This window comes from Phallusia mammillata, chromosome 2, assembly GCF_965637545.1.
Source record: "Phallusia mammillata chromosome 2, kaPhaMamm4.hap1.1, whole genome shotgun sequence".
In the NCBI taxonomy this organism is placed as follows: Eukaryota; Metazoa; Chordata; class Ascidiacea; order Phlebobranchia; family Ascidiidae; genus Phallusia; species Phallusia mammillata.
This window is the reverse complement of record NC_137253.1, coordinates 15,148,767-15,219,751: the sequence shown is the minus strand read 5'-3', so window position 1 is coordinate 15,219,751 and position 70,985 is coordinate 15,148,767. Positions and strand designations below refer to the sequence as shown.

At 37.6% G+C, this 70,985-nt stretch overlaps 6 protein-coding genes and 1 non-coding gene across 12 annotated transcripts; 2 read left to right on the top strand and 5 right to left on the bottom strand.

The window, feature by feature from the left end:
• The first annotated feature begins 16,059 nt into the window (after positions 1-16,059).
• Positions 16,060-19,883, top strand: LOC145214777 (uncharacterized). Its single transcript, XM_080083377.1, has 2 exons — positions 16,060-17,497; positions 19,440-19,883. Exons 1-2 carry the CDS (start codon positions 16,401-16,403, stop codon positions 19,831-19,833), a joined length of 1,491 nt encoding a protein of 496 aa, XP_079939503.1. The 5' UTR covers positions 16,060-16,400; the 3' UTR covers positions 19,834-19,883.
• A 13,837-nt stretch (positions 19,884-33,720) lies between these two features.
• Positions 33,721-36,313, bottom strand: LOC145213052 (uncharacterized). The gene is made up of 7 exons (XM_080081295.1): positions 36,258-36,313; positions 35,913-36,107; positions 35,692-35,763; positions 35,249-35,440; positions 34,846-34,917; positions 33,784-33,975; positions 33,721-33,729 (listed from the first exon to the last, which is right to left on the bottom strand). Exons 1-7 carry the CDS (start codon positions 36,264-36,266, stop codon positions 33,721-33,723), a joined length of 741 nt encoding a protein of 246 aa, XP_079937421.1. The 5' UTR covers positions 36,267-36,313.
• Positions 36,314-36,329: 16 nt separating this feature from the next.
• Positions 36,330-38,346, bottom strand: LOC145214983 (uncharacterized). Its single transcript, XM_080083634.1, has 3 exons — positions 38,158-38,346; positions 36,826-36,897; positions 36,330-36,572 (listed from the first exon to the last, which is right to left on the bottom strand). Exons 1-3 carry the CDS (start codon positions 38,212-38,214, stop codon positions 36,330-36,332), a joined length of 372 nt encoding a protein of 123 aa, XP_079939760.1. The 5' UTR covers positions 38,215-38,346.
• A 743-nt stretch (positions 38,347-39,089) lies between these two features.
• On the bottom strand, positions 39,090-45,292 carry LOC145213051 (atlastin-2-like; the record flags this gene model as incomplete). Its single annotated transcript, XM_080081294.1, has 9 exons — positions 45,157-45,292; positions 43,329-43,394; positions 42,966-43,201; positions 41,923-42,054; positions 41,567-41,722; positions 41,342-41,407; positions 41,019-41,259; positions 39,367-39,551; positions 39,090-39,167 (listed from the first exon to the last, which is right to left on the bottom strand). Coding segments are annotated over exons 1-9 (1,296 nt in total), but the record flags the coding sequence as incomplete, so codon positions are not given.
• Positions 45,293-48,144: 2,852 nt separating this feature from the next.
• On the top strand, positions 48,145-53,483 carry LOC145214664 (coiled-coil domain-containing protein 112-like). Of its 2 annotated transcripts, none has more exons than XM_080083240.1 (13): positions 48,145-48,345; positions 48,955-49,076; positions 49,340-49,429; positions 49,491-49,566; positions 49,734-49,905; positions 50,274-50,357; positions 50,431-50,580; positions 50,698-50,832; positions 51,186-51,281; positions 51,723-51,872; positions 52,193-52,288; positions 52,980-53,104; positions 53,188-53,483. In XM_080083240.1, exons 1-13 carry the CDS (start codon positions 48,245-48,247, stop codon positions 53,216-53,218), a joined length of 1,428 nt encoding a protein of 475 aa, XP_079939366.1. In that variant the 5' UTR covers positions 48,145-48,244; the 3' UTR covers positions 53,219-53,483. The 2 variants fall into 2 exon arrangements, with proteins under 2 accessions (XP_079939366.1, XP_079939367.1); XM_080083241.1 differs by having other exon boundaries at positions 48,147-48,345; positions 50,701-50,832.
• A 1,718-nt stretch (positions 53,484-55,201) lies between these two features.
• Positions 55,202-70,766, bottom strand: LOC145213649 (anoctamin-5-like). 5 transcript variants are annotated; one of them, XM_080082011.1, is made up of 23 exons: positions 70,708-70,766; positions 70,398-70,514; positions 67,194-67,355; positions 66,593-66,814; positions 66,279-66,383; positions 65,789-65,896; positions 65,282-65,400; positions 64,755-64,892; positions 62,652-62,766; positions 62,522-62,582; positions 61,980-62,200; positions 61,587-61,769; positions 61,425-61,461; positions 61,101-61,270; positions 60,208-60,326; positions 59,109-59,230; positions 58,499-58,619; positions 58,334-58,418; positions 57,623-57,715; positions 57,068-57,162; positions 56,537-56,642; positions 56,109-56,226; positions 55,202-55,755 (listed from the first exon to the last, which is right to left on the bottom strand). In XM_080082011.1, the coding sequence occupies exons 1-23, from the start codon at positions 70,720-70,722 to the stop codon at positions 55,655-55,657; spliced, it is 2,733 nt and encodes a 910-aa protein (XP_079938137.1). In that variant the 5' UTR covers positions 70,723-70,766; the 3' UTR covers positions 55,202-55,654. The 5 variants fall into 5 exon arrangements, with proteins under 5 accessions (XP_079938137.1, XP_079938135.1, XP_079938136.1 ...); XM_080082009.1 differs by lacking the exons at positions 70,398-70,514; positions 70,708-70,766 and adding an exon at positions 68,503-68,782; XM_080082010.1 differs by lacking the exons at positions 64,755-64,892; positions 70,398-70,514; positions 70,708-70,766 and adding exons at positions 63,878-64,012; positions 68,503-68,782.
• On the bottom strand, positions 57,364-57,437 carry Trnar-ucu (transfer RNA arginine (anticodon UCU)). The gene has a single exon. It is a non-coding gene; the product is annotated as a tRNA-Arg (tRNA).
• Positions 70,767-70,985: the final 219 nt, after the last annotated feature.

Genomic DNA, 70,985 nt, shown 5'->3' with positions numbered 1-70,985 from the left:
TAGACATGCTCTTGCTCTTTTAGGTTTTATGCAAAATCGATAGAAGATAGGCAAAAACTTTCTCTGGGAAAGTTGTTGGGTATATAATTTTCTACAATTTTAAGATAAAAATTTTTTCGATGACGTCATCACCTATGAAATGACGTCATTTTAATTCTATTTTTTCATGAAATTGCAGTTTATTGATGTTTTTCGTTACAATTATTAGTTACAAGTTGTTTTACAAACACTTCGTTACAAAATTTTATCTGTGTTATTTTGATTACGTCATTAATTAGCTCATGACGTCATAATCATTAATTTCAGTTTGTTATTTTACAGTATTAAATAATAAAATTAATGTTTTTGAGGGTATGGAACTTGTTTTCAATAATATTTATTGGCTAATTTGACATTTCACTGACTTATTATAATGTTTACCAACCAGCTGTACACACATAATGCATTCACAAGTTTTTTTTAAATGGAATGTTTATTATGTATTATTACACCACAACATGTAAAATTTGTAAACACAGTGCATATAAGTTTGCAGAAAAAACACAATTTCAAGCCTTTCCAAGGTACTTTGCATTGATTCTTCTGTATTTGTTGTCCATTCGTGAGGCCACATCTCCTCATCATTTGACAAATGTAAATGCATTTGTGGGCCATATACAATCATAATATAGGTCAGCAAGCACCAACTTCCAAAGTCAAAGTGCTTCTGCAACAGTTGTTTTCTTGATAAATAACTGTTGTCACCACTAATAATAAAGCTAAACTGACTCATACAGTTGTATATTCAAGCAAATCAAGGCAAATTTACAGGCCCGAACTACCCACTTTCAAGCCCAATTCAGCTGCACACATATCAAATTGTAAACAAAGATGGCCGCAACACGCACGCAAAGCCCTGAAATCAACTCCAAGCAGCTGTCTGTGAATCAGTCAAGCGTAAAATATCAAAAAACGGCTCAAAAACAAAAATTTGAAAAAAACTTGTTTTTTTCTGAATTTTCACTTTCTCCTTACTGTAATTAATTTTTTTCAAATACTAACATATCATTTTTTTCAAATAAATTGAAGCCAATATGCATAAGCTTTCCAACGCACCCCAGTTGGAAAAAAAATTCGCACTAATACGATTTTTGTCGCTGTTAACAACGAGGCATGTCTCCATGCGCATTTATGCGCCCGTGGCAGTTAAAGGGTTAAACGCAAAATTAAAAAACATTCAATCTCATTTTCGATCCAAAAAAAAGAAATCCGACATACAGGAGACACAAAACTCTCAAATAGAACTACGAACGTTAATGCTACAAATGAATTTGGACAATTTAGAAGCAAACTATAAGTTCGTAGAACTCAAAAACAAAATTAAAACACAAGAACAAAACGCGATGAAAGGAGCTCAAAGAGCAAGAATAAAAGATATCACGGCCGATGAAAAACCAGATAAAATATTCTTCAGAATCGAAATCGAAAAACTGCTCTAAACAGTTTTTGTGGTACCAAAGAATGCCTAGAAACCATATGCGTCAGACTTTTTGTGCACCTATTGTGTGCCAACAATGCGAACAAAGCAGGGACCACAAGCATCACATTATACATTATGACATCATAAACACTTAAGACTGATCTCCTAGCTGTGCAGCTCAATCTGTGCACCGAGCTAGAAATTAATCAGGGATTTTTTGGGCGCTGCTATTAGATGGTAAATACATGATATAAACCAAGTATTTTAAAACAAAAATAAGCAGGTAAATGGCGGCCGTTGGTGAAATAAGAATCTGCGATACGGCCGACCTAGCAAAATGGTTGTGCACCCCTGCATTAAGGTTTTATTTTCTTTTTTTGACAAAACGCATTGTTCGCGTTGTTCGTAAGCAGAAACACAACGAAATTTTATTGGCAGCAAAAACCTATTCATTCTTTCTTTTATGTTTGTGTACAGACGCTAAAAATACAATTTTGGTAAAAACTAAAAATTGCCGGAATTCAAGCAATCATGAAATAAGTTACTTGTACCATTATGCCAGAATTTAACAAAATGACAAACAGTAACTGTTGCCACTACGTTTAAACAAAAACTAATTATGACCCACCAAACAAAATGGGTTAAAAAACCTAGGATGTAACTTTGGGGTTCGACCAAAGGCTGGGGAATATCGTAGGGGTTCGGCCGTTGTAAATAGGTTAAGAACCACTGAACTAGACTATAGAAACGAATATTTACCTTTTTCCGACACCTTTATAAAACGACAGGCAGCAAAAATTTATGAAACGCTCGTAAATCAACTAAAGAGATTTGCGTAAATCTATGGGGAACCAATCATAAACTAAATTTAATTTGGACCCGAAAACATTACATTTTGACGCGTACTTTACAGGCGCGTAATTTACCAAACGATGCGATATATCACATACTTATATGTTATATATCGTTTCATTAAAGATTAATAAATAAATAACTTCTAACGGTAATGCGTCAAGCCAAATAAGCCGTTCACTCTTTTCTCCTTTTACTTAACATAATTTTATTTCCGCAACCGAGTAATTGTTAATGTTATTTTGGTCCGTTGTGACTTTTATGTTTCGTTTTAAGACGATAATGATTATTGGCGAAGGTCCCTACCACCAGAGTTTTTTTTAAGGTGTTTTGGGAAAAATTTTTTTTAAGGTGTTTTGGGAAATTTCTCCAGCGGTTTCCCAAAATTTGGAAATGGCTATTTTTTGGTATTTAAATGAAACACTTGCGGTCTCTTAAAACTACTTAGCGGTCACCCAAACCAAACCTTAAAAAAAACCTGCCTACCACTATCGGTGTTGTGGCCGAGCCAATCTAATTTTCTATTTATAGGATCAAAAAAATGGACGTTTTTGCACATGCCTGTAAAACAATGTATACGCTTAACACCGGACGAATTGGATTAACCTTTTGTAAATTTTGTCGAGTAAATGAAGATAATGTTGACTATCTATTAACGAACTGTAAAATATCTGTACCTATCTTGGAAATATTGAAATCAACTTTACTCGAAAAACATAACTTCCAATTCGATCCAACTGTTCAATTAATACTTTACACCAGACCTATTGAAATGGCGGACCGCGGTCCACATCCGGACCTTTGAGGCGTTGAGTGTGGACCTCGACGGTCTTTTAATTACGGAAACATTTAGATACATATTTCATTTTGTGTTAATTACTTTGCTATGTGCAAAGAACATTGCTATGTTCAAAAAGTGTAAAGTGTTTCGAAAATCTCATGGGAGCTCAGATTCTCCAACTGTAACAAAAAAAATGGTCGATTGTTCCACTATACAATTGACGATTGTTTGCGCACAGTTGTATTTGTGATGTAATAAACTGAATTTGAATCATTACCTTGCGAAGCAATCCTGCAAAACCAGACAAAATGTATTCTGTATGACGTTGTGCCAATATACTCTCGCAAGGAGTAAATTTACGTTTAGTGCCTCATTCAAGCTTTCATCTTGGACCGCGATTCTCCCCATTAGCTATAACCCCAAATGGCTAAGTTCTCTTGCATTAGCATTTTTTACAGAAGTGTCCGGAAGTTTAGCAATTCTGACCCTTTCCATCTGGTCCTTTGGTAAAACTAATTGAGTAGCCCTGCTTTAAACCATTTTTGATAAAGAAACTCCACTTAAAGACTGTTTGTGGTTTTACATTTTATAATTTTGGGTGTAGAACTCCATCAGCTACCCTGCTAACCCCCTAAAATGGGTGAGTTTTTTAAACAGTGTCGGATTTAAATGAAATTTGGACAGCTTGTAGAATTTTCTATTTATAGGTGTCAATTGTGGTGTTTTATTTTATTTTGCCACTATTTACCTATTTTCTAGAAACAAAACACTAAATAGGACAAACTTCAAACAATGTTTGCATTGAATCAGATTTGCATCGTCTGTACTTTTAGTAGCATGATTTTTTAAGGCAAGTACCGATGACAATGTTTTACCTCACAACACCAAACTTAGTGACCCATGAGTTTCTGCCTACCGAAACAACTCAGGTCATAAAAGACGGTGGATAATACGGGACTTAATGTAAAAAAGCATAGGAAATATATTTCAATTCCTTTTGTTTCGATTGAAGCCAAAAAAACGACAACAGGGTAAGCTGGTTGGCAACAAAAACACTTTCCAAAAACATATTAGAATCTACTTTGTAGTCAGAATCTTGGCTTCAATCGAAACAAAAGGAATTGAACCGAGGTTTTACACAAGGAATACAACATACACAAGGAATATGGTTGTGGGATGAACCTTTTTTCGTAGAAACTCGCCATCACAAACGGGTTTGTGTTTCACCTCTATAATATATTCTCTCGACAGGTGTTAATTTTCCAATATAGCATTACTTCATACACCGAACTTTCATATTTCTAATTTTTTACACATTGTAAGGTGGCATTATTTCTTATGGATACTCAAGGTTCGTTTAAACCCGGAGCTGCAGTGAAGGATTGCTCGGTGATCTTTGCACTTAGTACCCATATTAGTTCGGTGCAAATATACAACGTTTCGCAAAACATACAAGAAGACACGTTGCAGCATCTTCAGGTTAGTTTAATTGTTGACATAACTAGAAAATAGAAGAACAGGTTTTAAATTTAAACGTTATTTTAGCATTTTACTGAATACGGAAAAGTTGCCAAAAAGATGCGCAACCAAGGTGGAAAGTCGTTTCAGGTTTGTTGTTAAAATGGACGATACAAAAATTTAAACTGGCTGTTCAATAAAATTTTGTTGAAGGATTTGATGTTTCTTGTCCGTGACTGGCCCGACCCAGAAGTTCCATACGGATTTCAAGGAGGCGAAGAGTTGATGCATAGAGTTTTTCACGTACTGCTTGATCACCACGATTTTAAGTCAGTTCGAAACAATTTGCGTGATTCGTTCGACCATGTGTCATGTTTTCTTATGCCACACCCTGGAGAGAAGGTTGCTGTACGAGGCCAAAACCAAGAAGATCATCTAGATTTGGCAGGTATAGCGTTTATGGTATGATTGGCTGGTATCCATGCATGGCTGAAAAGAACGCATTTTGATTTCAAATTGTTTTACCTTTCTCGCGTTGTTGTGCTGCATACCGTATATCATAGGTAATGATTTTACCTTTATTTATAAAGTATACTAGCCTGTTACCTTTCTAGCACCTAATGATTCTATTTGTTTCACACTGTTGAATCAATACAGATTGGAACATGTATCAATCGTATAACTTCCTTTAATCAGATGTTTTTACAGTTTTGTTGTTCAACTGATGTGATGCTTAACAGAATACTAGTTGTTTTTTAAGAACTTGTAGTTTTGCTGACGTTAGGCTCTGTTTTATCATGCTTTTTCACTGATTGTCACTTAAATACATCTTGCATTTGGAACAAGTTCGTAAAAACTTATTCACGTAGAACGGCTAATATATTACTTTACTTTTACCAAACATGAGCCAAAATATTAATGGAAAGTTAATGTGACAAATACCATGCTTCTATTTTGAACCTTGACATATTGGTGTTAAATTTTAAAGAACAATTTATTCCTTAAACTTTTATAAATCACGAAACAATGTTGAAACTCTTATTGTCTTACTATCGTTGTGTTTCAAGATGTTAAGCCGGCCTTTAAAGAAATGGTAGATGTTCTGGTGCGACGCATCTTTTCGCGCGACAAACTTGTGGTGAAACAAGTCAACCAGAGTCCAGTCACAGGAAAAGAACTAATCAACTTCACGCTGGCCTACTTTGAAGTGTTCAGAAGTGGCAAAATGCCCGAAGTTGGTCCTGTCATGCAAGTAAGTGCTCTAAGTCAGTGGTTGGCAACCGCGAATAGTTTGTTACCGGGCCGTATAAAATTTTCTTTCAAAAAAAGAAAACCCCTGCTCAGAGTTACGCGCCGACCCCTGCTCAGAGTTACGCGCCGACCCCTGCTCAGTGTTACGAAAGTTAATGTCCACTGCACCACTATTAAGGAAAAGTTAGCTTGACACCCTCACTATAGTAGCTAGCTTGTTGTTGTCATAAGTATTGAAAAAACTTGTTCATCAGGCAACAGCGAAGGCGGCGATGCTTGCAATCATTCAAGATTGCAAAGACTTTTACCGCCGACAGATGAAAAAGGTTAGTTAAACTATCTCACTGCTACTAATTGAACAATGTTAGACTAAGACCTAATTTATTTTGCAGTCGTGCGAAAATACCTACAAAAGTGACGAGGAAATGAAAAATACCCACGGCATGTGTAAAATGGAGGCATTGTACCAGTTTGACCAAACTCCAAAATTTGGAGATGATCCATTCATTAAACAACATCGCAAAACGTTGGAAGACCTTATAAACCAAGAGTTTGGTGTTTACAAACAAACCAACATAGCTGAAAAGGTTAAAATCGTTTTTATTCTTTTATTCTTGTGTGGCGTTCAATTTGTAGCAGTCAAATTTCTATTCTCCACATCACAACGGTGCGCAATTTATCGGGAAGATGGTTATCTTTTCGTCTTCCTATTATGATGACATCCTACTATCGTCATATATGACATATTTAATTGGGTCACAGCGGCACGTGTCTTTGTCTCAAGCGAAATTATCTGCAATTTTTTTCAAAGTAACGTTTGGGCCTGGCACAAAACTTTTAGTCTACAAATTTTAGCGCCAAAAATTTGGTGCTGTTTCGCTAAACGCAGTTACAAGTAACGTGTTGCAACAATCTATTGCCTGCCTCGTGCGGTTTGACTTCCACAAAATGTCAAACTTGCCTTGAAATGTAACAATAAAGTCAAAAACCTACTGATAAAAGTGACCGGAGTAAAGACAGTAATGAAATTCAGTTTTACTGTAATTGCCTCATTTTTAGTGTAAACAGTTAAATTTACCTATTGGAACGAAAACTACTGGATCGCTAGTAAGGATTCCAGCTTTTTCCAGCAAACAATTTTAAAGATAAGGTGGTTGTGACTCAGCATTGCCAATTTTATCTTACCACAATTAAGTTCTGTGTTTTGTAACCTTCCATAATTTTTATAATTATATGTAGAAAGCACAGAAAACAGTTGATCCATGAAAAGTTTAGTCAACGATTGTTCATCCAACAGAACTTGTAAAATGTATCTAAAAATTCTATGACATTTTGCAGTTCTAAAAAGTCTATGACATTTTGCATTTACAGTTCTAATATTTTTAGAGCGCACAGAATTATTCTCTTTCCATGAAAAAGCGTTTTTTGATGTCGACCAGGGTTTACTAAACTTATTTAAGCGACCCGGTTGACATTAAAAATGACACGCCACATAGCACACAAGCCTTAATTAGCGCAAAGCACTTATGCGGAACCAGCGACATGGGCTTAACGGTTTTTTAGGGGTTCCAACCTAGGACGCTCCCGGAGACAAACCTGATCAAGTTTTTCAATATGAACAAAGGTCAAACAGATTGTAACAGGTGTTGTTTTAAAGAAAAGCGGGGTTAGCATTTAATGTAAAGTAATCAGCAATTACTTGCAAATGAGATGCAATGGATAATGTTAAATAAGTGGCTTACAGGTCTGTCTGACGTCACAGGTGATTCGGTTGACTCGACAAATTTTATGCGAAATTAACTGCCTTAAATTAACACTCCATTTCGGTTCAAACTTAATTAAGACTAAACCCGTTAAAACCACTGGTTCATGCAATGTTAAAGAAGGTATGTCAGTCACCTGCAAAATTACGTTTTAGTTAAATGACTATTTAAATGTTGTGGTAATTTGCGGCTTCATGCTTCGACTTACTTACTTAATAGTAATTACGACTTTACTGGTTTGGAGAAAAAAATGTATCGGCTAAAGGAGATGTGACACGGGCTTTTCAAAGTTTGCTGGTATATATGGTACCTTATAAAAAAAACAGGCCAATCACGATGACATTGCATCTGTGGTTTTAAATTTTTCTAACTAAATGTGTTGTTCAGGAACAGATGAAAAATGAAGTTCGAGATGTTGTTTCAGCTGCCGAACAAAAATACGTCGAAGAACCGGACGGTGTAAGTTTCTGCTTCAAAATAACATTGAAAAACTGTTACTGAAACTTATTTAAAGATCTGTTCATCCTGGATCAGCACCTACCACCGCACTAAGGTTTCCTAGTTCGTCTTGAACTCAATACTGTTTGCCCAACAGCATTGGTTCTCTGTTGAAGCGAATAAAAATGAGTCACAAATGAATAGTACGTACACACAACATAACAGACAAAATTAGAAAAAGTATTCAGTATTCATAAACAAACGTTATCATGCTTTTTCACGCAATTTAGTTCAGCTTATTTGAAATAGTTTTAACATGCATGTTCATATAGCTGTAAATAATACACTACACCAAGAAGTTAGCATATTTTCAAACTTAGTTCAACCCCAAACTACAACTACTAAACATACTGCTCACATAACGCAAAGATGCTGCAAAACGTGGCCTGCAAAACTTTTTAATACCAAAGACATTATAGACGCTTTGTTACGTCAAAGATTTTTCGTCAACTTTTGCAGGCGTTTTGTTACGTAACAGTACATAAAGTCAGATCACTACAGCGTGAATCAGAAACAGGAAAAGAAATCACAAGAAAGCAAATTCTCGGTGTACCAGTAACATATCTTCGACAAGACGAACATAAGTTCGACAGTCCGTTGGGAACAGTTCAGCGGTCACGCACACTCAAATACAAATTATAGTACGACAGGTTTATCGTAGGAGTCATACCAAATCAACCAAGTATTTCAACAAATTGCAGTCACAAACCAGAAAAAACTAGCCTCCGGTGGATTTTTTTCCTGTTTTCGATTTTGTACACATTTTGTATGAGATTTTCTAAGACTAAAAAAGAGGTCATGATGTTTTTAAAATTATGTCAAAAATTATTACAACTACCACTGTATTTCCATCTAATTAAAAAGTAACCACAAAAAAGTTCTTCAACAACATGCGGCTACAAAAAGTCATGATGACATCAACGGTTTTGGGTTGGAAAAAAGACTTACGGATGATTTTAACTTGAGTGGTCACAGTGCTGAAAATCAGGTTCCCCTTCCAACCTACGATTAATATTTTAATCAGGCGTAACCAAATGCTACGTCGACCCTTTGTCAAGCAAAAAATGCCTAAAATTGGTGATGGAAAGTTAAACAAGGGGCTGTAAAAGACTGTTCGTTTGGGCAATCCCAATCTGGTCCGATGCAACCAAAAATTTGCTTCAAAAACGGCGGAACAGTCAACAGCGACCTATACAAAAGTCGATACAAAGTGACAAGTGATGATTTTGTGTCGGACAGTTCCTGTTGCCAGAACTTTATTTAGCATTCGTATATCAGTCCGATCTGCGATCGCTCGTTGAGGTCGGTGTTAAGCCTTCGTTAAAAAAAGATGCGGCGAATCTTGGCGATCGACTGTTAATGCACATCGCCGATCGTCTACACGAGCACAGAGCACCTCAAATATAGTCTCAGGAGTAAATGTGAGTCAAATTGACCACCGACAGAGATCAATTGACCACCGACCAGAAGCGCAAGGCTTTTGAAGTTCTGTCGGCGCATACACGCGCCTTTTCTACATCCGCAACTGCCTTGGCAAAACTAGTATTACGCAGCATTTTATTGACACAGAAGATGCTCGACCAGTGCGCCAAGCTCATAGGAGGATGCCGCAACGTCACAAGCACAACGTTAAGGAGAGCATCGATAAAATGCCCAAACAAGGTTTAGTCCGTCTGTCAACGTCTCCCTGGTCGAGTTCAATCGTTCTTCTGACGAAAATGCCAGGTGACTGAAGATTTGTATGAACTATTGTGACCTTAACACCGTCACCGAAAAGAACAGTTATCCCATCCCGCGTATACACGACAGTTTGGACGAAACGACCGCTTCGGTTTTTATTATTCACGCTCGACCTTAATTCGGGTTATTGGCAATTCCTTTGGGCTCATTCGCTATCGAGCTTCGTGTAATGCGATGGGTTTATGCAATGCAGCTGCCAGCTTTCGAAAGTTGATGCACATCGTCCTTAATGGGGTTGAATGAAGCAGAGTTCTTGCGTATCTGGACGACGCGTAATGATAGATGCTCGCACATTTGACAAACGTCTAGCCATCCTAGATTTGGTTTCAAAACGATTGGATTTGGCAGGGTTAACTTTGAAGCCATTAAAGTGTTGTCTTTTCAAGAGCGAGTCAAATTTTCCCGGACATCCAAGGCGGGTGTCCTAAGCGATCCCGAAAAAGTTTGCACTGTTGCTAATTGACCTATTCTCACCACTGCTAATTGACCTATTCCCACCACTGAGCCCGAAAGTGCCCCGAATTTTCCGTATCCCGTGCGACAGGCAGAAGATGTATCGGAAATGTGTAATGTAAATTTTCGCGTCGTTCTCGGCTGTAGCCTTAAATCAATCAGAGCAGGCGAGCAGCCCAACGGGCTGATGTCGACCTGAGGATAGTTTCTGGTTGAGTGGATCGGAGTATCATGCCCAAGTTTAAAACCAAAGTGTGAAACGCATGTCCCAACGATACGATATTATTGGTCGTGTTTCGGCAGTGTGTTTTGTCGCAACGGCAAATTGTACCTCCGAGATAAAGAGTAAAGTGTCTGAAAGATTTTATTGGGCAAAATGGCGAAACGACGTCGAGCAGTTTTGTCGCCATTGTGACAAATGTGCATTGAATAAGAAGCCAAACTGCGCGCACCTTTGGTCCCTCCTTAAGGGACTTGACCATTAGAACGGATTGAAATAGATGTTATGGGTCCTTTTCTCTTGGCGCGAACCGGTTACCAATATGTTCTTGTTGTGTGCGATTTTTTTTTTCACGGGGTTCGAACCCAGGACTCTCCCGGGGACGAATCCCGATCAGTTTTTTTTTATGTCTGTATGTGGGTCAGGCGCGCCAGACCGTTCGGCCAAGTTCCTGCCCTGTTGCGTGCGATTTTTTACGAAGTACTTTCGGGCTTGGCCAATGCGTCACCGAACGGCGGCAGAAACAGTCAATTTGCCATTTTATCACTGACGTCGGACGAATTCAATTTTCACCTGCCTTATAAAGGTCGTATTTAGATAGTTGAGAAGCAAGGATAAGTCAACTACAAAATTGTTGATCTAACCGGCAAAACCTATGTAGTGCACTTTAATTGAAAAATCAACGGACAATTTAAAAAAAACGACCACCATGCGAAAACAGGACTAGTTTGACCGCGGACGTACAAATAACGAGCGACCTGTTGAAAACGAAACCAAAGAGAATGCGTGAGTTGTATCCGAGTTAATGAAAGCGTCCTCCGGGAGTAAGACTGTTGCATTCGGGGAAGTGTAACGTGAACGGGTGTTCAGCTCGCGCTTTTGTTCTCACGCCTATTTAATATCTATCTTTGCACTTGTTTTCAACAGTAATCGCATTTATTATCTTAATTGTTTTATAATGACTGTTTGTTTTGTTTTCTTTTGTGATTTGCTTGGATGTATTTATTTTTACGTTTTTTTTAACTCTTGTTTTTCGCTTTTGTTTTCTTGTGTTACGTTTTCACCCTTCTTTACTTAATACTTTTTGTATTTTTAACACCGGTAAAATTCGAACGCATTCCCGCTTCAGTGATTTCCTGTGGCGCTGATTGTGATTGGATATTTTGCTGGAGGCGTGTGACGTAGTTTTTACTCGTGTTTTGAAGTGTGTACGATTTTTTGTGCCGTTGTGTCATATTGTGTTGCTGGATTGTATCGTGTCGTGACGTGATTTAACATCAAAGGGTTTATTATTTATAATATACATTGTTTGGTCAGTAGTGGAATCACCATTGTAACTTGGTTTTAGCGATAAGCCGTTAGCGCAGGGTCTTCCACCATTTTGCGAATTAGGGAGGTAGCCTCGGTTATTCGAACACAATCGGGATAGTTTGGAAGGTTTAACGTCAAACAACTTTCTCAAAATTTTTAGGTTCCTAAAATAATTCCGTAACACTTTTACTGGACCCCTTTCATAATTTTGAAATAATTAAACAACCAGCTTTTTGTTGAAGACAAACTATCATTTTTATTTTACGGTTTGAAGTAATTCCTCACTGTATTAGGTTTTTGCAACTAACATTTGGCACTATCATTGGCATGTATTTTCCATGTCATGCTGTCAAAAATTTTGAAACAAATCCTAAAACGTGGTTTTATCTTAACTGAGTTTAGCAACAATGCTATTGTGCAAACAGCGTGCCCAATTGTCGCGACTCTTTGAGAATCATGGCTTCATAAAGTAAAGTGAAAGTAAAAGAGACATAGAAACAGATATACAAATAATTCAATGTTTTAGCCTAGCACGCAAACACATTTACAAGAATTGGACTGTGGTGACATCACTTGTGACATTAACGATTTTGAAGCCGGCTCTGGAGGTTTCGGTGATGTACTATTTGGATACCATAACGGCCTAAAGGAAGAAGTTGCCATCAAAATTTTTGTGTCCGATGGACCACACAATAAGTGTCCGATGGACCACACAATAAATCACTGGTTGTTAAATCGTAAGTTTTAAGATTTGTTTACACAAATACCACCACATATCCATTTATTGAATTAACTTTTAGGATTAAAGAAGAAATAGAACATTTTCTAAAGGCAGATCATGAAAATGTGGTTCGAATTCGAGGCTACGTCAAATGGTCTTTTGCTATGGGGATTGTGATGGAATACTGTAAGAGTGGAAATCTTAAAACATTACTCTATGATACATCGAAAGAGCTGGGTTATGCTTTGCGGATTCGCATTTTATGCGAAATAGCCTCGGCAATGCACCATTGCCACAATTTACCCGACAAACGTTTGATCCATCAAGACCTAAAACCCGACAACGTTATGCTTACTGAAGAGTTTCATTGCAAAGTTGGCGATTTTGGGAGTGCTGAACTGGCAACTTACAGTATTTTGGGGAGTGCGAATCCCTCAGCTCGCAGCAAGAAAGAGAGGCCACAATTTACTCCCTACTATACCGCTCCGGAAAAACTTAAGGACCTAACTATGAAGCCCACAAGGCAACATGACGTATACGGATTTTCTATGATAATCTACTGGGTTCTTGCTCGAAAAGCCCCCTACCCCAACCTTCCTGTTGATCAGAGAAGAGAGTTGCTGGAGTTAATCAAGAAAGGAAAAAGACCAGACTGTCAATATATCCAAACGAGAATGCAAACTTTGGAGGGTAAAGAAAGACAAATCGTGGAGCAACTACAAATACTTATGAAGCAGTGTTGGGATCAGGATCCCGTAAAACGTCCCACAATGGCTGAGATAAAGGATGCTTTAATGAAGCATTTAAAACAGTACAAAACCTCTGAAATACGTTCCCAAGTTGTAAAGGCGTTGAAGCAAATGGATGTGGACGACCAACCTCGCGTCACACCAAGTCAGCGAATTCCACTTTACCACTTTTCAACCCGTGACAGTAGATTTCACAGTAAGAAACCTTATAATAAAACAACTAATTTGAATATTAATCTATTTTTTTTCTCTCGACTATATACTTTAGTTCCTTCGACTTCAAGTGGCACCAAATAAGGACCAAAATACCCAACAAGAGATGCACAACAGCAATCAACATTTTCCTACAATAAGAAAAAAATGCCATCAGGATCAGATTATCGCAGAACACACATGCTTCACCATGTACATGGGTTCCCATTACATCGCTTTCCCGGCCATGATGTATAAAACATATTTCCAGATGCCTGTATTTCCCATTGGATAATTTAGGCATTTTTGTCAACACTTTTGTAGTCTTTATTGTTTTGTTTACAGAGATTTTCAGTCCCTCATTATTGTTCAATAGTGACCTTTTTCGTTTAAATGAGCTGTATTGTTAAAAAATGCGATTTTAATGGCATAAAACATGTTATGATTCAAATGTTTATCTTCTGTAAAATAATAATTGTACCTGCGATATTTGATCTATATTGGTAGTTCTGATACAAGATATTACCACATAGTAAATGTGGCTAAGGGGCTTCATATTATATTTTCTAAATTGTGCATTGTAAATAGCCAAATTGCATTTATATTTAAAAAAACGTTGTGCTGGGCTTAAAGCAAAACAAAAAAATGTTAGCATTGACGAAAACAAAACAATTCCATTCAAATCGGCCAAATCAAATCGGTTTTGACACATTGGAATTCAGTTTAGTTTGTAAAAAATCGTGAATTTGTGTTTGGTTTGGGTGTACCATCTAATATATAGACTTCACAAATGCACCAAAACAAAATAGCTATGAGCTCAAAGAGTGAAGGGCACAACTGGTGATGGCTGAACTTATGTGAATTGGGTTGAAAGGAAACTTAAGATAACGCAAATGTGATGATGAAGTGAGTATGCAACACATATAAATGTAACAAACGGACTTTAAGCCCTAATTTGTTTTGTGAAGGGCGAACAAGTCTTGTACACCTAGCAAACATTTAGGAATTAGAAAGAAAAACTCACATCATGGGATAAACCCAGCGATACCAAAACTGGTCGGCCAGGTATTGCACTTGTCGCCAAAGGTGGCGAACGTAACAATTCTGCTTCACGAACACGCCAGGTGGCATGCTGGGCGACAACCGCAACCAAATTAAATTTTAGGAATCAGCGGCTCCTCCGATTGTGAGTCCATCACCACTGGGACAATGGATTGGCTGTTGATAATAATTCTTCCTACGGACCTGATCATTCTTTCCCAAGCGCCATCCGTATGGCTTGCCGCAAGAGAATTGAATGACCATTGGATGTCCTTTTGCCTCTGAAAGTCACCAATGCTCTGTTGATTCCATCTTCCGATAGTGTCTTTTAGCTCGCACGCAGGACCCCGACAAAATTCGTTCCGTTGTCGCTGCAAATCATAGTTGGTCTGCCCCGTTCCGTTGTCGCTGCAAATAAAAGCACTTGTTAACAGACTGTGGGCTACCTCCAGATGCACAGCACTAACCGTTATACAGGTAAATCGACCGTACATCTTCACTTGACGTCTTGCTTGATGCACCATTAGAGGTCCATGTTATCACGCAGGGCTTCGAAATTTTACACTTGGGAACCTGGCTATCGCACTGACGTCAGACAAAACACTACAGCGTGTCAGCAATATATCCGGCATCTGCACATCACAACCAAACTCGTCATTCGGGCCGTTTCAAAACACCCAAAAAATTCTTCCAGCAATGTCCGAATTAAGGTTATGATTCTTGACCATCTTGGGCTGTTTTTTAGAAGGAATCGATTGTAAAACTCTTTTGCTGTTACTCGTCCTTTTAGTTTGGTGTAACCTACCTCTTTGCTGCAGCGACCCAGGTCTTGTACCAACGTAATTGCTTTATCCTCTGTCGCCATGCTTTCAAGGCAATGGTCAACATAGAAATTCGATTTATCGCTGTAGTTGCGGTTGCACTCGTGGACGAAGTTTTCTGCAGTTTAGAGCAGGCTAGAAGCGACGCAGCTCGGAAAGGAGATGTACGGTTATTTCGTGGTCTTCTGCTTGTTGAGACATTTCGCCATTGGGCCACCTCAAGAAATAAAGGCCGCGAATATTGCTAGGTCTTATCCGGATTTGAGAAGCATAGATTCAGTATCCGTCCGAACCAACAGCCTCGGGTTCTTTTCTAAACCTTATTAGGACTCCAACTAAGTTGTTCATCAGATCTGGACCACTAATTAGTGCACCATTTATTAAAACGCCTGCAAACGCCTGCTTTGCGGCACAATCGAACATTAAGTGCACCTTGACAGACTAGCGCGGCTGCGAAACAGGCTGATGTGGAAGGTACCACTCTCGTTTACCTTGGCAGTGATCAAGCGAAGTTGGGCTGAGTTGAACGAAAGGGATTGTTTATATCGGACGTAGCGTAGCATAGCAAAGCGAAGTTGGGCGAACGGCCTACTTCTTTCGGAAAATTCGTATGCACAAAAAAAGTTTTGCAATGAATACATGCCATTGAATGTTTATTTGTCAATAAACAACTTAAATTAATTTATTTCACTACAATTTGAATTAAATGACATTGTGCCGTCACATTCCCTGTACATATGTACTTGCCACAAATTTACTTGTATAGTGTTTTGAAATCGCCCATAACATTAACAACTTTAGACGTTCTATGACGTAACAATGCGTCTGATGGTTTCTAGCATCACGCCATGTTCTGACCTTGAGTAACCTGATGTTTTTGTGAGCTGTGGTGTGGTTTTGTAAAGGAGGGCATTCTTTTTGGAAGAGAATACAGTAAACATCTCGAAAGTTCTTGGTGTGCCAAAGACAGCGTACAACACAAATAGCAACAGTAGGGATATCTGACCCGACTAGTTTGCGACAATTGGGGGCTCGTCCGGGATTTAGTTTTCAGTGTTGTTGTCTTACCTGGTAGTGAACCAAGAAAGAGATGGAAAAGATTGTAGAAGTCGGAAAACAGCTGGGTTTGGCTGGCGCCGATTTAGCAAAGTTTATTAACGAGCAACAGGCGTTTGAACGAGAAGAGCGCCGTTTGGCTAGAGAAGCTGAAGTTAAGCGAATACAGGCTGAGGCGGAAGCTGAGGAGCGACGCCGCGCAGCCGAGGCTGAAGCTGAAACAAGGCGTATCGAGGCAGAGGCCCAAGACAGAGCGCACCAGTTGGAGTTAAAGCGTTTGGAGTTGCAAATGGCAGAAATCGGCGGAGCACAACGCGAAGCGTCAGTGGGCAAAGCGAAAGCACCGAAGTTGCCTGCGTTCGTAGATGGCAAAGATGAACTGGACAGTTATCTGTTGCGTTTTGAGCGTTTTGCTGTTACTTGCAAATGGGAGAGATCCGAATGGGCAAGCGCGCTTAGTGCCTTGCTAACGGGTCGAGCATTGGATGTCTACTCAAGGCTCTCTGATGATGACGCAGTCGATTATGACCAACTCAAGCAGGCGCTACTCAACAGGTACGACTTGAACGAGGAAGGATATCGATGTAAATTTCGAAATTCAAAGCCGGAGAAAGGAGAAAGTCCTTCTCAGTTCGCAGTGCGACTGCAGAACTACCTGCAAAAATGGGTGAAGTTGTCTGGATTTTCCATCGAATGGAAAGATGTAAGTTCGCTTTTGGTGAAGGAGCAGTTCCTCAAGTCATGTCCGAAGGAGCTATCGACTCATCTAATGGAACAGGCACCGAAAACTTTAGATAGTTTGACTGGGATCGCCGAGCAGTTTTTGGCAGCACACAACCGAGAGATGGCCCACGATGTGCGTCAAGAAGTACGCGAGCTTTGTGCTGACTGCAAGCAAGCAGGGCATGCGACTGAGAACTGTCCGAAGCGTAAACCTGATGCTAGAGTGCCTAGAAAATGTTTTCTGTGTGACAAAGTGGGACACATCGCGAAAGATTGCTATTCGCGTGCGTTGCCGCCGGTAAGGATGTCCAGCGCGGCAGCATGTTCGATGGAGGGAGTCCAGGAGTCCAATCTGCCATTACGTGAAGGCGTGGTAAACAACCAGACGGTCACTGTGTTAAGAGACACAGGTTGCACCAAAGTCTATCTATCAAACACAAGTTGTCGCACGAGAATTCATGGAGCGTGAAATGGGGCGACTTTGCACGCTTTTAACAACGCAAAGGATAGGGTTTTGGATGTTTTTTTCAATAACCTGGCTTAACGACTAAATATTTTTTATTTCTAAATTGCCTTGCTGACAAGAAAATTTATGCGTGACGTAAAAATGACGTCATTGGTTGCCAGGCAACGCACAATGTTTGCAGGAAAGCAGTTTTATTGGCACGAGTTTAGCGAAAAAAATTTTCTGCATCGTTTGCTAGCAAATTTGTGAATAAAGTGTAGTAAATATAAATGATCCCGACCGTTTTTAGTGATAAAAAATGTTGATTGTACAGATATTTCAAAAACTTAGAAATATAAGTGTTAACCAAAGCAGTTTGTTTATCAAAGTTATACTTTTTAAAGTCTTTATTTAGGTTAACGGTATACTTATTTTTTTGCTACTGGAAAAAGTGCAAACCTACATAAATTTGCAATACATTTAACAGTTCTATGATAAGATGAATAAAGTGTTCATATATATAAACTTGCAACTTAAAATAGTAAAAAAAGTGGTTTGGTGGCCAGTTAAGTGCACCAATATAATGAAGAAACTGGTGGATGGGTGGGCTTTTAAAAGAACAAGCCGTTGATTTCAAAGTATCCTTACTGAAGAAGAATTATCTAGTGTCCCATCGCACCAAACCTGTGTAAGAAGTTGCTGTTTGGCATGGCTCCTGGCTTGCAATACCAACAGGCATATAGACTCAGAAAAAAGTAAAACATAAATGCCAATGTTTTATTTTGCAACAATTTTGATTAAAACAGACACAAATAATGACATAAAATAGTAATGCATAACAAGATGGAAAGACAAATAACATTCATTGATTTACATGTAATTTTGTGACATTTAGAAGGCTGACAGAGGATCTATTGGACTTCATGTAACTACTGTGTTTGAGTTTATGAAGCTTTAAAAAAACATGTCATACTGTGCACTGTGTCTCTTAAGTTTTGACTTTTTTGATTTTATGGAATCACCAATTTTGAAAAATGCTAATAATTCTTGCATGTTATTTTATGCCCTTAATGAAATCATTTGGATTTTTTGTGATATCCTCACATAACATGTATTGTGGGAAGTATCAGCTGAAACTGAAATAAATTAAAAAAGTGCCACTTTGGATGCAAAATTTCCCACGAGACTTTTTGTGCTGTACAGGTGAATAGATTCAAGAAGATTTAACAATTTTGTTGATATTGGTTGTTTTATGCATCAATGTTAGTTGTATTTGTTTATATTGCATTTTTTCTTGTGGTTGTGTTGCATATGACAGTACACATATTCAACATGGTATATAGACCTTAATTAATGCAATAAATATTTTTATCACTAAAAAGTGTGAAATATCTTTCAAAAAAATTAAAAAAAGAGGGAAAGATTGTGCAACACCTTTAAAGGTAGTACCAAAAGCTTTCAAAATTCAGTATGTGCTAAATGCGTCAAAATGCAGTAAATAAACGATGACGTCACTATTACGTCATGACTTTTCTGACCTTGGAGGACCATGGTCAAACTATTTATTCCAATTTTAGATGAATATACATCACAACCTTTTTATCTTTCGGGACTTAAGTAGGCTACATGTATATCTACTGGAAAATTTACCCGCTAAAACCTAATTTAAACTCTATTTCATGTTCATCAGTTCCATTTAAACATTATAAGTTAAGCGTAGTTATATTTTTATTCAAAATTTTGCAGAAATTGCAAAATCAAACACCGCAAAAGTATCCAAATTAATCATTTTATAAATCGGCCCCATAAGGCGCAATGCAAAATTCGCGCTAATTTCGCCCCATTTTCATCCCCACAACTTGTGTTTTCTATGGCGTGCGACAACTTGTGTTTTCTATGGATTTTGGGTTGCACGGGCGTTCTGGTTGACAGGAAATTCGTCCATGATGATCAAGTCTCGGATAGGCCAGGTTTTCTTAGTTTGGCCGACGGTTCTGTCGTATCAGCTGAGGTGGCCAACATGGAAGTGAATACTCCATATTTTACGGGAGAGGTCGAAGCGTTATGTTTGAATAACCCGTCGCATGATTTGGTTATTGGAAATATTGGTGGAGTCCGACCAGCGGATGATCCAGATCCACTGTGGAGGAAAGCTAACGCAGCTTTGACGCGGTTTCAAAAGAAGACGTCGAAGATCAAGGCAAAATATCGGGTAGTACCGCCAAACGAGGGATGGCCATTGAAAAATCAAGCGGAGTTCAAAAAGGTCCAAGATGCAACCGTTGAAGCGGTTACATGAGTTGGCCTAATTAAATACGTGTTTTGCCTGACGTTGTGTTTTCATGTTCGTTCTTTGTAGTGTCAATTTGTGTGTTTTATGATGTCGAAATTCTAGTATTTCGCTTTAAAAAGGGGGTATTGCCACAAATTTACTTGTATAGTGTTTTGAAATCGCCCATAACATTAACAACTTTAGACGTTCTATGACGTAACAATGCGTCTGATGGTTTCTAGCATCACGCCATGTTCTGACCTTGAGTAACCTGATGTTTTTGTGAGCTGTGGTGTGGTTTTGTAAAGGAGGGCATTCTTTTTGGAAGAGAATACAGTAAACATCTCGAAAGTTCTTGGTGTGCCAAAGACAGCGTACAACACAAATAGCAACAGTAGGGATATCTGACCCGACTAGTTTGCGACAGTACTTCTTTACTGTAAGTAATCAACAAAATGCATGAGGAAAAAGTTTTGTGATTTTTCTTTGCTACATCTTGCTATATCCCGATTCTATATGTCAGATCTGGACCACTAATAAACATAGTTTACCAGATCCAACTACTATTGTTCAAGTTTACCAGATCCAACTACTATTTTAAAATTTCTGCCCTACTTCAGTTGAATACCAGCCTTTTTTAGGCGAAACTTAAAGGTATCTTTTCATTTACAACATGGAATCACAAGCCATAGCCACAAAAACAAACGAGTCTTCGTTTAAGACAGCGGTTCCCAAATTGGGGTCCGCGGTCCTTTAGGGGTCCGTGGGGGAATTTTGGGGGGACCGCGAAGCGGTTGAAGTAATTCTATAATCTTATTTGGCGTCAGTTTGTGCTACTAAATAAGTTTAAATCAAAGTAGAATTGAGAATCGATTGTCTCTATTGCTAAACAATGGTCTTTATTGAATGACAACTATCAAAAAAGCAATTGTTCAATCGTAATTTGTTTTTGTCTTGTTTGTGATGTCACATGCTGTCTTTAGATCATTGTTATGCGCAATTTGCATAACTGGCTAAAGTCCTGCAATGAACTTTCGTTTTTATGAAATACACATTTAGGCTTAAGGACCGCGAGCCCTCGAAATAATGACAAAGGGACCGTTTTGAAAAAAATATAAAAAAGTTTGGGAACCACTGGTTTAAGAGAACATAGTCTTCTTTCTGCCAAAACCTTTGCCTAAAGTTGCGTTTAATTCGGCTTTCACAGCATTGGCAACTGATAGTGACCGTCTACATGCAACACGTCCTGTTGCATAGTTTCGTGAGCCGATCGGTCTTAATGCGAAATTCGCTTGTCACCAATCACGAGTAAGTTGAAAAAATCGGTTCTCCACAGTCAGTCAATCTCTTTGCTCATGTCAGCGTCGAAAGAACATAGTCCTTCTCGGTCCTTGTTGATCCGGGTGAAGACCGAGCGGACATGAAATTTTTTATTGAATTTTCATGACCATTTCTTGGGAGAAAAGTACTGTAGTGGGCTTCCGCATCCTTCTACAGTGCCTAGCGGAGGGAAGGGTCGGCAAGTCCCATTGATAAGCAGCTAATAAGTACCTCCCCCGCTGCCCAAAGTCAATGCTAAAGCCAATAAAACACTTCAGCAAAACGAAATATTAAGCTGCTAAAAGTAATTTTCAGTTTTACCACTACAGGTTTTAGGATGAATTTCGCCTAAATATTATTTGCTAGATTACGCATATCAATGTTTTAAGAGCGTTTTGTGACATCACAGACCAATTATGCGCAAACAATTTCTTTCATTATTACTTGTAGTGAAATAAAAAAGCCTTGTAGACGCAAGTAAGATTGAAAAGACATAACCTTTTGGAGGTCAACAAAAATATCGGCGACAATCAATAAATGACCAGATACTTTGGTTTGTAAAGAGCTGGCCTAGAGTGTTAATAGAGTGGTGAAGCGTGCAGTATCAAGGCATTTGGCATCCAAGGGCTCATGTGGCCCGCGGCTTCAGGGCAGTTCGAACTGGAAAAACTTTGAGTTTGAGACCTCTGGTTTAATGTAGTCGAATGTCAACACCAAGTATTCGCTTTTAAGCGCATATATTACTGTACAAACGCTTTTTACAAACAAAAGAGAGCGCATAATTGCTAACAAGGTATCTATACTGAGGTGCCAACTGCCATTTTTGTGCGTTTACGTTCCCTACACTCAAAAGCGCCGAGTTTTTCTAAAAAATGCAAAGTGGCGGACGTAAAATATGACGTCACTTATGCGTGCAACCACAAGAACTGAAATCTAAACTCAAAGCCCAACAAACTTCCCATGTTCGAAAAAAACGACATGTTTATAATAATATTTAGTTGGCAATTGCAACACGTTGCTGTAGCGTTCAAAAATGTTTCGTTACGTTGTTGCTTCATATCACCTTAGATAACTATTTATTACAAAACAATTGCAATTGTTGCACTGCACACAACAATGGCCAAACATTCACTGGCAGACAAATACGTGTTCAATGTCATAAACAAAGTACTAACCAAAACAAGTTGCAATTTTAAACCACGTTTTGTCGTAGAAAAAGGTTTGCAACCTTTTAAAATATAGGAAGGAGTCAAAAAGTTATTCAATCGGGCAAATTCGGACATAATAGAACAAAAAAATAAATGTCCTAATGATTTTTAGGCGTCGGACACAGCATGTAAAATTAGGCCAATTTATCGTTTTTTGTCCGATTTTTAGGCCACCTAGCAAGCCTGTAACTACTGGCGCTAACAATCCATACAAGGTTGCAACAGTTTATTCGTAACAAAACCCGTGATGGCTTCAATTAGCGAGATACAGTAACTTTTATGGGATTACGATGGATAAACTGGCGGACGGTTTTCTAAAGGAAATATCACGTTATAAACACAACAGAAAAATGTCAGTTTTAACAGTATAACATTCTTACCGAAACGTTTGTACCAGACTTTAAACAGTTATTTGTCGACGAACGAATCAAGTCAAGCTGTAAGTAACAGAGTACACAGGTTTAACAATACAAAACATTGGTTATTGGCAGAATGTTGACCTAGAAAACAAGCAATAAAACAACACTTACCAAAACAACTTGGTCACGAACTACTGACAGACTTTATGTGCTCAGCAATACGAAACACGTTACTTAAGATTTAACAAATAATTTACTTAATTTTCCTGAAAAACAAACGACAGTAGTGTCCTAGACCAGTGGTTCCCAACCTTTCTACACCGTGGGACCGGTAAAAATGTAAAAAAAAAACACGGCCGGCAACAAAAGATCGTAGCAAATGCAGCTGATATTTGTAAGCTTTTTGTTCACCAAAGTTGTCGTTGCGCAACATAACGCAAAATTTAGACATAGCCTATGTATTTAGGACGACAAATTACAACCAAACGACAATCAACTCAACTGAAACAACAAAACGCCAATCCTTTTTTATGAGCTACTTCAGTTTTACAGCCAAGCGGAAAATGAGTTTCGCAGGTACCAACAACTTTGCAATAGGCCTACTTATAATCCCATTTTAAAAGTGGCTTGGCATAAAGTAAGATAATTCGCGGACCGGCAAAATATTTACGCGGACCGGCGGTTGGGAACCACTGTCCTAGACACACGAAACGAGCTACCGACGTTTCCAGCCAAAGTATTCCAGCAAACTTGTCGAACACGAGGGGTAGATACTTTAACACCAAAAACTAGCGGCACTGGAGTCCGGTTCACTTGAGGTCAAATGTCAAATGGTTTATAATAATTTAATTTTTTATCTTTTTTTTTTCTGCAGACTCGTAGAAATGCCGGCAGTTAGGGCTATTCGGGTCAGGTGAATGTTCAAAATCATAAATAACGTTAAAAACAAGCATTTTTAAACATTTGACCTGACGTTACCTACTTGACCTCAAGTGAACCGGACTCCAGTGCCGCTAGTTTTTGGAAGTATCTACCAACACGAGGCGCAAAACTATCCACATGGTAGCGCTATTTACACTGAAATTTAAATATGGGGAGACGTTAGACAAAACAGTATTTTGCGTTGTAACACTACCAAACAATTCACAATATATTTTTTTAGTGTAAGCCTATTAAAAAAATTGCGACATGGGGAAACAGGTTTATAATGTGATAAATGCAGACGTATGAGCAGAATTGAAAACATAGTTGCACCCAGTAACCCAAGTAGTAATCGACTCCAGAAAGAATTGTTTAACGTTTTGTATTAATTTTAGGATCTTTTGTTATTCAATAAAAAAATGTAAAAAGAAAGCAGCAAACAGAAAAAAATTGCTTAATACAGCAAGACGCTTTGAATAGAGAAATTTATACCATAAAAACGGAGAAATTTATTTTATAAGACCGTATTGGCTATTGTAGCCACCCAATGGAACAGTTTGTTGGGAGTAACAGGCTAAAAAGCCAACTTTTTACATTAATACTTAGACACCGAGCCGTCATCGCTTTCGTTCCCAAGCAGTTGTTTGGCATGTGAGTCAATTTCCTGCTCATGTGCGAAATCGGACAGAATAGGTGAAGCATGGCTTTACAGCCTCTTACTCCCAACATAATGGAGTGCCGTTAGGTCAGGCATTTCTTTAGATTACTGCCCTGTTGGTTTAGTACAAAAAATATAGGTATGACAACAATATATAGTTACTGTAGTAAAATTACAACAATTGTAACAATTCCGACACAGCTACTGTTTTAAAGGCAGATGAAATAATTCTTCTTGAAGGTAGAATATTCCAAGTCCTCCATGAATACAAGAAGCAAATTGATATAGTAAGTATTCTTGTTTATTATTTTCACCAATGCTGTTTGTTTTAAAAAAGTAGTATAACACATTATGCATGGACTGTGGCAGAACTCCGAAGCATATTTCGATAAATTAGAAGAACTTCACCAGAAGAAAATGTCCTAAGCAATCGAAAACTTCGATAAATGCGACGACAAACTTTTGATGAATACATTCACCTAAAGACGAAGCTGATAAGTGATATCGATGAACACTATAAGGTGGCGTGCAAGACAAATGAACTTCACAAAGTTGGTAACATTTTATTTATGGTTTCCGTTAAAAACTATTTTATTGAAACTGTTAGTTTTTTAAAAAAATTGCAGAAACATCTGAAGAAAGATGCTGAGTTGGTCCTGGAGGAAGCGAAGGAAGTTTATACCGAAAGCATGGACAAAGTAAATATGATAAAAAAATTGCTTTCAAATTAATCAATTTAAGGTTTTTAAAAGAAAAAGTAAATGCGTACATTTATTCAGTGAAGCTTCTTTGAGATAAAAAAAAAACAATATCTTACATGCTGATACTGAGAAACTTACTCAAAGTAAGCTTGCGTCGTAAAATCGGTGTTAATTCCATAATTTATTCTCAGCAATGCCGCGATGATCCACATACAGATGTACGGTTGGAAAATATCCACAAAAAGCACCTCAAACATGCGAAGGACAAGTTTAATTGTTTTAGAGAAGTTTGTCCTTCTGTGGCGGACGAATTTCAAAAACGTTGCGAGGAAGAAACTATGGTTATTTTCAAAAGTTTTCAGGAGCAAAACGAGATATACTGGAAAACGATAAAAGTAGGTGTTGTTTCTACTGCCACTGCAGCGGGTGGTGCCGCAACTGGGGCAGCAGTAGGAACTTTGTTCGGACCAATTGGTACAGGTGTTGGTGCAGTAGTGGGTGGCATTATTTGCGTCTTTTAACGTTAACTGCAGTATTTACAATTCCTCGCATAAAAACAGGACAGCTGCAGTATTTTCGAGTCACGTCGCACTTATTATGAGTTTGATCGATCTAAAGAGAGTTGCCTGCAGTATTTTAAGTTACGTTGCCCGAAAAAGGGTTACCAAGCGAGTTACCAAGCGCACCTAGCGCACCTGTAGTATTCGAAGGCACCCGGCTGCTACACTGTCATATAGTTTACCTCCATTTGACGTTACCGATCATTCAACAGCTGGTACACGTTGGACAAAATGGGTAAAACGCCTTGAAAACGTATTTGTGGTAAAAGACATCACTCGTGACAAGATAAAAAGAGCATGTTTGCTACATTATGCAGGAGCAGAAGTATTTGACATTTTTGAAACATTACCAGAAAATGGCAATGCTGAAGAGTATGAAAAAGCTCTGCAAGCTCTTAACAAATACTTTATTCCAATGAAACATTTTGATTATGAAATATTCAAGTTTCGTGAGACGAAACAAGAAGAAGATGAAAACATGAATCAATTTTATTCACGTCTTCGACAACTATCTGTTGATTGTGATTTCAATGATGGAGACAAAGAGATCAAAAGTCAAATCATCAGCAAGTGCAGAGATAACAAGTTAAGATTAAGAGCACTTGAAAAGAAAGATATCAATTTAACACAACTGCTTGATATTGCATATTCAATGGAATCATCAGAAGTCCAAGCAAAAGCAATTGCAAATCGAGTCAAGTTGGAAACAACAAATGAAGAAATGGTTTCCAGAGTAAAGCAGAAAAGATTTCCAAACGAGAAGAGAACAGTATCAGTCAACCAAGAAGACTTAAGACAAAGGAAATGCTACTTTTGTGCAGGAAACTACCCTCATAAACATGGACGCAAGTCTTGTCCGGCATATGGAAAGAAATGTTCCAAGTGTGGAAAGTACAATCATTTTCCCCAATGTTGTTTCATGAACAGAAATAAGAAGCATGTGAGAAATGCAGAAAACACCTCTGGTTCAGATTACAGTGATGAAGAATCACAACGTGTTTCCATGTGTACAGTGAAAAGTATTAACTACAAAACGCCTCACATGATCTTGAAAGTGAATGAACAAGAAATTCCTTTTGTAGTTGATTCTGGTGCATCTGTAAACATAATTGATGAGAAAACTCTTCAAAAGTTAAAAAAATGCACACTAGAAGATACTGAAACAGTGATACATGCATATGGAGCAAAGAGCCCGGCGGCGGGCCGCAACGATGATCATGCAATAACATAGCAGTGCTAGGCACAATGATTTTCTCTTTGTACGTAACAATGCCTCTTCTTAGAAATAAACTAATAACTATCAACGTTTTACGTAACAACCCTTTGGTATAAAAATGGGCTTTAACACATACATTCCGTCCGGCCGATCAAAATAAAATACGATTAGCGGGCCGCTCAAAAGTTGCTCGCGGGCCGGATGCGGCCCGCGGGCCGTAGGTTGCCCACCCCTGGTATAGAACATGATACGACCAGGCGTGGTGTGCCACCTAAACTGCTTGTGTAGCGCAACGTGTGTGCGTCAAACCTGGTGTAACCTCTGTAAAGAGACATCAACTCGAAGCTGTGCATCCACTTGCAGAGTAACGCGTCACACAAGGTTATGCAAAGATCGCACTCGGCAGCTGGCCTGGGGTACCTGAACATACAAGAACACAATCCCGAGCTAAACGTGGACGAAATTTCGACCCCTTTGTATCTGTTTAACACCTGAACTTTTTATCTCTTATCGTTTTTATCTCACGTGGTTTCGCGCAGTTTTCTCGCCTTTTAATGCTTTCAATGGTTTTACTTCCTGCTTGGGTTTTCACATTCATTTTACTTGAAAATGACACAAGTTGCTGTCGAAACTGAATTTCTACATAAATATATCGACTTGTTTGTTTCTCGTTAGAATCTTTAAAACCGTAAATGGTGTACCTAACAATATATGGTTCTTATTATATTCTATTTTATTCTGGTTACGCCACACACTTTAAGCCTGAGGAAAAGGGAAAAAAATTTTTTCAAATATTTAGTTTCTTTTAAGTTAAAAGCTTGCAAATATATAAAGCACAGTTTTTTTGCTGCAATTAATTGCAAAATTATTTCGAAATAACCGGTTTACGCAACAGCACATCCTATAGTAAGGCTGTTGTAACACAAGGAAATCGGAAACATGAACTAGTGACTTCAAGTGGTTACTGAATATTGCAAACACATGAGACAATAAAGTAACACCGCTCAACATAGGGGCCAAGTTTCACAAAAATGCAAGGTGGAGCACGTAAAGTATGACGTCACATGATGTGACGTCACTAAAGTGTGCAACTACAAAGAGCTCAAACTCAAAGCCTAACAAACTTCCCATAGAACAGCACGTTCGTCAAAATTTAGGAAAAAACGAAATGTTTCAAGCATTGTTCATTTTTGAACAAGTTGTTGTTTATTATTGGTTTAGCAACGTTTGAAAAATGTTTTGCTGTTGCTTTGTGGCACCTGAAATAACCATTGATTACCATGTATTTGCATTATACACAACAATGGCCAAATATTCACTGGCAAACAATCGTGTGTTTGATGTCATAAACAAGGCACTAACCCAGTGGTTCTTAACCTTTTTTTCCTTTCTGCACCCCTTTCAAATCACCAACCAATTTTCGCACCCCCTTTCAAATCACTAACCAATTTTTGCTCCCCCTTCTGTAATTGCTTAAATAGAATAGACCTAACCAACCTTAATGATTCAGCATCCCTGCACCCCCTAGGAGCAGTTCTCGCACCCCTTGGGGGTGCGTGCACCCCAGGTTAAGAACCCCTGCACTAACCAAAACAAGGTTGGAGTTTTTAGGCAAGTTTTGTTGCTATTGCCAGTACGTTTGTTTAAAAGCAAAATTTCACGATTTTTTTAATTTTACGATGTTTCATACGCTAGCGCTATAAACAACCCAAAATATACACGGTGGCCGCCTCCGTGCCTTCCAAACCGAAGGTGGCGGCGCCACCCCGCAACCACATACCGGAACGAAATACCGAAATAAAAAATATTCAAAATACCGGAAGGGAACAAAATACCGTTACTTTTATTTCGGTATTTCGTTCTAAAATAAATATGGAAGAGTCATGGGCGTCCGCAGGAAAAAATACAGGGGAGGGCAAACTATCGTCACATCGCCGTTCGATAAACGGTATTTCCGAACAAAAATCATCTGACAGTGATATTCTTTCTTGTCAATCCCAATGTAGCAAAGTAGTGCAATAAACACAATATTGACTATTACTGAAATATGTGGTAGGTTGGCAAACGATTTTTAACGGAAGTAGGATTTACATACACGAACCTTATCAGATGTAACAACAGACACTGTAAAGGTATCACATAATGGCTTTTTGACACATCCATCAATGACGTAATAATATGCTTGTTACAGAGCTATAGTTAAGTAATAATGTTCGATTCATTTAATCTGTTGTGAAACCTCATCCTGTTCTGTTACAGTTACAGCTTGTATTCGGTGCGTTTAATGGGGTGGAGACCCACGACGTCTTCAGTTTAAGTAGTGGAATATGTGGGGTATGGGTCTGGTATACTTTCATGACCACACGTCATAACTACGTCATACCTGCACGTACACCAATGACTTTACATATGATTAACTATGTCATAGTACGAACATGTCACGCACATAATGACGTCACTGTGACGCACACATTTTCCCTATCGCCTGACGAAAATTTCCCACTTTACGAAATAAACATCGCAGAAAGCTGCAAATTGGTGTGTGACGTCATCAGGGCTTTGAATGACGTCATGCAAAAAATTACGTCAATCGGATCACGTTAAGTACATGTATTCAACGTCTAAATCTACTCGCTTATGCAAAACACCTCTCGCTCGCCGATTTTCTGCGTTTGGTCACTTAGGTACAATGACAAACAATTTTTAGTTTGTAGAAAGGGTAAATCATTTGCGAAAATCAATCTCAATCATTTTTGAACTGTTTGTTGGCGTTGTTCTTGCAATAAACTAACGTTTCAAATATCCTGCCAATTTAAGAACGCGCTAAAATGTCTAAAACATGAAAGAAAACATATTCAGAATGGTGATTTTTATGTTTACCCGAATTATGACGATATTGGATTCCTTTTTAATCACATAAATCCAATGAGCAGAAAATTGCAAAATTAAAATCGTTTTCTACGATCACGAAATGGCCAGTAGTTCTGGTGCTTGCTACAGCCAAAGTTTAAATCGCAGAAGGGCGAACGAGGCATTTTTGGAAAGGCCTATCCTTCCTCTCCAGCTTGCACCCCCTGCGTTGCACCCCCTGTAAGTGCGTCACCTAGCGATCGTTTGAATAAAGGCAGATTTGCATAAAAATGTGACGTAACAATGCCTGGGGGTAGGTCGGTGGGGTCGAAGTTGGTGAAAGTTAAATGCCTTGTGAATATTCGTGCGAAGTTTCGAACCGAAAGCTCAAGTATATTTCGGATGAGAGACCGACAAAGGGTGGCCTCGTAGGGGAGGCCAAGTTAACAAAGGAAAAGTCTATGCCTTTTTTATATCTGTAAATGTCCAATTTCAAGCATGTCCAGAGGACATTAAGCAATATGCTATAGAAGCGGTCACCAAAAATGGTCTTCCTATTTCAGTGTTTGAAGCGTCTGGTGTAAAAAAAATCTTAAACCCTCTTCTAAAGTCAGCAGATCTTACACTTGGCCGCAACAAGATGAGAGATTTGACGATCGAGGCAGCTCAACACAAACGAGAAAATTTAACCGAGCAAATGAAAGGTAAACTGGTTTCTTTGAAAATTGATTTGGCTACGCGCATGGAACGCCATTTTATGGGGATTAATGTTCAGTTTGTCAACGGGAGTGAACTTGTTTTAGCAACATTATCCGTTCAAGAGATGACAACTCGTGCCAGAGCAGTTGATTTAGTTCCGGTTATAATTCAAACTTTGTCGTTGTTTGGTGTCCATATGTCGCAAGTTTATGACGAAGAAAATGATGACAGTGATTGGCAAATTCCCGGAACCGACAGACAATTGCTTCAAGAAATAGAAATGTGTTTGTTACAAACAGATACGCCTAGAGGTGAGCCAATTTCGGTGAGATGTGCTGTACATACGCTATAGTTAGCTATTTTAGACGCCTTGAAAGATTATGTTGTAAACAACGCGATTGTTAAGGTAAGGGCTGTGGCTAAAATTCTCCGAAAACCAAATGTTCGTTTAGCTCTCAAACACAGAAAGCAAAAAATGGCTGTTCTTGATGTTGAAACAAGATGGGGCTCTACATACATAATGTTTCGTGGTATCCTAGACTTGCGAGACATAATTGACGAAATAAACACACAAGAGTCCCTGTTGCAGGACTTTGCTTATCAGAATCGGAATGGAACAATGTACGTCGCATTGTTGATGCATTGAAACCGGTGTTCGACGTAACAAAGATTTTGCAAACTCGAAATATTGCTGGAGGGGAGTTCTATGCCCACTGGATTAAACTAAAGACACAATTATCTGATTATGATAACCCTCTTGCAAGAAGTATTGCCAGCAATCTGAGAAGCAGGGAAAAGTGTTTGCTTGGCAAAGCAGCTTTACTTGCTTCAGTATATGTGGATCCGAGGTACCGTTGTCTTCTCTCAGCTTCCGAAAAAGGCGTCGCAAGAGCACAGCTGCACGAGATGTGGTCAAAACTAAAAAAAGTTACAGACGACAGTCAACTTGAAATGAGTCCAGTCGCCAGCACTTCTAGTGAGCAAAACAGCCCGGAAGGGAACCAAAGAGCTGGGAATAGAGGACTTGATTCAGAAGATGACCTTATTGAAAAGTTGTTGAAAGCAAAAGATTTGGAGCAAAATACTTACTGAAACCTGCCCAAGGCGACCGAGTTCAATGACGCCCTCGACGTGTACGAACAGTCCAAGCGGGTTGACAAAAAAGAAGATCTTTTTCAGTATTGGAACAACAGCTCTTGTATAATGAAAGCAGTGGCACAAGTGGCAGCGGGGCTACCAGTTACACAGGTTTCGGTAGAGAGATCATTTTCTCGGCCTAAACTGATTCTGGAAGCCAAACGCAAACCGCATGAAAGGGGACATTATTGGCGCAATTATGTTATTGCGAAATAACGTGTGATGTTTGTGGCAACAATAAATCGAATTTCACTCCCCTTCACTCCGTGTTTGTGCCGTTTGTTTTTGGTAGAGAAAGCACAAGGACCGAAATACCGAAAAATATCATTATAAATTTATTTCGGTCAGACCAGAACGAAATGAAAATATTGGTCCAGAACGAAATAAATAATTTGCTCAGAACGAATAACGTTATTATGTTTCGTTGCGTTCCGGTATGAAACACTGCTTATAAGGACGCACTTCCGCAACTATTTTAAGATCAAGGCTGATTTGTACAGGTTATAATGTTTTTAAAGTTACTTTAAGAAAATTGATTTAGTTCTGCAGGTTTTTACAGTTTTTTATTAAAACTTAAATTGAACAAATTAAAACAGCAGAACTAAAAACCGAATACACGTGTGTGCTATGTTATGCGCACAACAAGCAACATGCAACCTATCGTATTCCGCAGCAAAATACTACAACCATTTTTTTCCTGCAAAGTGTGCGGCTACACCGCCACCAACGCCACCAACAACTGCGCCAACACCTGTGCCAATAGGTCCCAAACCACTTCCCACTGCTGCACCAGCTGCGGCTCCACCAATTACCCCGAGACTAGTACCGGCACCGACAACTAACATTTTCAAATTTGCATTTTGTTTCTTGAAACTGTTGTAGACAACCAGGATCTCCTCTTTACATCGATTTTGAAAATCGTCCGCCATGGATGGACACATTTCTCTCAAACTATCGAACTTTTCCTTTGCGTTTTTAAAGTGTTTTTTGTGTATTTCCTCCAGTCGTGAATCCGTATGTATTTTAGCTCGGCATTCCTAAAAATAAAAAAACCCTAAAAAAGTATCTTTTTTGAGGCACTCAAAGTATTTAAGTGCCCCACTAATAAAATAATGCAGATTATATTTTATTAACTCAAACAAACCCTATATTTATCAAATTACTAATAACATTCGCATAATAGTAATAACTGAGTTTTTTACAGCGTCCATATTTTTGGAATACTCTTGTTTAGCTTTCTGCAAAGTCATCTCAGCATCATCTCGTAGACGTTTCTGTAATGAGACGAAATTGGGACTTATATGATTTTCACGATACGCAATACATGCAAATTATAGTGACCTTACTTTGTGATCTTCATTTCTCCTGCAAGCCACCTGATAATGGTCCCCGATATCATTTGTCAGCTTTGCCTTCAGGTGATTAAATTCATCAATGGGACTGTTGTCACCATTACCAAAGTCTTTGAGTGATTTTGACTTTGCAGTCTCGTGAAGTGTTTTTAAATTATCGTTGTAACTCTCAGTGTCCTGTCACATGACAAGGTGTATGCATTACTTTTAGTAAAAAGTAGAATGAGAAAGTTGGTAAAACTAACCTTATCAATTTGTTTCATGTACTGAATGAAGACTTCGTACTTTTTACCTTCAAGGCGAATAATTGCATCTGTCTATAAAATGCACGATCTGTTGGAATTTCCTTAATGGTTTGTAAACCTTTTTGCAGTAACTTATGACTAGAATCAGCCCTGAAGCGTTCATACAGACCAGCAATCACGGCACACTCAAAAGTAAATCACAATACGCCAGGACTATTAGAGGCGTAATACCGAATCAGCCGGTCACCAAAGCATTCCCGTACGACAAGACTTATTTGAAGACTTTATGTACAGAACCCAGTTATGTTATGAATTTGTGTTCATCTTATTACTGGTCAATCTGGCAATCCCCTACTACGAAGAGTATTTGATTCGACTTTCGACGGCCTCATCATGGGCAAGCGCGCGTCCCGAAAAGGCTCCTGTCGTTGGTTTGAACAGACCAGATTTTTCCAGCTTGCGCCTTGCCATATGGAAATGCTTAGTGGCCGGCTGGTTCGGTACAACGCCGTTAATAAGGCCAGGTGTACCCTGAGTTTTTGGTTATATTACTACAACATCCAATCCAAAAATGTATTTTGCCATATATTTGTGTCTAAACATCAAACCGACACATACGGATGTTAAAAACAAAAACTCTTTTCTCGACTAACGGAACCGTTTACTGCCCAAACCTGATATCTTGTTTTTAATAGACCTAGATAGTAATTTTGCACCAAATTAGCGTTTACTTTTGTAAAAAAATTTGTACCTTATGTCTCTTATTAAGTTGTTTGAACGACCCAAACTCTCGAGAAATAAATTCATCAAACTGTGTTGTACAATGTTCAGCAAACGGAGCCATATCTTTTTTAACAAGAAACATATTTTTATCAGCCTCTTCTTTACTCTTAACATGGGCTTGATCAAGTGCATTTTCGTCGAGATATCCTTCTTCACAGATCTAAATCGTAAATAGAAAAGTATAGCGTTTCACAACAAGTATACTTTACAAGCTCAACAATCAAATTCATGATTTCCCACATCCACTGAATTTACAACAGGTATAGTCCCATTTGATAAATTTAATTAGTTCATCATGTATTTGATATAAATGCCACAGCATCCTAGGGTGCGTCCACGGCAGAACACTAAAAGATTCGTGGCTAAAGAGATAATCTTCACTCCAGTGATAGTAAAGTTGTACCGAACAAACAAGTATCACCACCAAGGCGCAGAATGTACTATTAGTAATAGAAAACTTCGTTTGTGCTATTTTCTGACTGTAATGTTTTCATGTTGCGCGCTTTTTTGAAAACTTTAAGTTAAAAAACCTGTGATGTCATTTCGCCCGTAAAACAAAGTTGTCGTTTTCTCCCATAGAGAAGGGCGTTTTCAATTTACCTGCCTGTTTATGGCATACAGGAAAATTTAAGAATCATTCTTTTAAACGTATTTGTTTTCTTTTTTCTAGACAAACTCATAAAATCTTTTGCGATTATCTGTTTTCATCAACAAATAAAAACTTGATTTTTTACGTTTTCTGTTTGGTACCTGTCAAGTGCTGGATGAAATACGATCTAACGAATGATATGCGTATCAATAATGCGTTTTACTTAGATTAATACTATTTTGTTTGGCTTAGGGAAAAAAGAGAATAAAAAACAAATTCAGGGTAAACGATAAAAAAGATTTAGTTTACTACTTATTAAAATGTACAAATATTTTTAGAGGTTACATTTTTTTGCAAGTGAATGCCTTGCTCATTTAAAACTGGTTTCGCTTCTCCAGCAAGGAATGATTATATTTGGACAATTATAACTTGTATAGTTACCCGTTTCATTAACTGTGAATATTTTGCCTTTGATTCCATTAGTATCATGTCTGCTTTTATTTTCATTGTTTTCTGAAAATAATGTTTTTAAAATCAAAAGGACTAACCGTCTTTTTAGATCAGGGGTCGGCAACCTTTTTGCACTGCGGACCGTTGTTAAAAGCGCATTTTTCTTGTTACCGGCTCGCGGACCAGCCAAAAAACAAAAAATATTGAGCAATAAAAACGCTTGTATTAGTTTATTATCCCAGGAATGCGTGAAAATTTTTAAAACCGTTTAACCTGAAAATCATACGACCCGGTAACGAGCTTTTTGCGGACCGGTACCGGGCCGCGGCCTGGCGGTTGCTAACCACTGATAAATTCGGTCTAGAAAACCCAGATGCATTTGTATTTGTTTTACCTTAAGATCGTGGTTTTTTTCGGACAGTACCAGATAGTAATCCTTTAAATCACTCTCTAACTTCTTTTTCAGAGAATCCAAATCTTTCTTTAGTAAATCATTGTTGCTTTCTACGAATGCACGTATTGTTTCTGACTCCTCGTGTTTGTAAAGGAGTTTCAGTTTTTCGTCGTCTAGGTATTCTTTTGTTTTCTGTTCAAACACATATTTGCCTTAATTTATCGACAAATTGAAAATCTGATTGTGTGTATGAAACAGAAAATATAACAACTTTACAGCAGTTGTTTGTAAAGTGTTGCTGGAAAGATGTTTAAAAGCTTACTTCTTAAATAACATTGAGTTACCTGGAATGAAGGTGCTTACATAGTTTCTCCCTAGTGGTTTCAATTTCGTTTTACACAGACGTAGTTAATATTACCTAAAAAAAACTTTAGCATACTTACACCATTCATCGTTTTTTGAAATTCTGTTACAACCTTTCTCATGTGAATATTTTTTTCACCGATCACCGCTTTCTGATAAATATAAAACTGTTGGTTTGGGGCGTTACTTGTGGCATAGTAGAAGTGGATTTAACGTTATTTTAGTATAGTATTACAAAAAAGATGTATCGTATAAAATATAGAAACAATGTACGTTTTTAGAACATGGTGATGGTGTTTACCCCTTTTCGATCATTGTCCGATGCAAATTTTAAAAACTCCGTTTCGGCAAATTCGTTTAATTCCTCAAGTTGTGGAATAATTTCATCTTGGGGAATCTGTGTTGTTGCCCTTTGAAACATACTACCAGCGCAGGTTAAATATTCTTGATGGGCTTTCGTCAAAAACTCCTTTGAAAGGTAACTTCCTGTTGTCGCCTATCAATAAAAATTAGGATGAAAAACCAAAACGCACATTTTTCTTTCTTTTCTTGTTGCAGTAAAAAGACACAGTTTTGGGTGGAAAAAACCGTTTTAAAATCGGAGCGCATAGAACCAAAATGGGCATGCATTTAAAAAAAATCTCACCGTTTGCATTGAAGTTCGATAACTATCCACAGCCGCGTGGAATGCGTTTAAAATCTTAGATTCCTCTAATTTCTAAACAAAATCGTTAAAAGAAATTGACAAACGCATAATAATTACTAGTACTTTTTTCTGTTCATTCGTTTCGAAGTATTTTTGTCTATCATTATTAATATGATCCATCAAATGCTTTCTTTGACTTTCCATTTCTTCAGTATTTTTGCCACAGGTAATTGCATCAAACTGTTGTAGTGACACTGTTTGAGCATTCAAGTGAGCTTGATCGAATTCATCACGCCGAAGCAGATTAAGACAGTTCTGAAAGTATTAACGCGGACGTATATTATATTACAGAATGTCATAAGAGCAAAAATATGTCGCTCGTTGTAATGTATATGAAACAAATGTATGTTATGTGTACCAACGCGTCTTACGATTTGTCAAGTTTACGTATTTCTACTAAAAAAACAAAAAAACAAGCACCATAGCGTTCAAAATATTTCAGCATTAACAAATTACACAAGTTGTTAAATTTCACGCAGCACGAAAACTGTGTCAAAATTTCAGTTACCTTATCCATTTGTCTTTCGTATTTTGATAAAACCTGAAAAGACAGTTCCACCAGTTTTCTACGCAACTCCTCCTGCAAATAAAAAGCAAAACTATGAGCCTGCACCATTTTTTGACTGGTCATATTGATCTTTAAACTACCAACATCCGAAACTTTTTTTACTGGTTATAAGCTATAGTATCAATTAGTCACCCAGGCGCAATGACAAGTTCATCAAGGCTTTCAAACTTAATTTAATATGCACATCGTAACCTATATTAGGAAGCAAGCCACGCATCTACTTATGCTATGCGATTCATCTATCAAGTTGGCACTTGTGAAAGTGAATTTATTATCTTTCATAACGACTGCTAACACAGCCTGCGTAAAATGCAGTTAAGGTGGTACTCGGGAGAAACTCAGAATGCTAAAATATTAAATGTGACGTTTGATGCACTACCGAAATTTCCTAAACATTACATAGTCTTAAAATGGTTACGGTATAAATTGTCAAACTGTGAGAGGGTCGCATAAATCCGCCTCGAGACAGGTGTCGTTGCAAACAGCAACAAAACCGTAATAGTGTCTCTTCAAGGTGTCTACACTGTAGACTCTACACCAGTGGTTCTTAACCTTTTTGGTGTGGTTTCCCACTAAAGTAAATCACCAAGTTCAAATTTCCTCCTCTGTTATTTTTATGGTCATGTTTTGTGCTCAACATTAACAATTTTTTTTTACTTTGATCGAAATAATTGAAGCGAAGCGAATTGGTTGGGACCTTAAAGGTATACTGCAATCTTATTTAGTTTGAATAGTTATTTCGCGAGAAAGTAAAATGGAATTTTGTGGAATTTCGAAAAATCCCGTGTGCTTGCGTTAGTCATTTATTGCATCACAATAAACAGATCAAATGCATTTATTTGCGAACAATAACAGGGTCATTGATACTTTTAGTAATTTCTGTGACGTAACAAACGATTTTTGGATTCTTAATCTTACGTGTTGTTGCGGAAAATATTGTATTAAATTAATTTTCAACGGTTAATTTCAACCCACGGGCCTTAGTTTGGTGACTTCTGACTCACATAATTTCCCTCTAAAAACATTAAATTTCCCACTAGTGGGAAATTTCCCACCGGTTAAGAACCACTGCTCTACACCGTCTACAGGATATAAACAACCCAGGTGCCAGTCCTATAACGATTAGGAGCTTGGACGGTTGTGAGCTATCAAGGAAGTTTGGCACATATTATCCGATTTAACTTAAATGGTACCTTTCAGCAAATATATGATTGGTCGTCATACAGCCACCAAGACCCGCAGAGGTGGAAAATGACAAGGAATCTTACGTACCCGCTTGTGTGAGTTTAGTTTTTTGTACTGTTGATATTCTTGTTCCATCCAAAGCATTAAATCATCGCGGTAACCAGCGCCTATGACTTGTGGAAATTGTGACGTTTTCTGGTTGTATGTGTTAAGAACATCCTCGGAACACTTTTGTTTAATATTTGGTAACAAACCTTCTTTTGTGTAAGGTTCGCTACTGGCCTGTAAATGAAAAATACGTTGATTGATTTGTTTTCGCAAAAGTGGCACCTGAATCGATACTATTAGAGGCGCTTACCGAAGTTACCGAATTGTAAATTTAATTTCGAACGAATTTCAATTGTAATGTTTAGATCTTACGTTGTTATTGTAACGATTAGGTTTATCAAAAATGCAGTGTTTCGAAGAGATGACAATAGTATTTATGGTTTGACATTAATCTTTTCTGTTGGTAAACATAGTTTTAAATCTGTTTCAACCCCCCTTCCCCTGTGGTAGAAAGTCTGCGTTACTAAAATAAGAAAAGAGGGACTTGCTTCTTCAAACTCAGCTTTGTACATTTTCTTTGCTGCATCAACGGATTCTCGACACCGGAGTTTAATGTGTTCCTAAAAAAAATCATTGTTATTAATCACCAACAATTTAATCACCATTTAAACAAAACAGCCAGCAACATAAGTCAACTTTTTTAATCGGTTAACAACGCTTACCAGCATCACGATGTTAGATTGCTTATATATTACTCTAAAGTCATGTTCCAATCCATCTTCCAAGTATTTCAAGTGTGTGGTTATAAACTTTTTGTTTCCAAACTTTGGTTTTTTGTTAAATGATTCCACAACTCTATTTTTCACTTGCGTGTGAACGGTTTCTAGATCTTTATCACACAAATAGGTTTTGCATGCCTGCAACATGTCAGTTAATATTTGGAGTTTATATTGATTGTTATAGATGATATACTGTACCTCATTCATGTCAGCTCGGTAGGAATCGTTACATTCTTTGATAATGCTTAAAATGTTTGCTTTAGCCGTAGCCTGCATAAAAATATATGTATACATAAAGAATCTTATTAGCGGTTAGCTAATTTGTACAAATTTTTTAAATCATCGCAAGACTATGTCATTGTACACATTTTTGTTCCACAGTCTTTTCAGAAAATTTGTTTTTGTTGATAATTAAATACCAGCCCTGGCTTACTAAAATAGAAAATGTATAAAAAGTCTTGTTTATTACCTGCATAATTGTTCCAATTTCAGGCAGTTCGCCACTTCCAAAAACTCCGAAGTAGGCGAGAAAATAATTCATTACATCATTTCCAGTCACTGTTTTACCGTTGATTCTTTTTTGTACAAGATTTTGGTTTGTAAAAAGCTTGTGTACCAATATATCTGCCGTGTTTAGGAACTCAGTGTCGATGTCTAAAAATAAGACAAGCAAAGAGAGGTGTAGGGGTGGCCGAGCTTTATTTTGACTTTTTGAAACTGCGTACAATGTTTATTTACGACGTTGAATATCAATAAATTTTAGTTTGATCTAAAGTGCATTTGTTGCCGAAAGAGGGCGGAAGCCAGTCCAAAAAAACACAAGTGCTGACAAAATGTCCGAAAAAATACCACGGCAACATGCGACTGACCAGCGAATTTGTCGGACGACATGCCGTTTCAAGTAATTTGTGATGATTCAATGAACTCAGGAGAAGAAAACAACCAAACGTTTCTAACTTTGCACATTATCCCTTGAATGGACTGAGTTAGGGCGGTACACGGCACAAAGTTTAACTTGTTCAACTTAGCTTAGAGTACTCAGCTTTAAATGTGACTTATGGTGCTCGAAAATTTTCTAGTTATTACATAGCGGTAATTTGATTACGGTTTAAAGTAGCGTATGTTGCAAGTATTATAAGTGTTTTTACTGACCGAGCCTTAGCAAATAAGTTAGATAACTTGTAAAATAGTTCAGTAAGACGCACAAATCAGCACTTATTATAAGGATGATCGACAAGCCGATATAAGTATCAAGAAAAGTCTTGATTTATTGTAATAAAAAGCGCGAGGCATCCTTACGGAGCATTAAGAACTCATGGGACGACAGTAATTGTTACATGGACCTCATAGTCCAGGTTGAATGGCCTGTTTCATTTAAATATTAGAGCTAAAGAGGGTGCGTAGCACTGTTTAGAAAAACAACAACATTCTACGCAAAAACTAAGGTATAATGAAGCGTCATCATTGCTTAAGTCAGGGGTTCCCAACCTTTTTACGATCCCGTACCACTTGGACGCTCTGCACTGCCACGTGTACCACCATAGAGCACCACTTCTTACAGAACAACTAATTTATTCGAATCATATTTTATTCAACACTAGCTTAAGCTACAAAACAGTAGATGATATCTATCAAGAGCAATCATTTGACATAATTACCGCCCACTGTGCCACAGCGGTGTTCGGCTTTTCATATAGCAACTATGCTTTTTGTTAGTGCCTTGTTTATGACGTCAAACACACAATTGTCTACCAGTGAATGTTTGTTCATTGGTGCGTACATAGCGAATATGAAAAATATTGAATAAATGGTTATCTCAGGATATAAGGCAGCAACAACTGGCCAAAACATTTTTTTAAACGTTGCTATTCAATGACAAACGTTGCAGCAACGTTTTGCAGTTTACAACTAAATATTATCTCAAACATATTGTTTTATCTAAATTATGACAAACTTTGCATTCTGCGGGAGGTTTGTTGGGCTTCGAGTTCTTGTAACATAAAGTGACGTCATATTTTACGTTCGCCATCTTGTATTTTTGTAAAACCCGGCGCCTATGCTCACACACTTACACGACCGTCTCTTATTTTTTAAATACCTAATTTTGAATATTTTAAATACCTTTTAACTTGAGATTGTTACCCTGCTTTGCTCCACGCACTGCCACTTTATTACCAGGATAAGGCATTAAACAACAAGAGACGTCCTCAAACGACTGAATGATGTTATCCCTCACAGAACTCAAGTCCTTGTGCTTATGTTTTGGTTGCATTTGAAAAACTTCGTTTAAATACTTTTGACCACCATCAAAATCATATGAAAAGTCTGGATCTGACCAATCGCGAACGAGAAACATGAGTTTCTAAGCACAAATAAAATATTCGAAAAATCTACCTAAAAGTTTAAAAATCTACAAAAATGACGCAACACTAAATATCACTAACCTGAAATGGTTTTTCGTGACGGTCTTTCTGTTTGCTTTGAGCAAGCTTTCCATAATCAGTAAATAGCTAAAAAAATAGTACTTCTCTGTGAACCCAGTAGGTGCAATAATAGACATAAAATGGCTTCGTGAGATAATGGGTTAAAACTAACCGATTTTTTAAACTTTACTGCGCCATTTAATTTATTTATTTCTGCATATGGTCGACTTTAACAAACAAACTTACTTGAAGATGTTGAAGTGAGTCTTCTTGAACTTGCTGAGATACATTGTATATTTGCACTGAACTAATCAAAGTACTAAGTGCAAATATTACAGCACAACTGGCCATTGGTGACTTGGGATCAAACGAACCCTGAGTATCCATCAGAAATATGGCCACCTGTAGTGAACAATTAGTACTTGTAACTAACCTATAAATGTGACCAATTTACTGCACATTGTTGCCTTAATGATCATTATTTTGTTACTTTTTTGACGGATAAACCCCAACACCGATAGACACATAAAGCGTTCCTTTATTGTTGCTAAAACATTCATAGTACCAATTTACCGAGTAACTGATTTGTTACAAAATATTACCCGTCCATTTGGTGTTTCCTTAAAAAATGGTTCATTCCACATCCATATTCCTTGTGTGTGTCTTTCTTGCCCACCTCTCCAACCAAAACCTTGGTTTAATTCATCTTCCTTTGAATCAAGCCAAGACTTGTCCTAAAGATACAGGCGCGTTGACAAAAAAATCAAATTTCCAGAATTTTAGCGTCTAAAAGACTACAGTAGTTTTCAAAGTACGGTAAAAGAAATTCTGCTACTAGGTTGATTCAAATAAGGAAGCAAAGTGAGCATGAATGTATAGAGCGGTTAACGTTTTACTGATGTTTATGCGGCTTTCGATGTACTGGCTGAGGGGATAGTGTACAAGATCACTTCAAATCCAAGGTAAATTGTAATTTTTCTGCTTCCTAGGCCAGGTTGGCTACTTATTCCATAACTTACATCAGCCGCACATTTAGCTTATATTTCGATAGGTGGCGCCGGAGCTGAATTACTTATTTAGCGGCTAAAAAGGGGTAGAGTTTTCAAGTTTGTAGTTTTTTTACAATAGTTTTACCTCTGTTTAATAACTATTGCAACTACTGGTCGATGTGGAATGTAAGACGAGTAACATGCTAGCCCTACACATCATGCTCCACCAAAACTTTAAAATTTAACACCTTTATGCACAACAAAAAATGAGTATTCTGGTTCGAAACAGTGTTATTTCTATTTTATTGGGGTATAATTTACTTCCTTACGTTACTTGCGTGTTTCACCTCACTCCATTGTTACAAAACAATCCTTTGATGTATCAATGATGTAATAACTAAATGTAAACTTTCTTACGTCAGAGGTCACGTCGTGGCCCAGGTGTTGCGCAGCCCATTAAAAATTTTGTCTTTATAGTTTGTTGACCCCTGACTTAAACAAACCTTAATGTGGCCCTTGTGGTTTCAAGTCCCGGTGCTGAAACAGCACAATGATTCCAAACAGACCTGGGGTCTAATAAAACATTTTTTCTGTTTCAAAGGCCCATTTCCAATTTGCTCAAATATTTTTCCTCTCTTGAGCCGTTTTAAACCCACCTTATTCTTTTTATCTGCATATAAGTATCGAAGAAACAAGTTGAGGATAAACGATTTTCCTTTTCGAAAAGCTCCAGCCACAGAGTAAATGGAAATTGCTGTATTAGCCACATCTGGATGTCCGAAAATCCGTCTAATTTCCTCTTGGTTAATTTGGTAGGAAGTTTGATTTTCGGGGTCTAGACTGATGATTTGCACAGGTCTGCGGTGATACCGTGTACCGGAGGTACCCAAGTCTTTAAAAAAATCGCATTTGGCAAAACAATTCTTTTGTAAAGCCATTAATAAACTTTTGTACTATATGGGTTAAAATAACGTTCGTTTCTTAATAATCCAAACAGTTTTTATCTTGTTTTAAATTACCTGCTTGAGAACCGCCAAGTAATTGATTGGCCAGGACTTCCACCGTTTGTTTGTTTATGTTGATACCTGATGATAAAACAAATGTTGTAGTAAATGGCTACAGGAAAAAACTTAAAAATCGGCACCCAAGAATGGCATATTCTACAAACTGTCCAAATTTTATCCAATTTTGACATTGTTTACAAATTTCAACAATTTTAGAAGTTAATGGGGTAAACAGTGGGGCTGCTTTGCAAAAAAAGTTCATTTTAAACTAGTAGACTACGGATATAAGGTGTTTAGGCAGGAAGTTTGCATTTAAATTGTTTGTTTTTAAATTTCTTTTAATTCGAAGGGTTATTATTAGAGATGTACCGAATCGGCCAATTTTCGGTTCGGCCGAAACCGAATAATCGGCAGTTTTGCCGACTAAATTTGGCCGAATCAACCGAATCACTTAAGATGTCACGCGAAGTTGTATGGTGCGCGTTTGATATGAAAACATAAGTTTTTCTACCGGGCAAACAGTTCAGAACAGTTGTATTTCGTTATCATTTTGGTTCTGTGGGGTTTAACATTGCCTCGGGCATGATTCCCAGTCTGTCAGTGAATTACTGATTTGTTGCCTGGAGTGTGAAAAACAATAATATATTATAATATTGTATATGTGTACAGTGTTTTTTTAAGGTGTTTTGGGGGACCGAAAAGCGATTTCCATAAAACTACCAAAAACCCCATCAGGCTCTACAATCTCACCTGTGTAACAAAAGAACAATTGTTTGCACATATTCGAATGTGTTAAACTCGTCTGTGATGTCACAAGCTGCTCTTAGATCATTGATATTTGTAAACAAGCCAATTTCTAGGTTAAATAAATCCTAAATGTTGTAGTGGAGATGAAAATGCAGTGAGGAATTTTAATTAGCTTGGACCGTAAGTCCTACAACTCTACGAAGAAATAGCAAAACGACCATTCTGTAAGTCAAAAAGTTTAAACATCGGCTAGAGAAAATAGTCCTTGGCTACAGAAATAGTTTATGCGGCCTACAGGAGTGTCGATAAATCGTTTAGTGGCTTTTATAAACAAAAAGGTTCCCCACCCCTGGTTTAGGTGTAGGTGTGGGTTTTGCTTATGCGTCATCAGATTGTTGCTGTACATATTTGTTGGAGGCTGCATGCTTTTTTTATTTGTTTTTGCCGTGGGCGTTTTAGGTCTTTCTGCTTGTGCTATTAAGTTCGCTCTTTATGTCTGTAGTTAGGCCGTGTGGGCAGTTACTGCCGAGAAGGATGTGTTTGGTTGCATCGGTAGCATCTGTGTTTTGTCGGACTCTGGGAGGCGCAGTGTCCCAGTTCTTTGCAAGTTTTGCTGGATGGCCCAACGGATCCCGGGTTTTGCGGTTTGCATGTCATGGCCAAATATTTTAATGTTTGGAGAGAAGTTAGGTGTGCCAAGGTGATCCGGACTTATTTATGTTTGCAAAAGGTTTGGCTATGATTTAGTGTTTACTCCCTGCAAATACGACCACCAAGCATTTCACAAACACATGTAACATCTGTTCTGTTGCTTTCATCACCAAGTCTAGGGGGCTAGTGGGGTAGATATTGGGACCACATGGTAAAACACATCTACAAGCTACAACCACCTGCAAATAGCAATGTTAACAAACTGTCCAAATTCCATCCAATTCAAACATTGTTTGAAAGCCAAAAGTGCAGGGACAAAAGAAGAAAAACGGTGTGAAATTATGATCCAAAGGGAAACAATATTTAGGTTACATGCCGTAATCGAACAAAATTCACATTCTAAGCGAGACATTAACCACCAACTACAAAGTTTGAATACCCTTACCGATTTCGTTAGCAGTTTCGCCTATTTGCTTTTCGGCAAACCCCATCTCCTGTCGCTTCATAAGAGATTCCTCCTCCTCTTTATTTGTTTCCCCGCCCCCTGAGGAGTCCTCTGGTGCTTTAAATTGATTGGACATTGAATTCTTTAAATGTATTAAAAATTAATGTTATCTAGCTATGGAGTCACTAGAAGAAAACAAAAAAAGCATCACGTCAATGTTTCAACTGTTTGCTGCAATTGCGATTCAACCGACAATCAAAAAGTTTTTGTAATTTCAGTCACCTCCTATGTCTGGGCAATATTCGTAATTGAAACTTAAAGCTGGAATCACCCAGTCCGTTGCTTGGTGGATGAAGGCTAATAGGCCTTATAACAATGGATGTACAACCTACGACCTATGTCTAGGCTTATATTTTCACCAAAACCAAATGCATTTAGATTTTCCGACCGATTTCAGTTATTTTGTGAGGCACTGAAGCAGTCATGTATAGCTAACTATACGAGACTTACCTTTAAAGATCATAAAGTGTTACACGAAATATTCTGCGATTTTAGTGCATTTTAAGAGGAACACTTCTGTACAGGTTTTTCCTGATTATAGTAACTTACACATATTTTAAGACCACAAGCATAGGCACTGAAAGGTTGCCTGAAAAACTCCTAACTTAATTTAATATTAAAGAACATGCTCACACTTGACTCCAATCTTGATTTACCAGTGACAAAATATTGAACGTTTGCAGAACTAGATGTATGTCTTGCGCTTTCGCCGGAACCTCCGTACACAACGCATCGCGTGCACACACAATCATGCCCAAACACAACTTGCGAAACTTGGGTTTCGACCAAAGAGCAAGAAACTTGGTTTTGCCTACAACGCAATTTGTCCTACAACCCAGTTCAAGGGAAGAGAATACATGACCTCACCCAAACTGTTGAATTTGCAAACTTATTAGTCGTTTGAGGTACATCAGGTTTGAACAGGCCCTTTATCCAAGTTACAATATCGCCTTAAGTAAAAGAGTAGATATTCAAGATGCATCGAACCTTATTACGTCCAATCAACCATTTTAACGATTTTGTTTCGACCTAAACCGTATCTATAATGCGCACAGCAAATATGATTCTGTAATATCAACATGTGTTTGTGGATCCGTTGAGCCTGCAGGACTAATATCGTAATTTTCTTATAAACGGTGTTCATAAGTTAAGCATTTTAATTTGGTCCAAACCCACAAAAGGCCCTGAAATATGGTTCGGAGGCTGCTATTCTGTTGTAAACATCCTGATTACCCTGGCTGCAAAACACATGTGATTATGTCAAAATGATGGTTCGGGTTCGGTTTGTGGTAGAACTACAAACGTAAGAACTCACAGTAGCCAGGATTACTAATTTCCAGTAAGTGGCGTAAAGAGTACAGTTATTTTTTTAAAAAACAGTGAGACTGGGATGAAGTTGAGGACTAAATTTAACATTACGAACTAGGTTTTTAAGTTAATTTGATTTGTATAACTCTTATGAAACCTCAGACCAACCCTAATGGCCCTAACCGTCAGCACATTTTCACACAATTTGCACAACGCTTCATATTTTGTAATTTTTGACACGCCCTGATGCCGTTGATTTCACGCGGTGTGGGTAGAGCTATAAACACCATACCTCACGGGAGATTCACTTTTACAAGAGAGGGTAAAGAGGTGAATGTTTTATTTAGCGGTTAAAGAGGGGTTCGGTTGGGAAATAAGTTTTTAACATTTTTTCATCAGCCACAAAATTTTTGGGCTAGTTTTATTAAATTTTAAATGCTAATACCTTACTCCGACCCTAACAGTTTTAACCGTGTAGCGGTCATGATATAATTGTGCACAATGTTTAGGTTTAACGTTAGCTTGGTCTATTCTTAGACTATTTGAGTCTTCTAGTCCTATTTGGACGTCTAAGTGGACGTGTAGCTGATTTAATCGTTCGCCTTTAACGTTATTTAAGAATACAAAGAAAGAAGAGACACCTGTGTGGATGTTAATCAGTCAGCTGTTATTGAGATGCAAAGATCAGGCTTACCAAACAATTTGCAATGAACATTATAGTTTACACTGTAGCCGCCTTTAACAAGTATTATTCGGCCGAATCGGTCATTTTTGCAAAAGTTTTAAGCGTTAAACGTGTCTTTTGTGCTTAGTAAGGTACCAAGCAATCTTTCAAAAGCCGAAACATAACGAAAATCGCCCAATTTTTTATATTTTTTAACACACAATCGTTTTTCCCACTGTAGTAAAAAACTTAAACAAAAATCATTGGCAGGTTGCCAACCATGCTTGAGGCAAGTTTAGACCCCACAGAACTGAAATGAGGACGAAGCACAACTTTTCCGCACTAGTTGCATGGTAGATAAACATTTTTTCATGTCAAATGCGTAGCGTACGACTTAGCGTAACGTCATAAATGATTCGGTTGATTCGGCCGAATTTATTCGGCAAAACCGCCGAATATTCGGTTTCGGCCGAAACGAAATTTAGCCGATTCGGTACATCTTTAGTTAGTAGCTCCCACTGATCTACATAAACACAATTTAGTGGTAGCTCCACCCACGCGAAGGAGCGAAACAATAAATGACTTCGGTCTTTGCTGCGAAATACAAATTTAAAATGTTGGAGATGTCATGTTGTCAAGAAAATCCGTTGACTTAACGTTCTTTAAAGTAGGATAATGATGGATGTTTGGATTTAAAAGTTGCTTCGAGAGATCTTTTGGGTGCCACGTCGAAGTACTGTGATTAACAACGGCAACTTTTTATAGCTTGTATTTCATTTTAAAAATAAATGAGTATTGTTCGATATCTTGCGAAAATTAAGCTTAGTGATGACGTTTGTCGGCAATATTATTTTTAACAATTTTGTTAAAAATTTGATTATGTTCTACATACAGTTTTTAATACTGTCATAAAAGTAAACTGTATTGTGAAATTTAAATAGTTGCTGTCATGACATTTCCCAAGCAACGAAATCGCTTGAAAAATAAAAAAAGTGTTGGCAGCGTTTTAAAATTGCATGCTATTCTAAACCTAAATTGTGATTAATTGCGTCAAAAATGCTGCACGATGCTGATGGGGCAATGCAAGAATGGAAGTCAAACACTGACAGAGCACAACGCGCAAAATTTCTCAGAGACTGGTCCCAGATTAAATTTCAGTAGGTTTTTGAAAAAAAAACTTTATGCGTTTAGCACTTATTTTTGTTTATTTTGTAAGTAAGTATATTTATTTTGCCTCTTCAAGCGGTGGGGAGGCGAAATACCCGGCGATCACCTTGTCAGTAACATGTTGTACATTTGATTTGCATTACTCCTAGTCCTATTGCAATATTACTTACATCCAAATATGGTCCTCTAATGTTTGTTGCTTGCAAAACAGTGTGCAGTAAAATCAAATCATTCTTTTTATTATTGTGCTTTATGTTAACGACTATGTTTAAATGTTGTAATTATTGTTCCCGAAAATTGAGCTTGCATTGTTTCATTACTAAATTCTGTAAATATTTTAGCATATTTTTATTCTGTGAGTACAAATTTATAAAATAACTAGGTTACTTTTTTCGAACACATTTGAGGAATCTTTTAAAAAATAATGCAGGGGAGCATTGGATAAAATTTAAAACATTTAAATATAAGCACTGTATGGGTCATATCTGCTATTGCTAACATGCACATTACACCTAAAGATGATAAACATTCCATGGTTAATTATGTGATTTAGTCTTGAAGCAGTTAAACATATGCTCATATTTTGATTTATTCTAAAGGGCAAAAACATTGAATCGTGAATTATCAACACAAATGCGACTAAAAAATGGAGAAAGCAAAAAGATGTTAGCAGAGTTGGAAAAAATTGAAAATTGCGTTAATGAGGAAATAAAGACTGAAAGTAAGTTTGTCAATGTAATGTATGTAATTAATTTAACATTATATACACCATTAACTTGCTAGAGCCGTACAAGGGTTTTGAACATACAATGCTTGAGTTTATATATTTACAGGTGGTAATTTTTGTTGTGGTAGGTGGCACTAGTTTATTTCATCGCAAGGTTAAAGGTTATGTAATGTAATTTGCTGGCTTGTTGTTGCATACTGTTTGATAACTAATCATGGTAAATTCGCCATTCTTTTATGTTTACTACTCTTTTTTAGGACTGCGCATTGACCAACATTTGTGCAATATGAAAGACAAAGTTACCAAATTTCACAGACAACTTACTGATGTCAAATCAAACCCTGAATGTAGGTTGATTTAAACTTCTTTGGTTAATTGAAACAAGTTTTTTAATATCTTGTTTAATAGATGTTTCTAAGCTCAGAAATGCAATGGAAGATATTGAAACAACAATTACAACCTTCAAGGAACAACAGCGCAAAATGTAAGTTTTTGCTGAGTTTATGTATTGAATGTTCTGCTAAAAGCTCCTTTTGCACCAATGTGTATGTTCTTTGCAAGCAACACAGATGTCACAGATTTATCTGTGCTACTGCAGTGTAAAGATTAAGGTTAATAATAAAAAAACAACTATTTACTGTCTTTATAAAGGTTTGAGGACTTACTGACTGAAGAAACGGGACTGGAAAGAGATATAGAAATCATACAAAATCGGTTGGAAACTATGGCACATAGTAGTGATGTGCATACAATTGCCTCCAAACCCCATTTATATAAAGCAAGCAACTCCTCAAATTTACCACCTGAAGTGAAAACATTTGAGGTAAGACATAGCACTGTTTACATGCATTTTGTTTCTTAGCCTTCTCATTTATTTGTCAAACATTTACAGTTGATTGATATGGTTTTGGAATTGTGCTTTCAGGTTTAAATTAGTTATCGTATTTGTTCATGAGGTTAGAAATGATTTTTATTTCTTCTTGTGCTGCAATTTAAAACATCAAAAAAACCTTGGGCGTGTATAATCTAGCTTGTTTTGTTGTGATGATTGGAGTTTGTCTTTGTGGGACAAGGTGTGCACTTTGGTTCATATATAACCACTGTCATAATGTAGATGCAGCAATGAAGTATATATTGATATATATATAGTATGGAATGACAATTCAATGCTTTTTTGTTTGTTTTTTTCAGAAATACTTGGCCCAATTTGGCCCACAAGGTGGTTGGGATGATTATGATCATGGAACATTCTTAAAATTAAGAAACAAGTTTAAGGTGTGTCACCAGCAGCCACTGCTTGACACTAGTTTTTAGTATTGTATTAATTCTGTGTTATTCTTATGCTCAGGCAAAAAGTTCATTTATAACAGCAGCTGTAGAAGGAATACCAGGAAGAAGAGAAGAACACATATTGGACCATGAAAAGTGGTACAAGAAATTTTTAGAGTTGCAAATTGAGAAGAAGAAAGCCATCAGTGAATGGAAGTTAAAAAAGGAAGTAAGTGTTGTTTGCCTGAGGGTTCTGAAAATAAAAACACACACAAATAAATATTTCATTTATTTTTTCGTTTTTATTTTTAATTTTAAAAATGTAACCTGACATTACCCCTTCCAGCAGGAAACAAAGGATTGTGCAATCAATGCTACATCTGAAGAAGAACTGAGTAGACAGGAACTATTAACAAAGGAAAGAGAAAAGATAGAAGAAGTTGAAAGAGAAAGAAGAAAACAAGATCTTGAAGCTTGGAAGGTAGATTGCTGCCATCAACCTTTTTGCTTTTTATTGTTGTTTTTGAAATTTTAAATTTTAATAATGCATGAACACCATGTCAGCGAAAAATGTGTTTAAGGGTCACTATATGCTCATGGTAGGCTTGGCTTCTGTGAGGTTATTGCAAATTAAAACACACATGTTGTAAAACATATATTTAAGAAAGATTAAGTAAGTCACCATTTCAGTTGCATTTGTTCTGTCATTCAATTTTGAGCAATGCTCATTCTACAAATGTGCTGTTGCCCAAAGCGACCACATATTTTAAAACACAGTAAACCAGGTTAAGGTAAAATGAAAATATGTTTGAGAAACATTTGCTGGTCTTGCAGGCTTTAAAGGCCCAGCAAACTTTGGAGGAAGCAGAAAGGAAGAAAAAAGAGGATTTAAACAAGAAGAGAATGAAAGAAAAACAGGAATTGACGATGGTTTGTAGTTTGTATGAATTTATTGTGTGAAGAAGTCTTGGCAGGCTTTCATTTTTTGTGACTGTTGTTGTTTTGCCTTTATTGAATTAACTAGGAATACATTTTTCACAAAATCTGTTGGGATTTTTACATACTAATTGCAATTTTCTGAGTAGTGTAAGTATCTCATTATTTTTTACAAGTGTCTCAGTTTTAGAGAAGAACATGATACTTGTTTATAACTGTGTTTAGCTTGGTTCTAGATTGCCAAATTGCTGTAGCAGGAAGTAAATAAAACAACATGTTACTGAAATTAACTGTCTGTCCCTTTTCCGCTTTGCGCTGATTAAAGTTGAGTTTACCAGACGTAACAGTTAGATTGACCAAAATCTACCACAAATTTCAGTTAAATCAGCTGACTTTTGAACAATCTGGTCCCACGCTCCCAAATTTTTTTTTCAGAGACAAGTTCGAGAGGAAGCCCGGATGCGCCTAAAAGAGAAAAAGGAAGAAAGGGAACGAGATAAATGGAGGAGAGAAGCTGAACAAGAAGAGACTCGGTCAGCGCGAAGTGAACAGGCGCTGAAAGAAATTGGAAAATTTCAAATGCGGGTAAATATTGTTTGTTTTTTAAGATGGATGTATGGGCGACTACACTGGCACATTTTTTTTCTGTAACAGTAAATCTAGTTTTTATCCTTCTATGATCGTCCGACAAACACAACTGAATTCAATTTACTGTGGTTTACTTTCTTCATTTTTTGTTCAAATCACTAAATATGTAACTGTGAACTAGTTTTTTTTCCCTGAGCCAAACGACGAGGGGAAACAATCAAAAACACAATTGTTGCGATTCTATCTTTCGCAAGATGTTTCTGGCTGTTGTTGCTTTTTTAGAAATAACATGACTCCTTCGTATTTATGCACTAAAGGACAATCAATTCCTCGAGTCTAAGAAGAGAGAAAAGTCAAGAAAAGAGGAGCTTGAGCGATTAAAAGAAGAGCGACTACAGAAAGTGAAACGAGAGGTGACCAAATAGTAAAAAAATGCAAACACGCTTTTTTTTGTAAAAACAAATTAACGTGACCCCCTTTGCTTAGTTAAACAAGACCCACTTGCTATTACCCAAACCTGAAGCCTAAACGTTTTTTTTTTTCAGATAAATGTTGATGCTTTATGTTGTGTTCGGTATATCGATGTGATACATCCTATTGAACTGATTATTCTAAAATGCATGAACTGTTGTGAAATCACTTTTTATTATTCATCAATCGAGTCAGTAAAAACTCGTGGACATGGTTGTGGACAAACTACTAAATATAAGTAAAATATAAAGATGCCACCAAGCACTTATTTTGTAATATTTTAAAATTTTGCCTAAACCGGAATTTACGCGATTATCATCAGAACTGCTGTAAGTGATTCTGTTCAACTCCGCAGGTTCGGCGCAAAGTGATATTGACAGAACATTTTTATGCCAAGTTAATGGGTTTAATAAATCATGGCTCATTTGACAAGCAAACAGAGTTGTTAATCGGGGTTCAGGTTTAGGTTGAATTTTCAATCAAACGGGATTTATTTGCGCTTGAATTTCAACTTGATCATGTCTATGTCGTAATTTCACTTTGAAAGTCTAACTTTCGGACCCGTTTACAACTCTGAAACCAAAATCGCTGGTTAAATTCGTATTGAACTATAATTTTTTGCGCTTTATTTAGGTACAAGTAAATGCACAAGCGGATTGCAATCGCCTTTACCGTCCCACAGATGCGTGGATTCAACGCAATAAACAGAGGGAGACTGACCAAGGGACCCAGGGCCCAGTGATAAACATGCCTCACAGGTAAAGGTTGTGCGCTATGCGTTTAAGTACTTTATAATCCTTGCGGTAGACTTCAAAAAACCTACGTTGATTTATTTTCACAGAGCTGTGCCCACCTGGAGGCAGGGGATCTGAATAAAACTTAACCGGTACACTTTCGGTGAAGTCGTGGCGTAGTTGAAACTTGCAACAGGGCTTTATGTGCCCGTATTATTTACACGAAATTTGGCTTCGAGAATTTAGCTGTTCTGATAGCTGTTGTCGTTTATGCTTTGTACACTATTAAATGTCTTTTTTATTTGCCTCCGTACTGATACATTAGCAAATTCGCACACATTTGACAACACATTTGATTGGAACAACGAAATTAAATGTTTCCGCGCATAGGATGCGCCTGATATATTTGTCTCTTTTCTGACGCACATAATCAGCGTTATTTAACAATACCGGGTACAAAATATTTTCAGGCATGTTTCAGGTAAAAAACACAATTGTTGAATTGAAAAAAAAATGCTATGTAGTTTTGTTAACACCGACAAAGAAAAATAGTTTTGCGGAAAGTTTTAGTGCGTTTCCCAAAAAATGTTGCTTGCTTTAAGTAATCGCATGAAAGAGTCCAAATATTTGCCGAGATTGCTGTCCCAAACCCAACTAACTTTCAAGCCAGCTTTCAAGCTTCTTCCAGGTAAAAACAAAAAAGTAAATGTGCAACGCGACTTCAGACCTGTTACTCGCCGTGTAAAGTCAACATTGCAGCCTTGTGGCATTGCACAGCTTTCTCAGTTGCCCCTGATGTAAAATATAGTCTTCCTAAAGCTATGAAGATAGCGCTTCTACTCTCCGAGTCGCCGTGCTCTGAGCTGAAACGCAATGCCAACTTAGCATACTTAATCGCCGCTTTAGTGTCACTAATCTCCATGACAACGCGAAAAACAGTTGCTGCTAGTCTGGGTATTTGTTGCTGAGATTTCAACGAACATCTTGTTAAGGTAACCGACGCACCAGTCCTATTGGATCTGCTTTGGTTGTTAATTGCCAACAGTAGCATCTGAACAACAGCCAGATCATCCTCTTGTGCCCAGAATATCTTCATTAAACAGAGAATATTTCGCATTTTAAGATTACGACTTTTTGTTTCATCGGTTTGGTCTTGTCTCGAATCCAGTACATTACAAATATCCAAGCTCTCCTGAAAGTATATCGCAGCTGTTTGTAGTCTGTTAAGTTTCTTTTCAATGCTTCCAGAGGAATGGAGTAACTTTGCCATCGCAAAGTCGAAAGCTGAAAGATTTTGACAGTTAGCGACATCCGTCATTTCGGAGTTACACAACCTTTAGGTCTAAAAAATCAAAAAAATATGAATGAATTAAAACATTTACAGTCCATACAGTCGTCGTTCAATATAGGGCATTTATTGCACTCAAACCAAGACTATTTCTGTGAATTTTAACTAAAATATATAAAAAAATCTTTGTTTCGATGCAAAACATTTCAACTCAACGCAAAAAAAATTGCTGGTTTTAAGTATTTATCGAAAAAAAAACTAATGCTTTTTTGCCTGTTTACAATCAATGTCAACAAGAAAGCTGCACTTCATACGTCTAGTTTTGCGTTCTGTCACTTCAAATATTAAATGCAGTGTTGTTGGGTTAACGTTTTATACGCAAATTATTACATTATTTTCACGTGATTGACGTCTTAATTGATTAATAACTTAATCTTATTAGTAGAATAAGCTGCAAATGTTGCATTTTCTCTCGAGCGCTGCGCGTTTTTCTTGTGCCAAGTCAAGCACAACGAAAGAGCGCGTTAAGCCTCAAGACATAGCTGAACGTCTTTGCGCAGGGTCACCACAAATGAAAGTAGATGCCGTTTGTTTATAACTTTTCGTAACTTTGAACGCGCTGTCCTATGATGAGAAACGAGGCTCCCTCTTCTGATTTTTGTGAGGAAAACGCCTTCGAACCCAACCTGAGGACAGTTTGTATTTTTGACACAAGAAGTTTACTCCTTAAGGTTGCTTGCACTTGCTAATTATGCGTCTTTACGCATAGCTTGAGTTTTTAAACACCGGCCGAAGTGTAACTGAATCGGTGTCTCTCAAACATACCACATACGTTAATGGTTTTCATGTTTATTTGAAATAACCACTTCAACGCACTTTAATGGAACAAACGTATTGTGTCAAGTCAAATCATCTTTATTAAAAGTAACTACACATAAAATTACTCGGTTTTGCTAATAAACAAAAAAGTGGGCGGAACCTGTACAAATTGTACTGCATTTTCCAAAGCAAATTACACCAATCACAGTTCAATTAAAAAATGAAAGTTTAGTGAACTCTAGACGAGGTTTATAAACATTGCCAGTAACATATATATCGCTACAAATAATGCGCGTTAAATGCGTTAAAAGACTGAGAAAGGAAAAGCTCTTGATATTGTTGTACACTGTACTTATGTGGTTTTGAAGCGGAATCTGTAATAATCATGCGTATATACAATATGAAGCCACGACGGGTGAAGGTAAAAATTAGATACGGTTGAAAAAAGTTTGCTACTTCACAGTGATTCAGAGCGGGGTCACTTTCTTTTCGTTTTCGACAAAGAACTTGTTGCCAGAAGATGATTTGGTTGGGCTTCCAGAGTAAGGTGTTTGAGGGTTACGTTCATCTAAAAATCAAATATATTTTTCCTAACTAAAGAATATTTGAAAAAAAAGTATTTAACTTTCAACTAGAGTCCTTCATATTCGTAGCTTATAGCAATTAAGAACAAATATACGAAAACCGAAATACGAAACGAAGTACGGAACACTGGATCATTGCCCTGGAAACAAAAGGGGCGTTTATGGGGCGGGGCAACTTTTTGAAACTATAGTTAATATCAAATACAGTTTGAACTTTACAAGGCGTTTATTTAAGATTACTTCTAGGTGTAAAGAATTGAATTTTAAAGTGAACGAAAGTATTAAAATGTTGGTGTATAATTGACACAAACTTTTCTTCTTTTTTATTTAAGTTTACCTCCAGTAAGCAACATTTGCTGCACAAGAAAATGTTCTCGCTTAATTTTCTGTTTCAACCTCCGGGGTCTGTCCGGTACCAGGTAGTCGAGAAAACGCTTCAAAGCAAAGACGATATGCTGCGGAAAATAAAGTTATAGTAGGGGAAACAAGATTGCTTGATTCATAAGCAGTGATAGCAAGTACCAGCACAATAAAAAAAATTCACCAGGGCTCTGAAAACCATGGCGATAAGCACACTAAACCACTGGTGGCGTTTCAAGTTGAAAACATGTTATTATAACCTAATTAAAATCTTTAATATTCTTTGCAAACAAGACAAACTGATATAGCTAAAAACGATTGCTGGTTTTGCTTGCCATATATTATAATATACGACGGTTACGACCAGACATTTTTCCGTGGGTTAGAACTTTTCATTTAACTTACTTCCATTACAATAACGAATGCAAGTCGAGAAGCGATCACGTGCCAATACTGCATTGTGAGGGCATAAGGCGGGTTCGCGCTGGGTGGAGCTCTGTAATCGCGATACCTGAAACAATAAGCAAGGTTAAGTTGAGTTTATTTAGCTAAAAAGCACAAATAGCGTTACAATGGCACTGAACAACCACCAAGCCGGGGATAGCGTTGAAACGTTATGGAGCGCAAAATTTTGGATAGCTTAATTGGTGGATGATGACTAAACGCGATGCAGCTACACCGTACCATGAAGCATTATGTGGCGGGAGCTCACAAGAAAGTTAGCGTGATGCGAAGCGAGCATAACACGACTGAGGGGAAACTTAAACTTTATAAATCCAGAATGTTGTGCCATTGATTTTGCCACTCGTCTAATAAACTAATCTCACCATGACTTGTTCGGCCCATGCTAGACTACGTAAAACGCTGGTAAATGGAGGTGTTGTTTCTGGGGACTAATAAGCTTACTTAAGGCGAATAACCAACAAATGTACAGACCTGCAAACTGTAACGTTTAATGGATTGGAAGTGGGAATACTTCTGTCGTTGAAGTCTTTCACGTTAAAATAGGATAAACTGTTGTTTGTGTAGCCCTGTAAATACACAAATATGTTTTTATTCATTTCACAGCTTACGTTTAACTTTTTTGGGGGGTTAGTGGTGATTAAAAAACCTAAGCAAATCATTTTGTTTGAAACTCATTGCAGGACTTTTTGCAAAAACTAATTATTTGTAAAATCACAACAAAGGAAATGTATTGTCTTTAACTGTTTGAGAGGTACAACAAAAGAAGGCATCCCTGCCGGGACTCGAACCCGGAACCTCTGGATTAGAAGTCCAGCGCGCTAATCCATTGCGCCACAGAGACGACGATGCCGAGCGTCTCAAGCAGCAACCATAATGTTCTCTACCGTGTCACCTGACTTCTTGCGAGCCAATTATATGGCTGGAAATTTAGTTAGTGTGCAAAAGCTGTATTTCGAGTTCTTGCAACCGTAAAATGAATATTTTAAAAATCCAGACTAGATGCTATTTTCTAAACATCTCACCAACCTGTAATGTGTTGAAACCATATGTTTCAGACGAATACGAATAGTAATATACCATTTTCGGTATAGCATCAGATGTTATTGCAATTGTGAATGCCTGAAAACGAAAGTAGCTGTAAGAATTTGTATATCATGCGTGTCGCTGTAGTAAATAGTTATAGTCGGTGTAAAAAACAATTGAACAAAGAAAATAATAATACTTAAAGCACTGTAGCCTAAATACTTAAGGAAATGTAGCCTACCTTGATTAACGCAAAAAAAACTTTTTTAACCTTTACATTACACTACTGGACATCTAGGGGAAATCTTTTTTACACACGACGTTGAAATAGGTAACGCTATATTTTTTGAACCGCTTTAACTTTAAAATCACAGTAGTCGACAAACTAATTGTGATGCGGCGTTATACGAAATGGCTTTAAACAGGCTTTATTTTGGGACCGGCCATCAATAAGACAACTTATGTTCGGCACAAGTAACTTACTACGACTTATCTTGACAAAAAAAGGTGATCCCCAGCTACGGTTGACAGTAGTCAAAGTCAATGATACTGCATTGTGTCTAATGTCCATCTTACATACTGTATAGTTATAGGATTGTTATTTTAGACTGGCCCCAGTCGCGTCGTCCTATATCCAACATACTCGCTCGAACATGCCCAACATATGTCACAAACATCCAATAATTACGAATAATTTGATTTTGATCAACTTACGTTGGTAACAACAGCTAGGGTGCCGAGGAAATCGAGCAAATAATACCAGGCCCCGATATCAGAACATTTCTGCGACAGAGGGCGCCTGTGAAAAATAAAGACATGATTTGCAACTATATAACACCATCGAATGGCAAGACGTAACATGTATGAAGTTGGTTGTACCTTAGCTCACAAATGAACTTGTTGGCATCCAAACGAATTTCAATGATGTTGTTGATGAGAGCCAGCACAGGTGCTAATGGAAACGCGGCAACAAACAACGTAACGAAGCCAAACTGGATAACTGGCAAATATAATAAATTGTTGGGGAAATGAGCGCAGTACAATAATGTCTTAAAAAATAAATAATATGACAGAGCACGAAAACAGTTCAGGCATCGTGCACCGCCTGTGGTAATTTTGTAATGTTAAGGGCAGTCTTTTTTGTTTGTACGTTTGGTATAGAAGGGCTTAAAGCAAGTGTTTTATAAACTGTCTTTATTTTGGCACCAGGTGACGCACCAAGCGCCATAGCCAGCAAATACGCAAAAAATACGATCTCATTTACTTGAGCATTTGGATCAAGGTCTACATATACAGACATTAAAATCTGATCGGAATAACCATTTGAAAGTATTCGAACTCTTAAAAAAACAGGGCATTTTAAATCTTCATGTTAGCCTTTACACATAAACTTACTCAGTGTGCTGGTTTAAGTTAGACCACATAGGATTGAAACTGCTAAAATATTTTTATTGCTAACCGTGTAAAATTAAAAAAAAACGGCATTTACCCATTTCAAGATATTCGTAGAAAAGTCCCATTTGTCTAAAAGCAGTCAAGTCGTAATCTTGTTCCCATCTCGTGTATTCGTTGTCCTTCTGTTCATCCGAAACTTTTGTGGATTTGTATTGTCTGCTCGTAAAAATCAATTATCGTAACAATACATCTCGACACTGATTACCACAGGACATTTAGTTTGCAGATCTCATCTTTATATTCACCTAAGCTTGTTTTTCAAAAATTAATGTGAGCAACAAAGGCTCCAATTGAGCTGTAATAGTTTTGATCAACGCCCATTAAAACGCCAACGTTTGCAAATCATATTACCGTGAATCGTTTACTATTAAGTTAAGCATCTCACTGATACAGCGAGCAGCTTTAGAAAACAAGCTTCTGTCTCCAGCGATCGAGCGGCTAGTTTTTGGATTTTTCAATTAATTAATTCTGTGACGACACATATCGATCGCGCTTTCAGGCACATCATGAACCCCGTTGGGACGAACTTTACTCTGAAATTCGAACAGCTAAAACTGGTACTTCTGGTTAGATCAGGATACCAGGATCAGTTTGACTGATTCCAATTTCAAATGCTTATACTAGCCAAATAAATTACTATTTACGGTCGTCTTGTGAATTACAACCAAGGTATGGTCAAGCTGGCGAAGAAAAACTATTAAGAGTTCGGATTTTAAAAGCTATATACTTAAAATAATAAGTCATTTGCTGCGTGTAATATTGTCGGCGCTAAAAGAGGCATGTACGTTTTTACATTCAATGCTTTGATTTCTGTCAGAATCCTGTCTATTTTTGTCACCAACGTTAACTAACAATTATTTGGAAACCTACACACGTCATGCGCATGTGAGTTGTGGAGCGAAGAACGTGTTTGCTGCTTTTTCTCGGAAATCCTGCAGTGGTGCTTGTTTGGAAGCTTGCCTGGCTCTGACTGTGCTTCAAGACACTGTAGTTCGCGCTTTTCCTATTGGCATTTGGTATGTTAACCTTTTCATAAATGCCAAAGATTCGCTGTAGGTTACTGGCCTAACTGCTTAAACTGTCACTGGTGTGAAATTCAATAGGCCAGTTTTTCGAGGTAATTAGTATCTAACCTGTATTTGTTTATCATCCAAGGCATCATAAGTTCGATTACATTGTTCCATATTTGTTTTCCAAGCATAATGATGATTAGTTGTATGGAGAGTTCGTACATGCAACCACCAGCGTCGCACTATGAACAAAACATACCGTCACCTATCGCCGAACTTTATGGAATGTTTTATTTTAATTTTGACTCCAGTACATAACTAGACGGTCTAATGGTCGGCTAATTATAATTACTTGTATCTATAACAGTGGTTCCCAACCAGGGCCCATGGCCCCCCAGGGGGGCCACGAGCTGTGTTCCGGGGGGCCGCGGGCGTAGATTCACAAGAAACACCCACTAAAAGTCATTTTCACTTTAACTTTATTCCCGAATTTAATCGACTATTTCACATACTATTTGTTTATAGTGAGGTTTATCACGCTCATTTACTCTATTAGACCTGTTTAACGCCAAAATTAATACTGCATTTCAACGCGAGATTGCTATCTTCATTTTAAGGGGGCCACAGGTCCTACATGGTAACTTGAAGGGGGCCACGAGGCCAAAAAGTTACTTTAAGGGGGCCATGGTCCACGAAAGGTTGGGAACCACTGATCTATAATATAAAATCATTATCCCCCTCAAATGTCTTTTTGAGAAAAACATGATTTTCCTTCGCAAGTCTCGCATGTCTCATTAAAGTACAGGTATGGACAGGTGTAGGATAAATTGAACGTTGCATACGACCTAACGACTTAATGTTTCGCGTAAAATCGTAAAACCACTTTTATGTCAACCTCATAACTTCGTGATTACTTCGAAGCACACAAGCAACCGACCATGAAAGGTTAAAATAAAAAAGCTGCCCATACATACACGAAAACTTAAAAGGAAAAAAACAATAATTTTTGTATTTACCTCGTCCCATCGAAACTCGCCAAACAAGTAAGTGTAATTGGCGGGATAACCTGCAAAAGTTTGCTTGAAGAATGCCACATAGAACAGGTAGGAGTAAAAGTTGACGAATTGAAAGCAGAACATTTTAAATGTGAAACTATCATCGAATTCGATTTGTGTGCGAGGAAGCTCTGAAAATGAAATAAAAACGACATAAAATTTTGCTTAACAATAACTTAGTTTCTAGTAGTTAGATCTATACTTTATCTGTTGTTGCTATTTCTGTGTTTAAGCGCCTACGAAAAAGTTAAATCCAATCATAATCATCCGTTTTAAGAAACTTACCCATATCGGTGAGAATCAACGCCATCTTTTCGTAAACCTAAAAACAGATTTTATATTTTGTCCCATAGGTCAATTACATTAGGTCAAAATTATAAAATATTTGTGTCTCATTTCAATCTTCCCGCTAACTAAGTTTTTCATCAAAAATGAACGACTACTTACGAAGTTTAGGCACATGATGATAATAAGTGAGAGGAGAGATGCAGTGATGGTGGTAAGCATCGACGGCGTTGCTACGGACGACAGGCTGCCTAGTGACGACAAATCAACACTCGATGCGAAAACTGCTGCGATCACCAACCGATAGACAATGACGGCAAAAACTGCTGCTATGACAACCAGTACCTAAAAGTAAGCAAACTGTTATCACGGTGTACAGTATAATTGATTTTATAGCCGTAAGTACAATTTTATAAACTGATGGGTTTAGTCATGTTAGTGGTAACATTCAAGTTTCTCGCAGGCATTAAAAAACTTATGCCAAAATAAGGCTTTCGAACAAACAATACAAAACTGGCTTTGTTGGTACATTTGGCCAGTGCACTTACTACTTACCCAGAAAAATACGGTGGTAATAGAGAGACAAGCCCTTGTGTAACGGTCCTTGGCAGACAGATAAGGTTCACGCTGTCCAGTGATCGGGTTCAATCTTTCCCTCGTAACTTGAGCCTCAAACTCGGGACGAATCAAATCTCGATCCTCGTCATAATCCACCAGGTCCCAGTCGTAAGCAAGACGAAATTGCTTGCGCTTCCACAGCTCCAGGAACATAGTGGCTGCCGATGATCACAATGTTTTTTAAGTCTATTGGTAACATTAACTTTTCCGTTTATTTTTAAACCAATGGTTTTGTGGGTTAACTTATCAGTGTACAACTGTACATACAAGCCCATTTGGAGACGACAAAACTGCGTTTGTGCATTTTTTTGCAGATATCAATAAATATTTTTTGCCACAAAAGGGGGGGTGTGGCAAACCATTAAAAGTTTGTAGATAATGACAATGTAATAGTGATAACTGACCAAATTTCACTGTACATAAATTTATTTGACTTTTATGAAAGTTAACAGTAAATACAAACTAAACAAATAACTTACCCCATAGTGACATAAAAACGGCGAAAAATATCGTTGCTTCGTTGTCAAATACGTGCGTTACCTGCGTGCAAGGGTGATATTTTTTGTGCTGTAATTAAATTTACCCTGTGAAAAATACAATTAAATTTACCTGAGCCGATAAACAGGTCGATCCCAACTGCCAGTAACCACAATCCGCGTCACACACTGGGCACATTGTTAAGTTACCGGCATAAGTAGGGTAAGTCTCATCGCAAACCTCTTGGCTGTAAATGTCGTGAAAATAATCAAAAGTTAGTGCACAAATTGGAAGGTTGAAAAAATAAAGTTTGACTCAAACATCGTGAATTATGGTCTAGTCATAGACAGTAACACTGGTTGAAATTAAAAAGTTACCTTGACCGTACAGAAAAAAACGACGGCTATTTTTGGAAGTGGTTACCTTACAGCAGGCATGGCAAATATGTATTTCACACTATGAAGCCAAACAACATCAGATTTTGGATCACAAACCAAGTTTACTTGCTGAACACACTAATTTACAGGCATTAAGCAAATTTGCACTAATCGGCAAGTAATTACATTTTAAGACCATGGAATTTTCTTTTACTTTCAGCAACACTGAAAAACTTCACTGAAGCATGATTCAAATTATGCAGAAAATGACGAATTATATTCATGAACAGAATTAAACAATCAGTTCCCAAAAGCTACATGCGCCTTCCAAGTCCGGCAATGCTATGTGCGAACATGATAAGTTATATTGGCAAATGCAAGCAAACACTCCCAAAAACATACTTACACCCGGCTATACGACATCAAGCGGAAGGCAAAATAAATAAAAAAAGCATTAATGTTAAAAGCTGTTAAGACATAAAGTTTGTATTTATTATTTAAGGGATTCTTAAAGTTAGATCCGCAGTGTTCTGCGGGTCCTCAAAGCGGTTTCATAGGGAGAATAAAAAGTCATTAGTCTTTCTTATGGATGCTATCTTACATACAAATTTAAATTTAATGGGTTTAAACGTAAACGGTTAGTTTGGTCCAAAGCTGGTTTAGACCAAAAAAGAAAAAAAAACTTTGAGAACCACTATGTTAGAGTTTAACTTAAAGTATTATAAACAAAAAAACATGTTATTGTATGATCAACAACTGTAGAACGAAGCATGAGAGAAAAACATGAAACAAGCTTAATGTGTCCCTCAAAAATTTGGCAAAAAATACAGAAAATTGACTTTCTCACACGGCTTGGCTCCACAGTGTTCTACGTGTTTAGTACTGTACAATCACCTCTTTAAAAACATTAAAAAACAACAGCTATTCTACGTGTGTCATGCAATACTAAACAAAAACAATAGTAAACAGAACAACACATACGTTGGGGGGTAAGTCCACAACGTGGCTATGCTGTAAATGAACACAATCAAGCCCACCAGGGTTGGATAGACGAGCATCTCCGTGTAGTAGCCCAGCCATGCAAAATAGAGCGCCACCTTGTCACCCAGATACTGCCTGCTCATTGGTCGACGACGGTCGCCAGGGCAACAAAAATAAACAAGCGAGGCGTAAGGCAAGGTAAACATGCATTGGGCTACTTAAAAAGTAGGAAAAATAATAAAAATATAATTAGTGCCTAAATAATATAATGTACAAAAGTTGTGCGTACAGTGGAATTTGCTTGTGTCAACAAGTTTTTTTTAGTGCTGAATGAATGTGGAATTCCATTTCATTCGCATGCCACCAACTTGTTGTACATACCAGTTGTTCAGATTTTCCATTACAATAAAATTTGCAAGGACTATTTTTCCTTTTTTATTTTTATGTGTGGTTTTATTTTGTATTGTTCTGTATTTAAAAACCCTAAAACCTTGGTCCCTTTTTAGCTACAGATGCTGCAGCATTTGTACCGAAAAATTATGTACGCTTTTTGTTGCGTTTAAATTCAGTGGTTGGATCTGTTATAAGTTCCAAATGTTAGCAGCAATAGCGTTAAAATAAAAGCGCAAAATCTCAAAACAATTGCTCGAGTGCAGAAAATTTAAACCCCCTGTAATATTACAGAATATCTTCACTGAGCACCGAACACCCTTATACAAAGTACATATCTACAAACTACCACGTAGATATATATAGTTTGTTAGCAAACAATAACAGAAAAACATTGAAAGAGCATTCGAGCTTCATGCCACCAACAAAGGGTTTATGCGCCAACAGCTGCAGCAAATCAGTGGTTTTGCCCGCTGACGCGTTTTACCTCGAAGTTTCCCATAAAAACAGGGTGACCATCCCGTAGATGAAGGCGCCCAGGCCAAACGCGCTTGCCAACCAGAGCATACCGGTGTAATATCCGACGAAGGCAAAATAGAGCGCGATTTTGTCGCCTAGGTAACGTCTATGACGAACGCCAGAAAAAAGGTCACACGTTTGCAGTCAGTAAAGAGAAATTGGGCGGACACCGCAAACGTCTTTGTTTAAAATAGCACACGACCGGTAATGATGTAGTCGCGTTAAACTGCAATGCGTATGTTTGTATTTTTTGCATAAGAAACCATTGAATTATAATTGATATCGACTTAAGTCCTATGCTGTATTACCAAAAAACGTTTTTTGCATATGCATACGCGTTGCTATTTGCTATACGAGAAGGCAATTTGGCGAAATTTGTTTCAATAGGTCTTACTACCATATAGAGTTTTTTCAAATTTATGCAAGAAGGACCCTTTATAAAAATAGAATATAAGTAAAGTCGTCACAATTGAACGGTTATAACAGAATCCATACCGTATTAAATCAAGGGGTTGAAACTTGTACCAGCGACCCCATCTTGCCCACTCCCAGTAGAGCAGACGGCGCATGTTGTCGTCAGTCGCCATTTTTCGTTGGTTGTTCGTGTGTCGGCCCTAAGTTGTAAGATATGTAAGGTCACTAACTAAGATATTAAAGGTCACAAACTGTGACAATCAAGGTAAGTCGGGTATCAACACCGCAGGCGAACATGAGGTTGCTTTGCGATGCACTTACAAGTGAAATTACAAGCAAATACTGTAGATAAAGTTTGAACCGTTTTTTAATGGTTGTTATTGTTATGAAATCGACAACATGGTCCAAATGTGGCATATCCAGTTGTTGATTCCTGTTTATCGATAGAGAAATTCTAGCAGCATACAAAGAAAAATAATTAAACGTTAAGACCATAAACTATTGCGGACGTGTCTGCAAGTTTTACATTTGTCTATAACTGAGCCTACATTGTTAAATCCAGACATTAGAGTAACAATAAGGATTAACCTCATGAAGTGGAAACGCTGCCTTGTATGCTCCATCACCGATTAGTTGGACGATTCCAACTTGAATTGGTTTGGGCCCAAAGCGAGTTTCACTCATAATACGGTAGGCCTGTTAACATACAAAAATATTAGGACTTTAACTGTCAAATTGCTTGATGTATCTTTTAAAGTCAATTTATGTCTTCTTTTGAGATCTTACAAACATGTTACGTCTATCTTTGATATTACGAGTAAATTTAATAGAGTTTTTAGAGCAGGCTCATTTAATGACAGTACAGTACAGAAATCAAAGTCAGGGGTTAGATTTTAATAATTTATGTGTTCATAATATTTACGCAATTTCACAGCGCTCGCATCTGTGGGTTGCAACAAAAAAACGAACAAACGCAATTATACGAAGCTGAATAATTCACGACGTGTATTATCGCAAAAAAATCAATGAGATTGATGTCGTAGATATAGTAAAACTGAAAATGTATTAACACACTTACAATTCTGGATCTTTCCGACGTAGTAAAAAACGTCTTTTCGTCTTTTATGTCGAAATAGTCCATTTTTTCTTTGGTAAATTCAGCAGTATAACAATCAGGTTCGGTCTATAAAAGTCGAATCGTCACAGCACGGTTAAATCTAGTAATTACACGTTTTCGGCCCTGACTTGGCTAGTAATAAAAAAATGCTTTTAACAATTCATTCAGCAATCCAGAAATGTTAGACAAACACCATTTTCGCCTAAATTATCCGACAGTCAGCTTTTTATGATACGTTTTGATGTAACCATTTGGTAAAATGCGGGCTAACTCACTTTTTCTAAAACTTCAGCACTGTCCAACGTAAAGGGTCGAAGGACTTTTTTCCAGGCGTTTGTGATGCAGGAACAATCAATGTCACCATCATCTTCCTCCACTGGCTCCTTGATCCTATCCTCCTTTAAGGGCATTTTCATCTTCATACGTTCAGCATATTTAAGGCAGACATCCCACGGGACGTGAATTTTAACGAAGCACGTTTTCTGGTCCTGGGATTGCTTAAATAAAAAATAAGTTTGTGAACGAGCACGTCACAAATATGTAGGTAAATCAGCACACCTATAATGTTGATGATATGAAATGCATATTTTTAGGAAATTAACAAATGGCAAGTTATGTTCTGCAATACTCATATGTAATAGGAATGTGTGATTCGCAGTAAATGTACATTCTATTATTGCAAACACGCAACTTTAGGAAACCTGTTCAATACATGTTTCACTTGTTCAAACATAAGTGTACAATTCAAAATAAAGAGCATCATTTCCGTGATGCCAATGTGTCATATCACTTAACAACAACAAGTCTCTCAACGAAGAAGCAACAGCTGCAATCGACGAATAACTAAGTCGGTGACATACATATCCCCTATCTTACCTCCTTTGGCTCCCGTTCCAATATTAAACCTTTCTTATCGAGTCCCCTTTCGAAAACTTCTCGTTTATCGTTGTTTTTTGGGTCATCTTCGTCTTCCTCGTAGGCGATGACATAATCAATGTATCGAACGCCATCTTTAAAGTAGAGTGTTGCCTTGGGCCGCTGTAACAAAACATAAACAGACTTAAGAACCTACCATCTTACAGTTTTTTACCATTTATCTGTTAATTGTATTTTTTGATATTTGAAACCAACAAAAATAACCCAGTCTTGTTCTGTCAAATCTATAACCTTACGAAACAACGTGCTTGATATTGTTGGCTTATAAACAACAAGAAACAACTGTTTTTTAATCATTAATATAAATGTTACCTCTTCATCAATATCTCGAAAAAATGCTGCCAAACAACCACAAAGTTGTCGACATAGTGCCATGAGAAATATACTTCGGGGGTTGTTTCCACGCGAACCTCACTGCTTACAATCTCCAACTGACAAGACTGAAGTCAAAAACTGCAATTTTAACTAACTGTTTCACATTTCCATTGTAGTGCCGTACTTGTACTGTAACAATGATTTCTGATACGTAACAATACCCAAAAACGCGTTTATTTTTAATGTTCGCTTTGGACTGGTTCTTGCAAAATAACCAAGCCAGTTTACTGCTTGGCTTGCTGTCAGCACTATCAAAATACACCAATTAAGCTCTACCGGAAATAGTTACATTCGATAGGCAAATAACATACATGCTGCCTGTCTGCCTGCCTGCCTGCCTATATTCCTAAGTTTCCTTGTGGGTAGTATATTTGGTCCGACGACTGGTTGGTTGTGACAGATAATGCTTAGAAAAAATGTCAATCGCTGTTTAAAGCATTACCGGTACAAACTTGGTCGTCAATCGTCAATGCTCTAATTTACAGGCCTAGCTGCCTAACTGTCCTCGTGACGAGTCGTGAGTTCTGAAAGCTTCTGCAAATGGCCTTCTGGGACATTAAGTCAGCAAGCGATGGGTTTAGTACATTGAAGCTGGATAGGCGAGCTATTTTGTTTACAACGACTTGGAGAAGGTACCAATTATGTATGCAGTTGTTTACTTTCACGCAGTAAGATGCGCTAACGAAACCATGGGCTGGGCGCGTTTTCATGAAATATAAATCCCCTTAGGCATCTCGAGCAACAAACACCTTTTTCATTTTATGCTTGTGTAGCCTTTTTGTGTCCACTGTGTGTTGTCAACCTACAACTGTAACTTGCTCAAGGAAAAATACTGTTGACTAAGCCGTTTAATTCTAAATTCGCTTATACTTACTTTTTTTGTTTGGTGTTCATCACGTTTTCGCATCAAACTGCTAGTAGACCCACATGATTCGCGTGAATCAGAATTATGCTCTGTGGCGGCACTATGTGGATGTAAAATATTTACATCGACCGATATTTCATTTTCTTCATCATTCTTTCCGATTTCGTTCTCATGCAAGTTAGCACCCTCCATGAAGCAAAAATTAAAAACTGACAATCTCTAAGCTCGAAACCCCTTTCAAATTAAAAGACTTAAATCAAGCATTTTCCTAAACATGCGTATTAAGTGTAGTTAAAATATTTAGCATCTTTAAGCTCCAAAAATGCTAGTTAACTCATACCTAAACGTCTTTTTGTGCTTAAACTCTATTTGTAAACATAGCATCTTAAGGTTAGAACCAATCTTCTCCGAGCCTAATTGCATAACGCTCTGCCGGACGAACAGTGCATTTACGTCCCGGCTACATACTCTCATACATAATGCAGAAATGCACCGACTTCTTTTTACCAACACGACCGAACAACGAGACTGCGATTTAAAATTAACTCAGAATACGTGAACAGCTGTACCTTTACAAGCCAAATGTACACAGTTGCTGTCATGTAGCTAATCGTTAGGCGGTGCCGAATTGGGCGGCCGAATCAACACATTAGGTGGTTTTTTGACTAGTTGTAAGTCTGCTGAAACTTATTTCCCCATGGTTAACCATCTGAAAAGAACATACCTAAGCATGCGAGAATCGACTAATATACATCTTTTGCCCTGCTAAGTTTTGTTATAAACCACACATGTCGTTTACAGATTAGATCCTTTATACCTCGATTATTCTTTCTTGTGGCTTGTATTTCTTGTAATGCGGTCGTACACGCTGGTTCTTAATCTTAACTACACCGTGTAAAAGTGACGTTTACTGTTGGATGGGTATGGAGAAAAATCAATACAAGATCTGTCGATTCGCAACAGCCCAAACTAACACGCGCGCTACAACATTATGACTAAGCAAATAAAAATCACACCCTTATTGTAGGTTAAAACATCGACTTGCTAAACAAACTATGTAGTATAAAAGCTACTTTATATTCTATACCTTACACACTTCGGCATCTCTCTAGTCTAGTACAATGGAACAATTCCCCAGGGAATGTGTTGTGCTGCTGATTGCCTGCTTTATTGTCCTCTAGCATGCTGTGGCGACTGCGACTGGCGGTATGACACAGAGAAGTAACTTACTTTCACCTTGACTGAAAACCATCATACGGTATGGTCTCCAAAGATTCTAACAGTGAATGAACACACTGTACTGCATGTGACTCCTGCTGCTTGACTGTATTGGGTTTTATGGTGTTTTAGAAAACGTATTGACAAAGTAAACATATCTTACGACACTTGTATTTGCCGAAGAAAAAGGGCGATAATATACACTTATTCGTTTTGCATCATTTCACTGCAAAATCTGGTTTCTTGTAAGTTAAACACTGTTGTCAGTTATTTGTATTGGTACATATTTTACTTCTAGTTCGAAAATATCAAGCATCATTTCATTACTGCTTTGCACTGACATTTTGCAGTGACATTACAAAACTGCCAAACGGAAGCTGTTCGAAGAAAATGATTTCAGACCTAACATCATGCACTGCTAAATGCTCACGCCTAATTGCATATTTGGACGTTAGTTTTCTCGACTTTCACGACTACATGACTCATTAAGTTCACACCGAAAACTTGTTGTAAAATTCACTAAAAAAACAGTTTCTCTCTTTCTGTTAACATAGTTACTTTGACACCCTGATATACTTCGTTGATGTTTTTGAACTTTCTAAATTCCCTATTACAACAAGCGCCAGGTAACTTGTACCGCAACACGCTGCGAAAGTTTGCGAATTGACATCACCATGTTTACTTACTATCATTTGGTCACGTGATGCGTCGTTGACGTTGATTGGGTTTTCCTGTTTCGCGCTGTTCGGGTCAGACCCTGATATAAAACCCGTGTGGCCATCGAATGTGGGGTTGGTGCTTCCCTGAAAAACATTTTTAGTTCACTGGCATTTTTTGGTAAATCAGTTCAGTCTCACAACAACAGTATTGGCAAAACTTTACCTATAGCCAAACGTTACTTATGTTAATAAAACAATTGGTGATTTCGGACATCAAGCGTGTTTATGTTGTTGCCAACAAAAATTGTATTATTACAGTTGTGAAACATATACTTACATTTGTAAAGGACATGTCGTGTTTTGTGTACTCTGGGCGTTTTGTTTCGTCAAGTTCCGGCACAACAGGCCCAAGAAGAGCTGATGCCGTTCCGGCAAATGCTGCAGTTGTGGCGTTAATGGGAGGAAGAGCTCGTGGAAGCGGTTGGGTGTAATCCGGTCTCGTGAGAGCGCTGTGCAAGTACTCGTCTTCTTTTAGCTCTCTTTCCTCCTCGTTTAATGGAGCTGTAAAAAAATATAATGTAAATAGTTTGGTTGTTAGTAACCATTACTTACAAC

Coding starts and splice junctions, on each gene's coding strand:
- LOC145214983 (XM_080083634.1), bottom strand. CDS start 38,214: ATGCTTTGGATGGAACAAGAATATCAACAGTACAAAAAACTAAACTCA. Junction 36,898..38,157: donor AACTAAACTCACACAAGCGG/GTACGTAAGATT, acceptor TTTTATTTGCAG/GAGGAGTTGCGTAGAAAACT. Junction 36,573..36,825: donor ACGAAAGACAAATGGATAAG/GTAACTGAAATT, acceptor TAATACTTTCAG/AACTGTCTTAATCTGCTTCG.
- LOC145214664 (XM_080083240.1), top strand. CDS start 48,245: ATGCTGCACGATGCTGATGGGGCAATGCAAGAATGGAAGTCAAACACT. Junction 49,077..49,339: donor TGAGGAAATAAAGACTGAAA/GTAAGTTTGTCA, acceptor ACTCTTTTTTAG/GACTGCGCATTGACCAACAT. Junction 51,873..52,192: donor TTGGAAAATTTCAAATGCGG/GTAAATATTGTT, acceptor TATGCACTAAAG/GACAATCAATTCCTCGAGTC.
- LOC145214777 (XM_080083377.1), top strand. CDS start 16,401: ATGGAAAAGATTGTAGAAGTCGGAAAACAGCTGGGTTTGGCTGGCGCC. Junction 17,498..19,439: donor GTCACTGTGTTAAGAGACAC/AGGTTGCACCAA, acceptor TCTATGGATTTT/GGGTTGCACGGGCGTTCTGG.
- LOC145213052 (XM_080081295.1), bottom strand. Junction 35,441..35,691: donor TTCAAAAAACGATGAATGGT/GTAAGTATGCTA, acceptor GTGTTTGAACAG/AAAACAAAAGAATACCTAGA. Junction 34,918..35,248: donor AAAAAAACCACGATCTTAAG/GTAAAACAAATA, acceptor CATTATTTTCAG/AAAACAATGAAAATAAAAGC.
- LOC145213649 (XM_080082009.1), bottom strand. CDS start 68,685: ATGGAGGGTGCTAACTTGCATGAGAACGAAATCGGAAAGAATGATGAA. Junction 66,384..66,592: donor GTGCTGAAGTTTTAGAAAAA/GTGAGTTAGCCC, acceptor CGACTTTTATAG/ACCGAACCTGATTGTTATAC. Junction 62,201..62,521: donor CGTTTTTATGTCACTATGGG/GTAAGTTATTTG, acceptor GATCATCGGCAG/CCACTATGTTCCTGGAGCTG.